Source organism: Porites lutea, chromosome 4 (assembly GCF_958299795.1).
Source record: "Porites lutea chromosome 4, jaPorLute2.1, whole genome shotgun sequence".
Lineage (NCBI taxonomy): Eukaryota > Metazoa > Cnidaria > Anthozoa > Scleractinia > Poritidae > Porites > Porites lutea.
The window spans coordinates 15,006,051-15,077,814 of NC_133204.1; the positions used below are offsets into that span (position 1 = coordinate 15,006,051).

Consider the following 71,764-nt stretch of genomic DNA (forward strand, 5'->3'; position numbering starts at 1 on the left):
GGAATTCCTCGGCTTTGGCTGAAAACACGGAAAACGCTGGTAAGAAATGACAAGGTGAGACGCAGGTCTTCTCATTGGAGCCAAGATTCTAAGTAGCTGTCGATTTTGTTCGAACTTGGCACGAGATAAGAAATTGAAATGAACTTCACTGGGAGAATTCCCACTGAGTAAAGGCGTGGTTACTGATTCTCACCCATGCGAGGTGGATGTAATGGTGCTGGATTATGGCCAAACAGGATTAGAACAATAGACTTTTTTGTGGTTCTGTTGCTGTCAATTTCAATTATGAATTCCTGAAGCCGAAATTAGCAGTGCTCGAATCATCGCTTAAATCCTTCCTTCTGGTTAATATGTGGGACCTCCACCAGAATTATTTTAGCAAGCTGCTAAGTCGTTAACTGAACTGGGACACTACTTAACAAACAACTACACCATAATATTCATCGGACACTGAGTCTTGAGGCAGAGGCGAGGTCAAATAGACCCAGATGTTAACTAAGGAAATTAGAGCGCTTTGCAAAAATTTCCAACGAGTAACAGCAAATAATGGAGGGAAAATATGGAGAATTACTGTAAGCTGCATGATTAGCGCCAATAAAAGCATATTATGTTCCATATTGTGTCAAAAAGTCTCAGCAGTACAAAAAAACATACTTAAACTTTAGAGGATTACACATAGATCTCGGAGACACAGCGATGATAAAGCGGCGGTACCGTCATACAGTAGCCATGTACAACGTTAAGCCGGTGCGATCTATTAAAGGTCTATTTAAAACAGCAATTTCCTTTTCTTAACTTGAGACATTTTCATTATGATATTTCTAGTAAAAATAACATTTTCAATTTCCTATTGTACCTGTAAATAGATTTGCGGCACTGAAATGCTTTCCATTTTTAAAGCTGATCATACCGTCACGTTTTTTTCCGAACACCTCTGTTTTGTGGTCAGCGAGGTATTTCAACAAGTCTTTACAACTGTGCGCTCAAGGGAGGTTTTATTTGTTGTAAGAAGTTGTTGTTCTTAACCGAATTTCCCCTTGATTTCCCCCTTAATACTACGTGAGGCAAATGTTTGCTTCCGATAATATTCGGTACGATTTTGTCACTTTCTTTGGTTGATCTCTCTTTGATCTTATTGTCATAAGCAAGTGTTTAAAAGATTTGCTATCGTTACTATGAATATGCATGGACCAAACAATATTTTTTTTGAAAAGCGAAATTCTGAGTGATTGGTTTCTTAAGATCTATTACGGTCAGAGCGACAGATGCCTAGTCGAGGTCTCTTTTTTTCTGTTTTAACCTGCATGGCGGATGCTTTTGAAAATTATGTGGGGAGGTTATTCTGACAAGGGCATGAAGGGAAATCGAAACAAGTGTAAATTTGGAGAGGCTGTAAACAAGTTAAAAGAGAAAAACGAAGAGAAAAGTATTTGGGGGCGTGAGAAAAAGAAAGAAAAATACACCAAAAAAAACTTCCCCAACAACGGAGAGGAGAAAGGCTGTTTTTTCTTTGTTAACAACGCTGCGCGCAAGTTCAAAGTCTAAAAAAAGGTAAGAACTTGCCGCCACTTTTTTGTTCTTACCGCTCTTTTGACGTCAGCCGTGATCTATGACTTAACAGACGCACAACTAGACGGAATCTCTTTGTTAATCAGTGTTCCATAAGTGGATCAATGATCAAGGGTGGTCAGAAAACACTGGGTTAGTCCTCCGAAAGATACTTCTAAAGAAACCAAGGAGTTAGGTATTTGATTGATTGCTTATTTTATGCGGCATATTCATTGATATGGATTTATACTGGCCAGGTACCTTCAGGCTATTTAAAGACACGAAGTTCTGGTTCAATGATGCTTATTTCATGCAGAAAGACTATCCCACACTGTTTCAAGCACATGGCGTAGTCAATCGAACAAAACCGAACCAAAAATCAATCGAACTCAATCAAACCCAGTCGCTCGGATTACTGTACGATTGATTCGGTAATCGAACATAATCAAACTGGAACCTTTCGGAGAGTTCGAGTAATCGAACTATCGAACTCAATCGAACCTCTCGAACTTAATCGACTCGATTCGTATGGTTTTCCTCGGGAGAAAGACAAAACGGTATAAATTCAGGGAGTTTTTAGTGTCAATTGAATTGCAAAGATTTTCCTCTTACATGAATGTGAGGCAAAACTTAGGGCAAAATATTGGCTTAGGGGAGGGGTAGGTGGGCAATTTCCCAGAAACGTATCATGATCTAATGAGGGATCATTGTAAGTCATGCTAGAGTTTACAAGCCAGAGTTACGTTAGATATGGGTAATATGAGGGGGAACACGACACATTGATTGAATCTGTATTATTCTGATATGCTTTAGACGCCGAATAGAAACATGATTGATAACATCGGTATGAAATCAGAAATGGAGACCTTTCCTTGTTTTACTTACTCGGAAGCAAACTGATCCGCCCTTGTCCTTCTAATCGACTAGAAACGTGCGACTGTAATGCAAGTACAGTTTAAATCTTTATGGCTTCAGCGGCATTACGTCTTACAATCTTAACTTTATACAATTTTTCATTTCTGATTCATTTTTGCCGGAGTCAGGCTGGGTTTGGCCGTATTTTTTGGTTGTTAAGAGGATTCAGTGAACAAGACAGACTGATTAGTTGTCCCGCCGGTAGAAATTTTGGAAAAACAATTTCGACTCTCTCTCCCAGTCGCTGTTGCTTGATAGAGCCTTGATAATTTAAGGAGAAAGAAACAGTTTGATGACGGCATTTTCTTCCGAAAAAAATCCCGAACAAAATTTTATCCAGGGACAGAAGAAATCATGGTCATAGCAAGCTTAAACGCAGTTCTCTTCAGCCACGTACAACTAAGTTTTAATCATTTTTTTGATAACTTTTCTGAATACACGGATGATGGAGCTGTTGAAGCGCGCTCGTTAACACCGGAAAATAACAGTTCATAATAACTTATTATAAACGGCCATTAACCCCTCCAGCACCTTACAGTTGACATCACGATCATTTATTGTATACTTAAGAAGTTGTGTATTTACAAACACTGCCGGTTAACTTTTTGTGAGAAGCCAAATGCAGTTGTTATACTTCTTTAGTTTGGTATCCGGTCTTTCCCTTCTGTTGCACTATTTGCCTTGACAAGCAACATACCTGTACAGTTTAAAAAGGCTCTCATCCTGATCTCACATGTCTGAAAAAAAAAAATAGACAAATCTCTACCGAATAATCACGAAAATGCTTCTAAACAGATTTCGTATCGAATGCATCTCAGTTTTTTTTTTTCCTCCCCCAAGAAAACTTTTTGAGAATGATTGAGCTACATTTAGAGCAGAAAAGAATTAAACGATTAGCAGTCTCAAGAAAACAGCCCCCTCTGTTTTTAGCGCATTTTTCTTTTAACAAATAGCATCATGAAATCCGGGTATAACAAGGCCCCCCAACCCCCAGGTTAGGATCTATCTTTTTACAAAGCCACTCTTTGACATTGTTTTTTGTCTCCGAGAGACGTTCTTTAACAGAACAAAGTTTTAAATTAAACAAAGAAAGTAGGAAGGAAATTTTGTGCAGGCGTTTAAGAGGGAGGGAGAGAGGGGGCACGCCCTTCCTCTCTCCTTCGGAGTGCATTTGGCGTGCCCGCACACCTAGTTTTCCACTTTCCTCTTCCGTTTCTAACGCCTTTCACGTAAGCTACATGTAAGTGGAAACGAATATATACACATTTGTTTTATCAAACTAATAGCTACGCAGATATTATTAGACCTGGCCCTCAACCCGGATAAAGGCCTTCGTTTACCTGCGCCCTTTTTCTCCCTCAAAAGGAGAATTTCAAGGAATTTTTGTCGCCTAATTCGACTTTCTTAGATTTTTCATTGTGCATGGCAAAGAGTTTTCAAGGTTACTTTCCAAGTGCTACTAAAAAATAAATTCCCTTGGCATGAAAGCACTTTGCTCTTATTTCGACTTATTCGACAAACAACTCCAGTACCGTCAATTTTACAAGTATCAATTTATAAAATTTGGTTTGTTAACTGTTTCACTTGATTTTTGGATAACGAAGGAAATGAAAACGAAAGGAAACGAAGAAAATCGGAATTTTCTCGGATTTCAAATTGTAGGCATTCGCATTTGGTTATGATCACTTGAGACAGAAGAGGAGGTCTTACATGACGAAGTAACCAGTGCATAGCGGCAGTGCGGAATGTACAAGTAGTTACAGTTGAAGCAGGGGAAACGTTTTCCTGATGTAAACCCTTTTGTTATTAATTTTCTCGAAATTTTGGCTTTACTTTAGCGGTCGAGGAATATTTTCAACTGAAAAGTCAATAATTTGCGTAGAGAGTAAGGTCTGCAATATCAGCAGTAAAATATTTTGTTTTGCGAGTAAATGGTTTGGCTCAGCGTGCAAAGCCACTACGTCTAAAATTTAAGCGCCAAACCTGTTCGTATTTTTAAGTTTTGACATAAGGGATGATAACGTTATATTGCTTTTAATTTTCAAGCCTGTATCTATCGTACAAGTACAGTACCCTGATCTTCCAACTTATCGTACATTTGAAATAGTAGCTCTTATATCATCAGTGAGATCTTTAGGCATTCACTTTCGCACTGAAAATTCTAGTTTCCATTTTTAACAAAGTGAAAGTTTGGTCATCGCGAGACACAATAGAACGAGAGGATTCTGTATATCTTATTCAGTTGTCTAAAGAAAACTTTGCCGAATGAGATCTTACGCAACTCCATCGTGCTTGCAAGGCGCAGTCAATCGAGCCAGATCGCACTCCAATCGTTCGATTGATTTCGATTGGGTTGGGTAATCGAACATAATCGAACTCACCTAAAATTTGTGCCAATCGAACACTTTAGCAATAGGACATAATCGAGCGTCCGAAAATCGAAGCTTCAACAATTGTACGCCAAACAAGGCTTCTCGTTTCAAACAAGGCGTTGCGATTAACAAATAAGTTAAGTGTTTTGTTAAAATCTTTAAAATTAATCGATAAATTCGAGTCAACTAAAATGTGTTTAAAAACGATCAATATACGTTTCAGGGAAACTGCCCACCTATCCCTCCCCTAATGATCCGACTTATTTTGGTCTATAGCTAAGGAGTGGCTGGGAAAACTGATAGAAAGAGTTTCTCTGTGAAATTGTGACTGATAATAAACAGGAAAGATTTTCAAGGTGGAAAATTCAGATACAGTTTTACTTATTTACTGAACCTCACAGTCTGAAAAAACTCTTGCTAACTCAACGATACATGCTGGTCATCGTTTGACGTATGTGACTTAATATTTATGCAAAAGAAGTATTATCCGCATTCAAGAAAACAGGGGTTTATATTAATATGTTCCTAAATACATTTTATGAGCTATCTTATAACAACTTTTAATTGGATCATTTTACGTTTCTGGGAAACTGCCTACCAACCCCTCCCCTAAGCCAACATTAACACTTACTTTTACTTAGGGCAAAATGTTGGCTTAGGGGAGGGGTAGGGGGCAGTTTCCCTGAAACGCCGGTGTTTGTTTTATGAATAAGCGAAACATAAGCTATAACTTTAAAATTTTAAGGTTTAGTAAAGTAAGTAGAAAATTGATCGAGCTTATAAAATCTCTTATTTGAAATGTACTCTCAAACTGAACAAATGAAACATTTTGGCTGGACTGAGCGGAATACAGCTTCAGATGATCATCAAGTTAGTATGGGGTGGCAATTACTGACAATAGCATTCAGGCCCCCGTTACAATATATTTGTTATCCGTGATTTTACCAGCAGTGTATATTGATATAAACAGCTGTTATTGGCATTAGTAAAAAAAATGATTAAGGAAAGATCCACCTTGATAGATGAATATTGGAAATGCGTCAAGCATAAAATAACAGTAACCAGATGGAAAATTAATGAGATGGTACTTGGTCTGCTTCTTAGGTCCCTCAAAAGAGAGAAAGTCAAAGCGCTTGTTTCTACCTAACTTGTGCTTGAGGCTTTGGACCTCTAAACCTCTAAATCAATGGTGACTTATAAAAAAAGGCAAAAACTTAACGGAGAAACGTATCATACAAGTTCCAAAGTACGTGTGGTCCAAAGGTTTCGTGAGAATTGCGAATGATTGTTGGTGACGCCCAATTTCATCCTGTGTTAATTAACCACGAGGTGTGGTCACTTAGGCTTGGTCATAATCCTTTGACATTGCAAGGAAAAGTTTTCTGCATTCCTATACTGTAGTCCCATGCCACTCCCTACCCGGGCTAAACTTGCACTCTTCAATCATAGAATGACTACGTTTGGAAGGCTCACGTCCTAATGGTCCCAGTTTTAATATCCAACAAGAACAGAGAAGAAGGTAAAAACAAAAAACACACATTCGCAAAGACTGGTTGGTCTGAAAGCTGTCTTAATTTAGTTCTCTTGTCTGACTATCTTTTCTCACATATTTTCTTACTTAGTTCTGTCTATGATGTACTTTACTAGATTCGTAAGCATGAGTAATTCGGGTGTATTCACAAATAAATTTTAGCGCATTGTAGTCTTAAAATCCTTCTTTTATAGTACTCTATTATATTGAACTAAGGCTAAGTCAGAACGTGACGTTTTTATCTGAGTCTTGATGGCAAGGTTAGAAACGGTTTTCCACAACATATTTTGCAGTAGGATTCAAGCATTAAGAATGGCGAGGATAACTTACAATATGGCAAAATTAAAACTGCATTTTCTTCGTTGTGGCATAGTGGTAAACGATAGGTAACCAGCCGACCATTGAGGGTTGAGTTTGGCTATTCCAATATTTACAAAGAAGAGTTACATTGTGTTACATTTTTTCACTCTGACCACGAGAAGGTGCACTTGTTTACAAAGGGCTGAAAATAAAATGTTTTCAACCAATCATCCGCCTTCACGGTCTGCAATATGATCTTAAAAATTTACGCATTTCACTCCATTAACCTTCTTTAAAAGAAAGGTTTCTTACAAGAAAAACCATTTTTTGTTGTTCTTCTAAACTAAATGAAGGATTTGTCTTGCTTCGCCGAAAGTGGGGCTGAGATCGTTGACAAGTAAGCTAATGCGTACTAGACGGTGGACTTCATGTGTGTGAATTGACCCTGGTGCTTTCTACACTTCGTCCACATAGTGACACATGATTCTTAATTATAGCTAGCCGGCTCACTCCTAGGCAGCGTTTTTCAAAAGCACATACAGATACCTACAGCCTGCTTAATTAAGATATAGCAGCAAGCCGTTTCCACCTTCAGATACCGATAGGGGAAAAGGTGAGATAGCCTCGGCTGGTAAGTGCCTTTCCATTCCATCAACCCGTACATTAGGAAAACTAGAACGGTGAAAAACATTCAGACACGAATAATGGCATCGTGAGAAGAGAAACTGGGTTTTCCATGTTTCGTATTCTTAATATTCTAAAAAGAGGATCAGGACAAGAAATGGGAGGCACTTAATTGCTAGTTTAGCCAAGGAGGTGGCTATTCCGGGATATTGGAGATCTTTTGTTATTGCCCTACACGCTACTATGCACGGAGAGGACTGAAAATGAGGAGGAAGACTGAGAAGTATAAAAAATATCGATCTAATCTGTTTACTCACGAAAACGTTTCTTCAGTCTTCACCGTGCCAAGTAGCGTGTAGGGTAGGAACTCCGTAGAACTAGTTTAAAAGCATTCGAGCTTTCCAAATCGAATTAAAATTCACTGTTACATACGTTATTAACAAATTCCACTAAAATGCGAAATGCATATGACCATGCCAGCTATCTCATCCAAAGGCTTCTGCTTCAAAAGAAAAAAAAAAGAAATAAAAATGCTTACTGCCGATTGACCTTCTTCGTCCTTAACTGATCCTGTTTTATTAAAAAGCTAAAACAAGACTACGTCGGTTGTTCGTAGATTTAGATTAACTAAATTAATTAAACAAAGCTTAATTATGATAATGACATAAACGAGAAAATAATAACAAAAATAATAATATCGATGATAATATTATTAATCTGATTTGTTTTTCGAAGTCTTAAGATTCAAAATACTTATTCCTCGAGTGTGGTATTTTCTCTCGCTCAGCAGGGAGTTAACTGTTCCTTTTGCCTTACAATACCTTTGCATGTGAACCTTAAATTGATCAGCGAGTTCTTCCTGAATAACGATCATTCAACCACTTCCCCGGGTGCGCAATGTTTTCACTAGAGATTCATGATTTCCTTGAAATTAAATTCATTGAATCTTAAAGAAGGAAACAGCGGAGTACCAAAGTTGCAAAATTTTCTAATAGAAACTTTTAAAAGTGATGAGTTGACACGCTGTTTACGGAGTGACGATACAATAGTCCCATTTAACGCCTCCTTAAACACCCAGTTAATTTGTCCTCACATGGGATAATTGAATGAAACTTTAGGGAGGTTTTGACGCCGGGCTTTCTATGTTCTTAGTTCAAATTGCTTGTTAAATTTCACGCACGATCAAATGTGAAGGTAAAAAAAAATATGGAAAGAGTTCTAAATCGTCGATGCTATTGTGACGAGTTAATTGTTCTATTTCTGCGTTGTTGTTTATTTAAGGAGACCAGACAAGCCCACCTACCGCAACTCTAATTGTAAGCGATTACCTTAATTAATTTTGTTATCTGCAATGGTACATACAAACTCTCACCACGTTATAATGGAACAAAATCGACACAAAAAGAAAGGCGGCGGCATCCTTGAGGTCGAGTACAAAGGGTATAATTGAGCGAAGAACTACTGTGGGTTTTTGGAATGCTGGAAATTTTTCTCTCTTCTGTGCTGTGTTGTTGTGCTCACTCAGCTTTAATCATGTTGAATCGACTGGCCTTCCTAGTCACGCGCATCAAAACGAGCTCAATGTATACGCCGACATTTAAGCGATACCTTTTGTTTATCTCGTTGTAAGTATAGCACTCCGATTTTTTGACATAAGACACTGTCCAATTTACTTAACATCTGAAGCGGAAAATTTTTCTATATTTCACCGTCGACGTTTGATGTATTTCTCCCACGCATAAGCGGTTAACGAAATTATAAATTGACAAAATTTCCCGTTCGTTTTAGGAATTGCTTCATAACCTTCATTCTGGGACATGGTCACACGGTAAGCCAGCGCGCTAGAGATATTATTATTTTTGCATCAACCGCAAGCACCTATCTCAGTTTTATGGCATAAAATTCTTTCAAAAAATCTAACCACAGGATCGGGAGAAATACTTTGATAAGCACGTCAAGACGGAAAGAAGACGAAGCGACACCAGAAGCTTGCCATTTCACCGCGAAACACAATTGTATTCGCGCTCCAGTCGAAGTCACCTTCGAATACATGGAAAAAGAATTGATGCTTTGGGAAAGGATGGAGACAAGTACGGTAAGTATAGTTAGAGACAGAAGTAAAAGGTGACCCAAAACATTCTGCCAATATTTACAAAATGTTATAAAATATTAAGCGCTCAAATTTTGCTTTTAAGCTTGCTCCTTGCATCGCAGAAATGTTGTTTGTTGCTATCATCGAAAGAACACTTTCTAAAACGTTTATCTGAAAGTTTAACGCCTTTAAAGCTGTCGTCAAACACTCTCTTAAAAGGCTCCCCACGAAGTAAAGCGATTATCTCGAGTGTTACGTGTTAAGAAGTGATTTTTCATTCCGCACGTTTGATAGCAGCAGTTTAAACCACATATCCCGCATTCAAAATACTTTGTTCCATTTTTAGGCACGTATCTCATTTATAACTTTGCAATTAGATGTGGTAACTCAGATGCAAGTTCAACCTACACTATATATTTATATATATACATTTTTTTTCTGTGAGTGATTAAGAAAATCTCATGAGGATAAATGCGTTGATTTTATAAAAAGTTCTCGTCTTAGATTTTCAATGTTGTTTACTGTGAAAAGCATTTTGCTTAGCTGGTTCGCGAGGCTTTACTTAGCATTGATCATTACGAGATCAATTTTAGCAGAGAAATGTTAAAAGCTAATGCTATCACTAAACCGAACCAAAAAAGTATGTACGGCATTCACAGTTTACTTTATACGTAGTAAAACAGGATGTGATGGTGACCGCCTAGGACACTACTGTCTTCAAAAGAACCTTATTTGCGGCACAGGCCTAATCCTAAGAGAAACACTTAGGTCGACACATAACTGAGCGAGGAATTTAATTTAATCTATTTACGTCCAGTACACTATTGTTTGCCCTAAGCGGCGTCAGTATATTCTGTTGATAGCTTTATGAGGTCCCAATCAAACCTTTTGGTCAAAAAACTGTCAAGCCGGAGGCCGAAAATAAGTCTACTGTTAAGTCTATGAGTAGGGTTTTCTGAAAACGGTGGAAAAAGCTCTATAAAACGACGTTCATTTTTCTAAATGCATTTCGAGGCTCGTTTAGAACAAAAATGGCAAGAGCTTGTTTCTAGTTATTTGGTTTTAACGAAGTTGGGAGGCATGAGGGATTAGAAAATGTCTATCCCAAGCTGATAAACCGAAACACATATCAAAAATTAAAGCATTCTTAGACACAATGCAAAAGCTTCCGAAAAGAATTTTCGAACTTTATCCTGTGCAAACAAACCAGACTCAGTTGTTTGACACGTCATGAGACTGTTTTCTAATTGATGTATCCTTGCTTCTTCTTCTTGCAGCAAAACTGGTCATTGAATCGGACAATTTCGGAAGGGTACGCATTCGCGGAGCGCTGACTGATTACTACCTGTGCATAAAAAGAAATGCAACGTTTATCGGCAGAAAGGTAACTCTTGTTGCTTGTGTCATTTCATTATATTATGCCCCTAATGTTTACAATGTGCTGTGTATTCTTTAATAATAGGAAGGATTAAATAATGCAGTGGAATCTGGCAAATTTGCATCCCTTGGAGAAAAGCATTCCAGGGGATTGTACTTACTGAGCCCAATCATTTTCTAGCACAATTATGTGCACCAAGTCACATGTGTTCCTAAGAAGAATGCAGTGTCCGCTACGGTTCCAAAAAAAGGCGTTGCGCGTGTGAAGCTGTCCACATATTTGGCTTGGAATGACACTTGGTCAATATAACCCACGCATGGGAAAATTCCCTGCATTTCGGACAAAAGATAGCCAAACGGATTTCTTGAACATGTCAAAAAGTGATAAGCAACTGAACCTTTTAAATTAAATACTTAACCATTTAACAAACGTATTATGGAAGTACCTGTCAAATGAGTTCGACAAAATGGTAGGTTTTGGCTGCGACTGATTTGAATGTCAGTTTGTGTTAATTCAGTCCGACCTGTCCAGCCTGTTTCTGAATAACTTGCTCAATAAGACATCAAGAACTGTAACCATATTTAAAGTAAAAAGGTATCCTTCAAAGTTTTTCAGACTACATAATAATCCATGGTTTTTCGAGAATATTTTTTTTTATTTTCGGGGATCCAAGGAGACGCCTAGGGGATTATATCCTTATCGAATCAAACTAATCTTGAACCTAATTAGCTGAACCATTTTTTAAAAGTTGGAAAAGGTCCAAATTCAATTCTAAGCTCTCTTAAAGTCCTAACACAGGGATGGTGCCACAATAAAAACTAGTTAATTGCAAGTATGAGGAAGCCATATTAAGCAACAAGGATGTTGGCATGCATAAGATAATTTTGGCGCCAAAACTTCGAAATTGAGTCAAAGGGGCTGTCTCCGGCACGGCTATCTTGTTCACTGGACTAAACCAAGAGAGGATAAAGCTCCTCTCTTGATTAAACTTGCCAATAACACCGGTATTTTTTTCGCCAAGGAACATGACGTTAGCGAGGAATTTTATCGTAAAAGAAAAAATCACAGCTCCGTATCAAATGAATATCTCTCCTAAATCACACGTTACAAACAACAACAATGAACTTTTAAAACGGTTAGGTTAATAAGTTTTCAAAAACCCCAAGTATGAGTACTGCAATCCGTTTTAATCTTCTTCAAGTTTTTCATCTGTGCATTTCTTTGTATTTTCTGTGTTGTTCATACCTTTTTTAACGGTTTGAGCTGTTATTTTTATGTTTCACCCAATTTGGTGGCAGCTCTCGCCGTTTGAATTATGGTAAATTTCGTGACACAACTCCTATAAAATCGAGATGACAGGAAAAGAGGGTTTTCGTAACTAACGCCAGTGTGTTTGTAACTAATGCTTACATTCAAGTGTTTGCCTCATACATGTAAACCAGTGTTTGACATATGGGAGAATTATTTCTGGAAAACTGGTACAAACAACATTCTACTTTGTGTTTTTAAATATATATATATATTCCGTCGATTCCTTTTCATACATTTCGTCCTTACATGACATAACGGAAAATTATTTCCCCTTAGCAGTATTGATAGCACGAATGCTAGTGAGGCAGAGCAAAGGGTAAATGAATGAACAAAAAACTTAGTGAAATGAAAGCTAACAGGGCTAAGAAAACACCCCTCTGTAACAGACCCAGTGCAATATATATCTTCACCAGGTTCTCAGAGAAAACGTCACCGGGTTATTTTCCACTAGGGTTTTTTTTCTTAGTTGTGTGTCTCCAATAAAACCTGAAAGGGGTGGCAGTTCTTCACCTTTACCGGCATGAATCCTTTGAAAACCTTTCACATATTCCTTAAGCGGGAGCTACTAGAAGATAAAACTTTTTATACGAGCGCTGAGATCGATTACCTGTACCTTTAGACTTTTTTTGTCACCGGTGATAGTGTTTAATATTTCAGTGCGTTTAAACAAAGCTCGTTTCTTTACCAATTACAACTTTGAAGTCTTAAGTTCCCAGAAGGGAAGATTTTGAGTACGAGATTAAAATGATAGTGAAAATGAATTGCAGTTGCTAAAAGAAAGCCTGAAAAAATTCATGTTTTCCGGAATTCGAACCCTGTCCTCTGCGATACCGGTGCAACGCTCTAACCAATTGAGCCAGCAAGCAAGCTGGGAGCTGGCATTAAATCAGGTTCGTAATACTCCGCGAAAGATGAAGATAAAAAATTTATAATGAACTTGATATACAAATTTCATACATTTGAACTGCGCAGTCTCGTCAAATATATGAAATTCATATATTCATCATTTCGATGGTAAAATAGCAGAAGTAAAACAATGTGCCCTTTCTTGCAGGCCACAAGGTCGAGAAGGTGTGTCTTTTACGAGAAGTACGCTGAAAATCACTACACAGAATTCGTGTCTGCCTACAATGAAAACTGGACTATAGCTGTGTCCAAAAGCGGCAAAATGAGGCCAGGCCACAAAGGACGGAGGGGACAAAGAACAGTTCAGTTCATTGAACGAGCTTCAAAAATTATCATTCAAACTAAGAATGTGGAAGATGCTCTGTACATTGGACTCCGAGATCATATTGAGCAGCTGCTACGAGCATACAGAACTAAGGAAAACGCTGGTAACACTGGAAATGGGAGAAAAATGCCGCATCCAGGATACTCCAACTCATGGAAGCGTAAGAACAAGATGAAAAGGAAAGAGAAGAAGATGAAGAAAAGATCACAAAAGCGATTACAGAAAGCACTTAGAAAGCTACGCCGTAAAACAGCAAATGAAAACCATAGCTAAGATAGTATTTTTCCTTGCTTGACTCCACTTTTTGCCGTTTATATTTTTTGACCTTCATGCGGGCATCAGTAATGTTAAACTGTGTTAAATCAAATTCTAAAGTCCATCGACCCATCCACCTCTCACACATTCCCACTCCCATCACTTGCAAAAAGGTATAAACTTTAGTAATATAATGCCCAAAACTACGACCATTAAGGCAATTATGATTTTCTTACGCTAAGGGGCGTTTGTCTTCAGGAGATTTGCGTGTTTTTTTTTTTGTTTGTTTGTTTTTTTCAATTTTAGAGTTTAAGAAACAAATTGCATTATTCACTTAAAGTTTTGAGCCAAAGGGAGACCTTAAATTGAACGTTTCAAAAAAAGTAACTTACATACCAAGGGCTCTTATAATTTTCTTTAGAGATGAGGCAGATGGCTTAAGAAGAAACTGATCTAACACAGTCAAGTGATAGATGAACAGCGAGGAAAATTACAGAACTTAGTATATAAGGAAGGTGCGTCATTTAGGCTATGGTCGAAATCTATCAGATGAGAGGACCAACACTGATCTTTCCATTCAATGCAGTGAGGAGGCGAAAAAGAAAAAACGGTCTGTAAGGTGATTGAACTGTTTGAAGACGCTTTTACACCTTAAAGCCCATTAACGCATATTTACTTGCCGTATACGAGAATGATGAGTCTTCTTATCGCATATACAATGACAGATCGAATCTGAGGCCTTTAGAGATTGCCTTTTCGGAGCACTATGACTTGTGTTGTTCAAAGAAGTCTGAATTTCAGCCGTCTCCTCGAGTCGCAAAAGAGCTGAAATTGCGGCTTTCCTTAAAGCAGAAGAATTCTAAATTGTTTATAACCCAATGATGGATAGGAAAGTGGATCAAGCAAGTTTAATAGAAAATGACGCCTAGTTATCTGCTAGATCGCTATTTGCTGATTCGGTATCTGTTTGAAATAACGGAGCTTTTACGAGGAGAATTTCTCTGGAGAAAAAAATTACAGCTTTGACGCCATCGTGGTAAAAATCTAGGAGCTGAAAAGTATTTTTGACAGATTACTTTACGTGTTATAAAGTAATAGTTTTGCATACGTTTCCATGTGCCATTTCACTGCTCATATGTAAAAATATATTCCCAGTTGGAAGTTTTATTCTAACGTTTTAGTGCAAATAAGAAAAACAACTTAGAAGTTGAATTTTCCGTTTCTATTTCCGCCTTTTTCGACATGTACTACATCCACAGAGGATTGTAATGGACTGTCTCTCGTTTTCCTTCTGCTGTCTCTGACAGCTGGTAAAAATGATTTCGTCACTGAGAAGTACATGTATACTAGCCTCTTTTCTTTCTAAAAAGGAATGTTCAGCAGTTAAAGGTGCTGGTAGCCTTGTACTATATTTTAAAAATGTAAGCAAAAAATGAAGATAATCATAAAGTAACAGATATTTTGCAGATATGAAATGGGTAAGAGAATTATAGGATAATCCTTTTTGTTGTTGTTGTTGTTGTTGTTGTTACAATTTCATACGCTTTTTGACATGGTACTGTTATTTATTTGACTTCTATTCGTGCTATAAATTGTAGGCTTCGTAACGTCGTAAATTGCTTTGTACATAAAAAAAATAAGATGAGTGACTTGAACCATGAAATATGAATTGCACATTACAAGTTTAAATTAAGGATGAAAAACTTTAGAAATAAAGTTACATGTGGTTTTTGGTGAATCTCACTTGGCAATAGTTCCGTGCCAGTTTTATCCATAAGAACTATTTCAAACAGTTCTTCAATCTGTTCTTTTCCGAATTTAAAAATGTGTCAACTTTTGAATCTGATGTTTGCCGATTGCAGTAAACGAGATTCAAAATCTTGAGAAGAATACGCACGCGATCTGAGCTTATCCCGAAACTGAAATTAACGCCCCAAGGGATAACTTGGGTACCTTTCCGCCAGTCGATTTGTATTTCAAACTTAAACTTAAAAAAGTAATATTAAATTGGAAAAATATATCTGCCTGGATTTGCAAAAAGGTACCTCTAGAATTTTTTAGCAACAGTCTCATTTGAGGCTTGTTCGGTACTTGAACAATTTTTCTTCTTATGATGTTTTAATTTCGGTACAAAAAAACCCTAACAAGCTGCAGTATACAAAAAAATGATTTGTTTATAATGCAGTTTACATATTTTCCTTTCTCTCTTTTTACAACTTTTATTTTGCATGTAGAAATTAAATAGCGCCCAAAATTATTACTAGCCCTTCGCCCCGGACGGGACGCTTGCCTCCTACTTGCTAACTAGAGAACACTTACTCCCGGAGGGGGGGGAGGGGGTGCTCCCTATAATGGCCTATACTGGGATGTTCCGCCCGAAAGGGGTTCCTTTTTCACGCTTTAGGTAAATGAAACGATAAGGATTTCAGCATTTGAAGCATATAAAAGCGGGTAGGGAAATCTGTCATTTCGGTCTGTAAAGCCCAAGAGGGCTAACAGTTGCATTTTTATGGCTACCAAAAAAGACGCAAAACCTTCCGGATTTGTGATTTATTCATATTTCAAAGACGGCCCATTTGCAGCAGTTGAAAAGGATTCACTAGGTATGCAAAAGTTGTACCATTTGTTAATGAAATTTTTCAGAAGGGATACCTTTTCTGTCAAAAATGGCATACAGAAGATTAAGGGGTTTGAACCTCCACGTATAAAACACTGTTCTGTACCCCCCCCCCCCCCCACCCCCCCGCGCCTCCTCCAAAATGCAGCAATGTTGCAAAACAACTTGCAATGTTGCCCGTTTTACGTTAGCTTTTATCGCCGGAAACATAATCTTCATATTAGTATAATACGTTTGAGCATTTGTATGCCAGGGAAAGACAGTGCGTTAAGCTAATTTTTTCGTTCTCTCGCCTAAGTTCCACATTAGTAAACTCATCGTTACCTATTATGTTGACACCACTAATTTTTACTAGATTAAAAACGGTTACAATACCTTTGCTGCTGGTGAAAACGCCTTTTGAAATGCCATCAGGTGGCATGCATATCCTTGTAAGATGCAGGCGTTCAAATTGTGTATCCACCCTTTTTGCGTTGTGCCATCATCCTTTAATTATAATTTAGCAAAGGTTTGACCTGTTGATGAGGAAAAACGTGTTCATTAAACTCCATCTTAAAAGAATAGGGTGGTTTTCGGGTATTTTTGGGACGTGACCGTTCTGTTCCCTGCGAAAGGGCAGACATTCATGGTGACAAAGTATGTAGAAGAGACAAAGAAAACAGAGCTGAAATGGCTGACAGCACTTCCCGGACAGGGCTGAAAAGCGCAAACTGGCCGGTCAAAGGACAAGATGACCAGCAAACTCAGTTCGTTTTTGCTGGACTGGCTTCCTATTGCCTATAAAGATAATGACACCGTTTTTAAAACTCCAAAATTGTTTAGGAATAAATATTCATAACAAAATGTTTATTAATTAAAATAGGCCATTTGCACGATGACGTTATTTTACTGCTACGACCAGAATCCTTTTCCTTTGTCCTTTCTTATTTAAATTTGGTATTCTCAGCAAGGCTTAAATAATAAAAGCCGTAATTTGCATAAGAAAACAAAACCCTGAATGATTCTGGTCGTAGTAGTAACATGACGTCATCGTGCAAATGGCCTATTCATAATAGTAGAATAGAAAAATTGCGTTCAAATAAGTGATTTTAGTCAAACGCTAGCAAAATTCACACTGAATTTAAAACTCTAGGGAGGAAAAGAACAGAAGATTTAAAAACCCTCCCAAAATATTAGTTCATTGAAATTCATGAAAGAAAATGCAAAGGTCAAAAATTCAACGTTGTTAAAAGGTTCCTAAATTTGGACTGAGTTAAACCGAGAAAAATACATGAACGAGGCGACCCTAGAATTAAATTGACAAACTTGCTGACATCCGATTTTTTTTTTATTTTTTTTTTACTGTTTTCTGGTTTCTTTGTTCTTCAACGAAAATATCAACTTCTTGTTCCGTTAGCTGTGTTTAGTCGCTTAAGTATTCATTTTCTGCTGAGTTTTCGTCTCCTCTCCCGATTTTTTCCTGAGGGAGGAGGGGACGTCTGTACACAGGCTAATAAATCACTAAACCTAAAATTTTTTTGGCAGCCATAAAATGCGTCTGTTATCCCTTTTAGGACCTTTCACAGACTGCATTGAAAGTTTTTCCCACACTTTCATATACTTCAACCAATGAAACCCCCGCCCTTTTATACACATGAAGCCTGAAAAAGGTAACCCTTTCGAGCGGAGCCTCCCTCAGTTTTTTCCTTTTTTCTTTAAGCACCAGTTGAAGGATTGCGTCGCAAACCGAATTATCGGGAAAATATGATTCACCATTTTATTTTTGTTTTCTTTCTTTATTTTTTTCTATTGATTTTACTGATCCAAATCTACTAAATATCCGGCTGACCCTCAATGGTTTGTCGTTGTGGTTTTGCCTTCAAAAGTGTTTCGGTTTCGAAGATTCTCCATAAGCCGTTATGATGACTACCCCCAAGACATCAACTAGGAGTTAGATAAAGATGGATCACATGACACTCCTGATTCGATGTAAATGAAATCATATGATAAATCGGTTACGTAGCCTTACAACTTGCTTCTAGCAGAGTAGATTTGCTGTCAGTAAACTGACCCGCAAAAAGAAACTAAGTTAAGACTTTTCAACAACGTTTCTTTACGTTTTCATACATGATTATTTGCTTTTTGCCATTCGCAAATAGCTAAATAGCTAATCAAGGCGGTTTAGCAGGCAGCGGATCTTGATAAAAGCGCCAATGAGTAAAATTTACTTACAAATAACAATAAATAATAGTCGCTCGCTCAGTCACTGAGCCACCTTATTGAAGTTCGCTTCGTTCGGTTTTTTACAACTTTTGAGAAGTCGACTTGTACAGCTGCTTGTAGCAAGTCGAACGCACGCACGCACGCACGCACTGCGAGTCAACGCCTCCAACGCAGGTTAGAACGCCCGAAGTGTTTATATAAACCTCACCATTCACTGCAAAAGTTACTGATTTTAAAAAGGCTGAAATTATAGGTGTCACTGAGAAGAAAAATCACTGTTCTAATGAATTATTGGCTTATAACACAACGCCACTGAAGATAAACGTTTTGGACTCAAATAAAAAACTCACCTTTTCCTCTACTGGCTCAGGTAATGCGATGGTCATCAAGGTCATTCTGCTCCTAGTTTATTTTAGCAGAATACGTTACTTTAATTAACTGTGCTTTGATGGAACTTGAAAACGGATAAGGTTAAGCCTTTTGATTCAAATGATCCGAAGCTATAAGCGTTGGCTTGTGCGGTCCGTAAAATATCTCTGTCGTTCATTAGTCCTTTTAATTAATGGTTAACCCTGTGGTTAACCATAATAGTTAACGATAATCCAGATTTAACTGAGAACATCGAAATCGTACCTAACAGTTTCGGGAGCAAAAAACGAGGAACGAGAGTCAAAGGCCGCGCGAAAAATGGCGCGAGTTAAAGAGCGGGGACGTTTCATTACTCGCGTTACCTAATCTGGAAATCCCGGTTACTCGGTCTTTCTTTGGTCTTCTTTGCTCCCCCAACCAACTCTTCCGATGTTACGCAGGTTAAATCGTGCCTTACTGGGGCTCTTTGCATTCCAGTCTTTTTCAAACTGAGCCATAAACACGTACTAAAAGCACATTTTTTTTGTCGAAAGGAATTTATAAATTGATCCAGCGCTTACTACAGGGTCTGGAAAGAGGGGAGGGGTAGGGTGTCCGAATCCTGCATTCCCGCTCCCCCCACGAAAATCCTCCATCCCGCCATAATTTTTTCCACCGCTTTCCCGAATTCCTCTTTTGTTTCCAAAAGCAATCAAATAAAGATGAAATAAAAATGGACTCGTCTGACTATGTTAGGAAATTATTACGTCTACGAGTATATGTAGAGTAGAGGACATTTCGTGTCGTATTACATGATGTAAAACTAGGGCTAGGACCTCGTGGTCAAAAAAGAGTAAAGTTTGAGTAAACACGGTCGAGACTATTACGACGACTCTTGCCTTGATTTATTACATTGGTGGCAGCGAACTGGGATATAAAGATGGAAGAAGATGGAACTCCAGCAGGAGCCGAAGGCGGGTTACCGAAACTAGATGAAATGTCCGCAGGCGCCGAAGGAGGGTTACCGAAACTTGAATCGACAGAACCCGTGCTGAAACAACAACAAAAGAAGAAACCACCGAAAGTAGAGCCACACGAAGGGGGCAGTGACCTGCAGCAGCTCGTAAATACCCTGTCTCAAGCTCTAAAGCAGAGTATGGTGGCGTCAAGCGAACAAAGCGAAGTTAGGAGGAACGTAAGAGCTCCACGCGTTTATTCGGTGGGCCAAAATTTCAAAACGTGGCTCTCGCAGTTCATGCAATACGCAAGTCTCGTGCACATCAAACCGGTGGATCGTCGAGCGTATTTGCTTACATTATTGGACCAACCGGCCTACAAAGCTGTTGAGCTGCTCAAGCTCTCGGAATCGCTACCGTTCGAAGAATTTACTGATCAGTTGACTCGAAGATTTGATTCGGGGAAGACGAAAGAAGATTACAAATTGCAGTTGCGGGCACGATGCCAAAAGCCAAATGAAGATTTCGATGGATTTGCGGATAGCTTGATGGAATTGGTCGAAAATGCGTACCCAGAGGCGGCCTATTCGTTTAAAGTGGAACTGGCAAGGGACCAGTTTCTTCAAGGTGTAGCAATTAGTGATGACATTCGTGAGAGAGTTTTTATGAGCCAGCCGAGTTCGCTCGTGGAAGCTGTGCGTGTGGTTCGCCAGTTGGAAAGTGCTCGTAAGGCTTGTCGCGCAGCTCCTGCGGTTGAGAAGAAGAAATCTGTTAATGTGATTGGTGCCTCGGCTGATAGTGAGAAGATTTCATCTGAAATACGCGAGCTCAAGGAATTAGTTCTTGGCATGAATGAGAAAATTCGTGAGCTGGAAATGAAAACGGAAGCAAAAACCGTGACAGCCCCACGGCGCCGAAACGAAGTAGTGTGTTACAATTGTCGTAAACAGGGTCATTTTGCACGTGATTGTCCGACTAATACAACGGGAAACGGAGCTCGGGGCCTGCCAAGGGCCAGACAGTCCCCGTAGGACCGGTACGTGTGGCCCTGTCAGACAGTGATGTCCGTGAGGTAAATTACAATACAACCGCGAATGACAGTGTAATTTCAGCCATATCTGATTCCGGGATCTATATTACTGGACTTGTGAATCATTGTTTAACTTGTGTATTGTTGGACACTGGCGCTACGGTTAGTGTGTTGAGCGAGGACACATGGAAGAAAAGTGGATATGTTTCTAAACTTAAACCAGTGATAGGAACATTAACGACAGCAAATGGCAATGAACTGACTGTCTTAGGAGAAACCCAAGTGAGATTTCGCATAGGAAACATGGATTGCTCCTGGCCTGTCATGATTGCGCAAGGTCTAGCACATGATTGTATTCTTGGTTCAGACTTTTTTCAGCAGTATGGATGTCAAATTCACTATGACACGGGAACCTTTGTGGTAGGAGATGCTGAAATTCCTATTATATACTGCAAGGTCACACCTAGTGTTTGTAGACTTTATCTGTGTGCTGAAGTAGAAGTAGAGCCGGGGACTGAACAAGTGCTAGGAGCTAGATTGGAAGAGGGATATGAACAAAATACGGGAAGCCCTGGGATCTTGGAGGGCTCAAAGGAACTAAAGGGAAAATCGGAAATTTGCATAGCTCGTTCCCTTGTGGTTCCAAGGGCGGGACAGGCCCTTGTTCGAGTTGCCAACTTCTCGGATAGACCAATCAAGATACGGTCAGATGTTCCTATTGCCGAATATCACCCTATTAGCAGCGTGAATGGTAGTATAATTCCCATTGGAGTTGACTCAGAATCGAAAAGTACCTCTCGGCCACATGCATTCTGTTCGACCATTGACAGCACAGTGGGGAAGAGTGAGCAGACAAAAGGAGAGGGAGAAAAGTGGAGGACAATCTGTGAACAACAAAACCTGGAAGGGCTTTCAGAAGGTCAAAAGGAACAATTCTCGTCTCTGGTGAAAGAGTATGAGGACATTTTTGCTATGAACAGTTCGGATTTAGGGAAATCTGATCTCATGGAACATGAAATTAATACGGGTGATTGTACACCAATTAAGCAACCACCGCGCCGTATTCCCCCTCACCAAAGAGAAATCATTGACCAACAGCTGGATGAGCTCGTAGCTAATGGTAGGGTTGAACAGTCCCAAAGTCCCTGGAGTAGCCCCGTTGTGTTGGCCCGGAAACATGATGGAACTTACCGTATGTGTATTGACTTTCGGAGACTTAACCAGTACACACAAAAAGATGCTATCTCGCTGCCTAGGACTGATGATGTCTTAGAGGCCCTGGGCGGTGCTCAGTGGTTCTCGTGCCTTGATTTGGCCTCTGGATATTGGCAGATGCCAGTGAAGGAGGAGGACAAACCCAAAACTGCGTTTTCAACTCATCGTGGACAATTTCAATGGAGGGTTATGCCATTTGGTTTGACAAATGGGCCAGCAAGCTTCACCAGATTGATGAATCTGGCACTCAGTGGACTCACTTGGACACATTGCCTTGTGTACTTAGATGACATTATCATCTGGGGCTCTACATTTGAAGAACATCTTCACCGCCTACGGTTGGTCTTTGACAGAATACAAGCAGCGGGTTTGAAATTAAAGCCAACCAAGTGTCAGTTCCTGAAGAGAGAAGTTACCTTTCTGGGTCATGTTGTTTCCGGTGATGGAATAAGGACGAATCCAGAGAAAGTTAAAGCAGTTGAAACTTGGCCAACACCGCTGGACGTCAAAGAGCTTCACAGCTTCCTCGGTCTGGCTAGTTATTATCGGCGGTTTATTGCCGGATTCTCCATCATTGCGGAGCCACTCTATAAACTGTGTAGGAAGGACACGCCTTTTCATTGGCAACAAGAGCAACAATCTGCCTTTGAAGAGCTCAAACACCGATTAGTCAGTGCACCAGTCCTAGCCTATCCAGATTTTAACGCCGGTGCAGGGTCATTCATACTGGACACAGATGCTAGCCAACATTTGGGAATCGGAGCAGTCTTATCTCAGCTGCAACCTGATGGGACAGAACGAGTAATTGCATACGGGAGTCGCTCTTTGAACGAACATGAAAGAAATTATTGCACTACTCGGTTGGAGATGTTAGCTTTAGTCACCTATGTTGACCATTTCCGTTATTATCTGCTTGGACGGCGGTTCTGCCTACGAACTGACCACCACTCGTTAACCTGGTTGATGTCCTTCAAGGAGCCCCAAGGGCAAGTGGCCCGCTGGCTGGAACGCCTGCAAGAATACGACTATACAATTGAGCACCGGCCGGGGAGACAGCATGGTAATGCAGACGCCTTGTCACGGCGACCAAGGCGTCATCATGGAGAGTGCCCATCGTGTGTTCCGTCAGCCCGACCCCAGGTAGCCGCTGTGGCAGGGTTGCCAACGGTTCATAAGCAGTGTGAGGGGAGGGATATATGGTCGACTGCAGCAGTGGCACAAGCACAAAGAGAAGACCCTGATATTGGCCCGGTGGTAGCGCAGTTGTCACAAGAGTGGAAGAAACCGACGACTGAGGAACTTCAGCCCATGAGTCTAACCACTCGGGCAGTATGGGCGCAACTTGACCTGTTGCAGCTGAAGGGAGGAGTGCTCTATCTTCAGTCGCCTACAGACACCTCTCCAACTAAGCAACGGATAGTTTTGCCACAAAGCCTGGTTAGGCCAGCGCTTACTGAAGTTCATGATGGTCCTGCAGGTGCCCATTTGGGGAGAATGAAGACCCTGAAGAAAATGAGTGCGAGATTTTGGAAGCCGGGCTTGACAAAGGACGTGCATCGGTACTGCGATGGTTGCCTTACCTGTGCCAAGTGCAAGTCTAGACCAAAGCCAAGAGCACCTCTGCAGCCATTGGCCACTGGAAATCCCATGCAAAGGATCCACATTGACATAGTTGGACCATTACCTCGGACACGAAGAGGAAATCGCTACATTTTAACCGTGCAGTGCAGTTTCACCAAGTGGGCTGAAGCGTTTCCAATTCCTAACCAACGTGCCACAACTTGTGCAAAGGTGCTTGTGAGGAACTGGATTTGCAGATTCGGTGTGCCCGACAGCATCCACAGTGATCAGGGGCGTAACTTTGAGTCGAAGGTTTTTGAAGAGATGTGCCACTTGCTAGAGATCAACAAAACGCGGTCAACTGCTTACCATCCAGAGGGCAACGGGCAAATTGAGAACCTACACAAGACCCTTAAGAGCATGTTGAAAGCTAAAGTTGGAGGTAAACCTCAGAGCTGGGATGAACACCTGGATTATTGCATGATGGCCTACCGGAGTAGCATCCATGCCTCCACAGGGCACACTCCATTTGAACTGATGTTCGGAAGAGAGATGAGGATACCCTTGGACGTGATGATGGGTGGGGTTAAGGACAGTGAGTGCTCGTACACTGAATTTGCTGCTAATCTACAGGAGGATTTAGAAGGTGCATACCGGGATGTACGGAAGAATCTGAAGGTTGCTCAGCGACGCCAGAAAGATGCTTACGACAAGGGAGTGAAGCACACGGTCTATCAACCTGGAGATTTAGTCCTGCGCTACACCCCACAGCTAAGGCCAGGTGAAGCAAGCAAGTTTCACCGACAGTGGGATGGTCCGTTCGAGATCGTATCACAAGTCACCGAAGTTACGTACTGTGTTAGAAAAGTTGCAGGACGTTCTAGGAGGTCCAAGGTAGTCCATTTCAACAACTTGAGGTTGTACCAGAGAAAACAGGAGAAGGCAGTGGGTGAAGTAGTTACTGGTGGTTTGGGCACTGCACCTGCAGTGGAGACTGTTGAAGAAGGACATGCACAGTCGATGCCGGGAGAAGAAGATGGGACAGTTGTTGGGGTAGCAATGAGTGCAGATGAAGAAGAGAGTGAGTTGTTGGAAGGTGATCCTGAACTGTCAAGCCAACAACCCGATACGCCAGAGATTAGTGGTTGTCAGTCGGATGACGTCCAGCCCAGCGGGGCGGAAAGGGATGTTAGAAGTGATCCTTCAGTGGAAGCGCCAGACACTAAGGGCGGTGGCCCCCTTGTAGATACCCTAGATGCTACAAGCAAACCAACTCAATCTGACCCACCTGACCTCAGTGGCGAGGAGGAAGGGAGTGAACATGAAGGTGAAGGACTGGAACCGGAGCCTACTCTCCAGAATCGAAGACCGGTGCGAGTGAGAAGACCCCCAGACCGTTATGGAGAATGGGTTATCAGTAGTCTACAGCAAATTGTAGATCGCGTACAAATGCTGGAGGACAAGCAGACCATGGAAAAAGATCGGATTAAGAAACTGAGACCGAAATTGTTAAAGAAGGCTCGAGCACTAAGAGGATATTGAGACTGTGATTTGTTATGGACAGTTTTTTTTGTATTAGTTTTCTTTCCTTTGCTTGTGAACTGGACTGGTTACTTTGACACTGTTACACTTTCAAGTGTTGTCCGTGAATCCGGAGACTCACCCTTTTAATTAGAGAGGGGATAGTGTAGAGTAGAGGACATTTCGTGTCGTATTACATGATGTAAAACTAGGGCTAGGACCTCGTGGTCAAAAAAGAGTAAAGTTTGAGTAAACACGGTCGAGACTATTACGACGACTCTTGCCTTGATTTATTACATATATAAGGGTCGATTAAGACCTGGATTAACGTGATGCGGAAGCTCTTACGTGGGAGACCAAAGGAAAAGGAGTGAAAAAAGGTGAAAGTTTTTCTTTTGCCCACTCGGCCCACATGCTACGAATGTGAAAGCCTCAACCAACAGCGTGCGGTGGAATGTGCGGGCTGTTTCACGGTTTGCTATCATCTATCATTTTACTAACAAATACAGAATACGAACAAGCCGAAACTTACAATGATGGGTCCTTTTAATACGACTCAGGTCTCATGCATCTGGCACCAATTGTCTGTAGGAAAACAAAGCGATATCAAAGAGTTACTAGAAATGAGTTGACATGAACGTACATAAATTTTTCTATAGCCCAGAAATCCACACTCACTTCATTTCACACATTTCCCATTGGTTTCACTGGAGCAGGTGTAATGAAGACTTTCTTAACTTTGTACTACAGAAACTTCGAATCTACTAATGATGAACAGCTCTTTTAGGTCCCTTGACATCTCAAAAATCCGTCAATATTGAAGCGGACAAAACTTCTAATAAAGAAGTGCCAATAATTGGAACATCCTGTTTGTCACAATGATGTAATTACCGGGTCGGCGGCTAGTGAGCTGCATAAAAGGTGTACAACTTCCTGGTTTTTCTCACGAGAAAGCCGCATGGACACGAAGAGTTTATTAGTGTTTTCTATGGCTGCTTTTGCTATTAAACCTATCTTTGTCATATATATAAAAAACAATTTCACACCTGCTCAGAAGACTTGAGAGCGAATATTTTCAATTTTCCCGGTTCTACTCCCGCAAAAGTAACCCACGCGATTGCATAAACCTATGGAGCGTAGCCGCAGGAGGAGCCAGCATCTTGGCCGCGTGGAGAGCAACATCTGGGTAGGAATCAAAGCATTCTTTGTCCAGTATAACAAAGTAAATGGGTCACAACAATACAGTATAATCTTGGGTGGTAAAGCTACTTTGACTAAGGTGTAGACGTTTTCCACTTTAATAAGAACGCGGGTGCTGATAGGATTCGAAGATCAGCTTGCCACCAACCGTTACTGATGAGCTGAGCTTTCATTATGTAGATTTACATCAACACACTCTTTTGGAGAACCAGGTGTTTTATTGCAAGCCGCCAGGTTCCCAGTCAACCGAGTCAAAGAGGAGCTATTTGTTCAAGCAGATTTTTCTCTCGCAAAAATAAGAAACAGGTTAATTAGAGCCAGGTTTTTACGCACAGTAGGTATAAGGGTGTGCCTAGTGCCTTGCAGTGATTCAAAGTTTTTATGCCGTCTTACTTTTTCTGGCGGAAAAGATGGAGATCTCACAATAAGTCGCTGCTTTTATTAGACCGCAAGCGGTCATCCTCCTCTTCTCAGCTGCTCAGAGCCATGCGCGGTAGGCGAAAAAGTAAAATTATGTAAATTACTGTGAGTCTGTCAAACGAAAAATAGCACACGGCTCGCGGTCTATGCTTTTATCGTTTTTTAGTACAACTTGCGAAGTTAAAGACAGCCGTATGTACAAAAGTGGCAATATGCAATGAATACATTATACCATATACTCCGCAAATGACTGTGGCAGGATAGAGGTGAATGAGCTTGAATGGGGCCTAACAGTACTCTTGATGTAGAAAGATATTTGATCGGTTCTGTGACTTCTGCGGAGTACAGAGTGTAAAACATTAAACGTTTTAACACCGGAAATTGCAGTTGAAAAGGTTACCGATAACAAGGACTAGAAGCTACAATACTAGTCTAATTGATTATGAAGCTGCCATACTAGTTTGGAAGCAAAAGGAACACCCAAAATACCCTTGCAATTCCACTTCTGTGTATCTAAACAATGAGCATACGGTCCGGATCTTTGACACATGTATATATCCACGCTAATCCCATAAATAACGAGAAAACTACGTGGCAGACGTTGACAGAAAGTTTTATGCACTCAGAACTCTTCATATACCGAATGTTTTCAATTCACATCCATACCGCCATCTGCTAAACAACTTAAAGAAAAACGGGCCATTGCTGCGGGCATAACTTTACCTGCAGTTTTCCTGCTATGGTGTGTCTTACTGAACACGATCAGACTAGTTTTCTTCACTTCTTCCCGATACAAAAAAGAAAGAAAAATTAAGGCCTATTACTAACGACAAAAGTGTCATTAAATAACGGAAGGCTTGAAAAAAAAAAATAGACAAGCTGAACTGTGCTGTAGTTGAGCTTATTTGGTGAAAGAAAACCTGAGCTTTTCAAACAAGAAGGGTTCATTATTCAACACTTTAATAAGACTGAGCAATTTCTCTCAATTGAGCGTGTAGGTTACTTAATACTAGGAGACGATAAAGAGATAAAATATTATATAGTAATTAAAAAAACATTTGTTAATGTGTTCCCCTTCAAACCCAGAGAGGTTGCAGTGCGGTGAAAAGCATGTTCCCATCTCATTCAGTGTTATGCCACCTAAAAAAATATCTACTTCCTGTCCAACTCAGCCAAATGTACCACACATTCCGGAAAATTTTTAACTTTGATTTTTACTTAAATATTCTTGACAAGCCGCCCTCAAAATTTATCCTAAAGAAAAACAGTGCATCTTACTAAACCAAACAAAGCCAAAGTATCCTTCACCTCAGGGGCTAAATGCAACAGGACACGATTGATGAAATCCCACTGATATCGGCTCTGACGGTTTCTCATTTACACTCAGGGCAAGGCGATAAAATGACGAGAATACCTCCCCTTGAGATGAAGTAACAAACAGTATAAAAGCGGGCAATTTGTTGAGACTTTCTCGCAAAATCGCAACATCGGATGTTTCTACATTCGAGAGAGTAGTCAGCAACTACACCGCACAACTCGAATGACAATGGCGATCAGGCGGTCACCCTTGAATTGGATTTGTGGGCTTATTTTAATCCTGTAAGTTGACAATTTGAAAGAGGGACTGTTGCAGATAACAGCCCACACGTGTGATTCTGATAATATCTTCACATAAATCTTTTCTAGCCTTCCGTTGATTTCTATAACCAGTGCGGCTCGTCATCGATCGAAGTGTCCATACGAAGATGACTCCATACCGGTAAGTTTAGTTTGGGTCACATTTCTGAAAAAGCTTTTCATCGTAATAACGTTTATTTTTTTCTCCGTTGTCTAGATATGGGAAAAAATTCAGTGCGACAAGTCAGATCCCAACACTCCTCCTGTTAAGCGGTTAGTTCGTCTATATTCAAGGGCATCTTCCAAGCATATTCAGATGGAGGCCACGGCAGTCAATGCGCGTGGCAACAAGAGTTCTGAATACGGTAAGTTGCACACAAAAAAATCTTAGAACCATTCGAGCAAGAACTAACCTTGACTTCCTTAGTTTGTTTTTATAAAATTACGGCCATTAATTACGTTAGAAGAAAAAACAAGTAAATTTTGTAGGCTATCAAAACTTCATGCTTTGAGAGAAAATATTTTATTGGCAACTTAACAACATAACACTATTTCTCCATTGCAGAGTGAACTCGAATGTACATTTAATAAGTCGTGGTTTGTCGTGATCTAATTAGGCCGTGATAAACTGTAGCGATTACCTTCGTGTTTCGAGATCTTTTGATAACATTATAAGCTATTATAAAACGCCAATTTAAAAAAAAACACGAAATCGAATAACCTTTCTCACTGACTGTCAAAATTATATGTATACCATTAATCTTTCTCTACAACAAAAATTGGGAACATAACTAGCTCTGTATTAGACTGAGAGCAGTTACGTTTTTCAAGTACGTGCGAACAAATTCATTGCGGCTGGTAGGAGTCCTGTGAAGGAAATTGCCGGGCGCACCTCGTAGCTCGATTACCAGCGCCGACAATAAATCTTTGACACCGAAAGAAAATCATCTTTTTGAGGCGCAAAGGAAAAGCTAAAGGAAAAGTGAGGGCCGATTCCGGGTCTTTAATGGTTTTGTCGGTTGCACCGCAGGTGGAAGAAACAAATGGGCCGCACATGTTTGACTGTTTCTCGAAAAGTGACGGAACTTGTTTGATTCCAGTGATGTTTTAAAACCAAGAGAAATTGCAGAGAACAGTTAATCAAGTAAATAGTGATAACTGTGAGTAAGTTAAGAATTTTAAAGGTACGGAGCGAAAAAACCTGACACTTTCTTTCTTTTCACTGTTAATCAATTACCCAGAACATATCACTGTTTACTCAGCTTTCATAGCCTATCAAAACGAAAAAGCAGGGTTTTTGCTCGGGGTCAATTATGCGACGCAATCTTTTATTCTAACGATTCCGGTAAAACTCTAATTTTTTCAGTATGACTAACCGTTGACATTCAATGTTTCGCGCAGCAGGAACCATAATTAATGGGCATAAGGCAACCTAACCCATCCTGCTCGAATCGTTCCTGTTATTGATTTTGTGACGACCACACCAACCCCGGCCTTTGACTTTTCATTTCTACTTCCTGTTTTCTCCTTTTGCTGTCTCATATGCCTTGCGCGTGCAGTGCATTGAGTGAAATCGTAAAAAAAAAAGTTGTACTTTTTCCAATAACGCATGGAGTTACTAAATAGTGTCTATTTTTCAAATGAGTCAAGAAAACTGTTATTATTTCAAAATATATATATCTTGTCGGATTTTTGGATACTTACCTTCCGAAATTTTTAGCGATTCAAATGAAAAGGAAAGGCCAAAAGAGAAAGGGTTTTTTGCGTCCAATAAGCAAGAAAATCACACTAGCGAAGGAAAAGGGAAAGGAAGATCACGGAAAGAGAGAGAAGAAAGAAGGAAGGAGAAGAGAAAAAACTAATGGTTGCACCCTAAATTTTTATATTCTTGGCTACTATAGATAAAAACCAGCTTGACGGAGGAGATCTATTTTGGCAGTAACGTTTTCAAACATCCGGCTAGATAAATGGTAATAATTCTCAGGGGCGGATCCAGGATTTTTTTAGAAGGGGGTGCACTCTTCTCTTGCTCTACTTCAACACCAATAAAACACATAGTTTTTTTTTTCAGAATACCAGTTCTATTAGAAAACCGCAGATCATCTTGGGGGGGGGGGGGGTGCGCACCCCCTGCATCCTCCCCCTAGATCCGCCCCTGATTCTGAACAAATTCTGACGTGGTTCGAAGCCATGCCGCGCCAATGGAGGTGGAACTGAAAATCTCTCAGTTTATCTACCGGTTTATCAGTCCTGTTACAGAAAATATTTCAAAATCAATCACTAGTAGTTTTTTCGCAACTTTCGAGAAGCAGCAACAAGAAAATACATCAGCATGCGACTATGACGTGAAAAATGACTTACAAAATAAATGTAAGATACCTAAAACGAATTTATTGGTTCCTTTTAGGAAAAACGGTATCAAAACCTAAAACTTGCAATGGTATACATTTGTACTTTGACTCTAACTTGGCAATATATAACGCCAAATAAACTGACTGTCTAATACAACGAACGTTTCACAAAATGTGGTGTTTACAAGTCTTACAAGGCAACCCGGCATTTCGTTAACATCTATGTTTTCTCGATCTATGGTCTGACCATTAATCTCGAATCAAATTCGAATTTTGAAAATTAGCCTAATCATTTGCATCTTCATATTGATTTTGATTGATTTCTGGTTTTTCTGATTGGTTTGTCTTCCACTCTTGGTGGATGGCTGATCCAGTTTCACTCAATCACTTGACGTCATCAATCTAGCTCATACCCGGAGAATATTTTTTTCTTAAAGTTACGGATGAAATGTGGGTAAGGCAAACGTATTCTTGTCCCGAAAGCTAAGTCTTGATTAATTTTAGTTTTATTTACTTCAAGCTATAATGTGCTCAATACTCTCCCCTGTTTAAATGAAGAATGATCGTCGCAGGGGTAATAAATTGCAGTTTAAGCAATTGCAACTTAACCCGAAAACATTTTCGGGACTTCAACGGGATTCTAACCCATCAGGCCTCTGTGTTAATAGCGCTGCAGTGCTCTACCAACTGAGCTATAAAGACCCATAGAATGGGAGCAGGTTGATTTGTTTTGTCTTAACTCGTTAAAAGAAGGAATGAAACATACATTAAAGATGACGTGAACTGCTGAAATACAAATTTTAAAGAAGATATGATCTCTCCCCTGTGTTGTTTCCATGTCTTCATGCATTTTCTTTTGTATTTTTCATTTCCTTCAGTTCCTTTTTGCCAGCTTGCTAATGCCACGCCTTTTTTATCCTGCAGCGAGATTGGTTCTTGAGTCAGATAACTTAACTGGTCGGTTAAAGATTCGCTCGGAAAAGACAAATCGCTATCTGTGTATGAATAAAAAAGGAGAACTTGTAGCCAGGGTAAGGAAACGTTTTTTTATCTTTTATTTTTTGCTAATTTAATTGGTCAGTATAAATAAGACAAATCGGTCAATCCTTTGCCTAAAATTCTTGTAAGGTCTGCACCAGAGAGGTTAAACATCACGTTTTCGTCAAACTGCAAACGCTAATTTGTACGACGTGACCGAGTTTCCCCTTTACTTGTCATTTCCCTTTCATTATTTCTACGCATAAATTAGTAGATTTTTAAAAATTTTTATCCATAAGAATTGTTTTGAGCAGCTTTTATCTACTTATTTTCTATTGAGAAATTCTCAACTTGCATCTGACGTTTGCCGTTTCCCGTATACATGAGGTTTAATCTCTCTAGCTTTTCATTCAGTAATCAGAGCCACTGTCTGTCGCGCGGGCGAACACTGGGTGCGGCACTTGAGGGAAGTTTGGGCAGCCAGGGAGTAGCAGTGTGCCACTGAGGCCTTCAAACCCTGGCCTGTTTCAGGCACCAACCCGTTCACTTCGCTATCCTGATTAAGACAAAAGACTTTTTTATTTTCATTACGACCTTGGTCCATTTAATTTCTTTCTGGGCGAATTAACTTGGGAGTGCCGCTCTGTTGCTAAGATCTCTTAAAATTCATCCTAATCATTGGTTTATAGGAGTGGTTATGACGTAATATTTAGGAACTTGGTGTCGAATCTTTCAAAATTTCTATTAAAATCCGTGGTTCATTTGCAAAGAAGTTCTGTCATTTTTTTAAGGGAAATGGGTTTCTGGTGAATTTTAACGCCCAAATGTACAGTAGGGAAGACAACATTATCGACTTAAAAAATATCATTTTAACTACTTTGGGCCGAAACACGAAACATTATGAGGTAGCCGTTTTAAGCCAGCATATTAGGAATTGTTCAAGGTGGGCCTTTTGTGGATCTTGGCAAACTCAGCCTAGCTTGCGCAGCAGGCACAAGAGAAATTTAGGGCGCATCTAAAAAGGTGGCGCGAGGAACGAGGAAGCGCGCGATTAAGATGGAAGCTACCTCTTACCTTGCCTCTGTCCTCCTCTCCCGCGCGCGTCGTTTCTATCACCAGGCAGGCTAAGCTCAGCTGTTACAGAAATTGTGGCGCAGCTTTGATCTGGGAGTGATTTGGCCTCCGGCGATTAAACGTTCTTATTTGAAATGGTTCTGAATTCCTTTACGCTTACTGTACCCTTACAGCTCTTTCAGGGTAATCAGATCCTGGAGCCTGTTTCTCGAAAGGCCCGGAAACTTGACGGGCCTGAAGGCAAAGATTAAAATCCAAACCTTTTAGTAAAACCGTTCCTAACCCATAAACCAGTCAGTTTTGCTTCGTTAACTGGTAGTTTCATTCTATTATTTTCAAAACTATTGAAGCTTTGATCTTGAATGCAAACACAACAAACACAAAACAGCTTTCCCGGCCCGAAAAGTTACCGGGACTTTCGAGAAATGGGCCACTGATCATGAGCCTTAGACTAATCCAGTTAAAAATGAAGTACAGTAATGTTATAAATGTGCATGTTATATAGATGTTGATCTTCCCTATGTTATGCGTAATCCGGGCAGGGCTCCTATCCCGAGTCCCAGGGAAAACAAAAAAGCAAAAATGGGGGCCTCCCTCGACTCGTATAAGACTCGTATAAGAGCTGATGGATGGCAGTCAGTAACTACAAGACTATAAAAGGAACTTAAAAACCCTATACGACAAACGTAGATAAAGCCAAACTACTTCATAAGACCCCTTAGATATCAAAAGGTTTGAAGCATTGTTCACGGTCAGATCCATGTTAAGTTTTATTATTGAGAATTTTCAGCCTCTCGAAAACTTCTTCGCAAAAAAAAAAAAAAGGCAAAGGCTTATGGGTTTAGCGGGTTTATGATAATTTAGAAAATACATCACAGGATCTCGGCTGTACCAAGTGTCAAAATAGTTGAATTAAAATAAAAGTTAGGTCCATGGCGGTGTTTTTATAACTATCATAACGACTGGAAATTTATCGCGTGCACGCGCGCGAGTAGGTGTCTAGATTATCCGCCCTATCAGGGTGAAGTAATTGTTCGTTTTCACCACATGAGATTCTATTCATGCAATGAATACCAAAAGTTATCCTCCCCCGGTCTAGTACGTCATGCTGTTTATTGCGTGATATTCTCTTTAAAGCGTACCAAATGGGACAACGGACAGCTTACCCAAACACATGAGGCAGCCTCATGTTAACTTTGGCAAACAATGAAGTTGTTGCCCGAACGATGACAGATAACCGTATCTGCTCGATTTAACCCTCTCCTCGGATATACATGCCCCTCTTCAGTTAATAGAGTCCTTCAGTGTGAACTGCCCACGACTGGGAGAGAGTAAACTCCCACAGTGAGCGGCATGATTGTCATGCTATTTTGATTTTTTTTCTAATCCACCTTTAAAAAGAACTTTAATCACCTAGTTGGGGACTTTTAACTAATGATGAGATTTGAAGTGTCTATGTTTGTATTTGAAATATAATGGTAGGGGTACCAGAACATAACACGGTTATGGGCAATCACCGTTATAGATCAAGGTTACGTAATCGCTGGGAGAGTCATGATTTCTACATAGTTAAAACGAAACAACTAAATATTGGAGTATTCGGTAAAATAAAGAAAGTAGTGAGAGGAATTTGAGAGAACTTTAAGTTTTCCTTTTTTCTTTTCGGGTATAAATGTAATGTACCGTGCCCAACTGGCTCTTAACAGTCCATTTTTTTTTCCTGCTTAATCCTTCCCATTATCAGGAGCTTGCAATCGGACGGGTCAAATTGGTCAGTTTAATAGCGAATGAAAATCAAGAAGCAAATGTTTCTAGCCAATGAAACTCAACTACATAGCCATAGCCGATGATAAGTAGTCAAAATCAATGTAACAATTATGAGTAAGAGGCTGTACAGCTTGAGCTTGAAAGGTAAAACTGGGAGAAACTTGACTGATTCAATGACTTCACATGCATTCTAATGACTCACATTTAACTGCTAATGAGGCCTCGTGTCGCATTCAGGTGTAATCGGGGTAGTAAGTCAAAATCGTAATTTTAAATGAAATTACTTACCTGATTATTCCGCGGAATTGTACAGGAAAAAACCCGCGAGTATGAATCTGCATTTTTCCGCCAAGTTAGCCGAAACAGGTTCTTCTTAAATGGTAATAAGCACAAATTTAGGCTATTTAGGTTCTTACGTAGGTCCTTATTTTCATAAGAAAATACATTGTAGCTAACAGAATTTAGGGCTGTTAAGCTTATTCCTTACATAAAAATCTGCATGCAATATTACAGTTCCAATTGGAGTGATAAGGCACCAGTCATCTCTTCAAAGAAGATCCTGAATGCTGACTTATCTTATTTGCCCAAGTGTACAGACTTTTTTGTAGATTTTTGAAAAGAAGAACCTGTTTCAAATTTTAGGCTAAACAGGTTCTTGTATAGAGGGTGCCTCACTGGCAAATTTTAGCCTAACAGGTACTTTAAAACCAGGTTCCTGCTCTCGGATTTTTACTGTACTCCGCTCATTCCTACCACTATTACAAATCCTTCCTGTATCAAATATCCATAGTACTTATTTTACCCCTTAATTATCAGTTGCAGAAACAAAAAAATCGAACCCTGAAGAGATGTATCTTCCGACAAATACAAGCAAACAATGGTTACTCCGAGTTCGAATCTGTCAAGTATCCTCAGTGGTTTATCGGATTCTCCAAGGGTGGAGTTCCCATCAAGGGAAGCAGAAGCTCGAGACGTCAGAAGCCCCGTTACCGTCAGTTTTTGGTGATAAACCTGCGGCCAGAGAAAAAGAGAAGAAATCACTTGAGGCGGGCTATTCAGTACAATGAACTGAAAAAGAGAATCATCAGGCTTTTGAGAATGAAGCTGAGGCTGTGATCCTGATTGTGACGGCCTTGGTGGAGAGGGCAGGTTCACACCATCTTAGGTGCAAGGGCTAGCAGGAAAAGATGAAAATGCAACAACATTTCGTTCTCGGATTCTTTATTGGCATATTTTTTGTCGCCAGCAAAGGATTTTCTAAGGCCTACCAAGATGAGTGCCGTAAATCTGTTTCCAGAAGCAGAGAAACATTGAATAGCCTTGAGCTGTCAGATGACTTCTCAATTATCTTTCCTGAAAATAGCTATAATATCTTATGTGCTTAATTCCTGTTTTTTCTTGTTTATAAACAATTATTGGATGACGTTTTTGTGATATCCGGAATAATCAAGGTCGAGGTAAGTTTTATCAGCCGAGCCGAAGGCCGAGGCTGATAGCATTTACAGAGACCTTGATTATTTAGGATATCACAAAAACCGAATCTAATAGTTATTTCATTATACATTGTAAGAAAATAACGACAAACACACCGTCGCAAGGAACCTCGATTGATGTAATTGTTATTGGAAATCATGCGTTGCGCGCGCAACCTTACAGATTAGTCAGTTATCTGCTAGCAGATAATTAACCTGCAGGCTGCACTGATTTCCAAAATTAGCTGTAGGCTCTCAGCCAATGAGAAGACAGAAAATGAGTACAATGTATAATAATATAAATTATAAGTTCGTTTTTATTTGTAGCCTGCGAATACAGTCGTCTTCCCTCGCTTTTGCCGCTAGGGACGTTTTGGGTACCATGCTGTGAGAAGCGGCGAGGTACTCTTCGGAGACAAAAAGTGATAAAATATAAGTGTGAGAGATTTCCTTGTTGTCATTTTCTGGTGTCTCACTACACCTATACATTCCTAGTTGCCATGCGCCCGTTAACTCCGTTAAGTGGAACGTTTGAATGAGACTACAACTTCATTGTGCCTGAAAGGTTTTATTGTGTTGCACTATACCCGTGAGTTTCCTTAACTTCTTTTGCTGTAATTTCTGATCTGTTTGTAAGCGCAACATAGTGCTTATCATTACAAAATGCACGACTTCAAGGAACCTTAGTAACTCTACCCATACAAAGTTTTGCTAGGACTGGAAAATATGATAAATCAAAAGGGTAAGAATGAGGTTTTTCTTTTTTTCAACTTTTGCGAGCGGTAGTCTATGTTGGGACTCACTGACCCGCTCCCCACCAAAGGGGAATCACTCATGGTATTGAAGGGCAGGGCAACATGTTTAGAAATCGTCAATAATCCGCTCTCCTTATTCAGGAGTATTCCTAATGATTATTTTGTCATTTGTGGCTGAATATTTTGTTGAACACACCTCGTAAACAAATTCTAGAACAAAGGATATTCCCATGATATAATAGTGAAGGAAGTCAAGGTTTCGCCCTAGGTAAGGGAATCGGGATTCCGGAATCTGGGAAAATTTTAATTGTGGAATCCGGAATCATGGCATTTGGAATCCAGAATACAGCTAAAGGAATTTAGAATCCAAATTCCACCAACAAAGACTGTAATTCAATACCTGGAATCCGGAATCCACGGCAAGGAATCCAGAATCCAAAACCATTTTGCATTCACTTACATGAGTCGACAACTTTCAGATTTCATTTTGCAATTGTTTGCATTCAGCAGCTTTCCTGATACGTTGTCTTTTGTCCTTGGTATTACAACATAGCTACGCCTAGGGACCAATATTCTCCCGAAAAACGAGTCCCATTTCCGCTGTCAATGGGGGCGCTTTCAGGAGACCATAACGGCTGGAGAGAGCAACTCCATACTTGGCTATGTCATAGCGTTTTCACGGATCGGTTTATGTTAAGGTAAATTTTATAGCACTTTTTCCCGCCGAAATGGCAGGTCCGCTGTTTCTACGAACGCCATGATAAGTCGAAGATGTGGAAAAGAAAGAGAAAAAAAGAAAGGAAAAGAGACCAGTCAAGTCTGTAGGTTTTGCTGACTGGTTTGTGGGACTTAAAAGATATTCTAAATTTGCGCCAACTGAAACTCGAAACGTACATTTTGAATGAAATGTTTGGCCTTCCACTAGGTTAAGGCGGTTATGCCTTTTACTTAACAAGAAAACTTTACCCGAAAGAAGATTAGGAATGGGCGGAGAATTGCAGACCTAAAAAGTGATAGATAGGCGAGTTTTTCCAGAATATAAATCCCAAAACAATGGATCAATTATGAAAAAATTTATTTTAGAGAATAACGAGCTCGAATATTTAAACCGAACTAAGGAGTGTGGAACTGAAATATACGCGTGACTGTTTGAATGAAGGCCACATGGACAGACTTGTCAGTATCTTTGCAGAGGGTCTAACGGCAATATCAAAATAACACCTTAACATTATCTTTGGGAGCTCGGTGCCGACGCCGAACTTAAAAACTGTTGAACTCTAATATGACAAAACATCACAAAGCAGTAGATAACTCTCAAAGAAAGAATAACTGCGATATCATTATCTTTACAGAGGGTCTAACGGAGAATACCACAATAGCACCTAAACAGGGGCAACTAACGACTGTTTTCTGTAAAATATCTGTTCGGAGAAGCAAATATGGTCTAGAGTTTTCGATTGCTTGAGAACGGCTTAAAATTTCTAGATGACTGTTCCATTCATTTACCCAGGTTAGGCTATTTTTTCGTAGAAAAAGGAAACCTAAAATTTTCGGATTCAAAAATGTGATGGAGCGAGGAGCCAGAAAAATTCTCACTTTCGTAAAACGATAATTTGCAGCTAAAATTTTCGGGAAATAACACTGAAGCCCTTGTAATTTCGAAAAGAATTAACTTCCCCTAGGATAACCGAACAGTTACAAATTTTACATAGCGTCGCTTAGATTGCATTTCTAGATATCTAAAAGTGTTCAGGGTAGTCTAAAAAGTGTTTTCAATGTATTTATGTAGAGACAGTCGATGGGTGCCCTGACCTAAAGTGACTGTATTTGGGCTCGGTGACACCTAACAAGAAGCCGTTGAACTCTAATGTGACAAAACATCGCAAAACAATTGATAACTTTTGAAGGAAGAGTTATTGCGATATCATTATCTTTGCAGAGGGTCCAACGGGGAAAACCATAATGAACGGTGCCAACGCCTTACTTAAGAAACTATTAAAGTCTAACATGACAAAACAGCACTAAACAAAAGACACATTTGAAGAAGGAATTGCCGTGACATCATCATCGTTGCAGAGGGTCTAATGGGGAATACTACAATAACACCTAAAATTTGCTATTTGGGGTTCGGTGACACCTACCGTAAGAAAGGCTGTTGAACTGACTTATGTGCAAGTGTTTGAATTGAGGATCAAGGGCATTATGCTTTTTATCTCCAACGGATTTGTTTTTCTTCGCAGAGGGTCTAACGAGGAATATCAAAACAACATCTAAGATTGTTGTTGTTTTTTTTTAGGGCTAGGTGACACCTTACTTGAAACCTGTTGTACTCTTACGTAACAGTTACTGTTACACACTTAAAAAAACAGGACAATAACATTAGCCGTGACACTAAATAAAACAACACAGTGTGACCCCACTCACACCCTCCTTCCGACCCTCTGCAAACATCACGTATGTAGGATAAGTCTGGGGAATTCCCCCACGGTACCACGGCCCCGGGGGGGGGACTACGCATATGAAAGGGGCGGGAATGCTCGTCGTAAATTTTGAATTAAACCCCTAAAGGAGACCGATCTGGGCGTGGCCCAAGCTTTTTTGATGTCTAAAAGAGACCATGTTACAACACAGACAAATGAAAAACCTTGGATTATATGAATGGAGCAAATAAAACGAATTAAAAATACACATATCAAATATATATTTTTATATTTTTTCGCGCGCAACCCTAAACGAGGCCTTCACGGCTTGATATATGATGGCGTTTCGCCCAGAACACCCTAATTGAGACCAAAATCCGAATTTTACACCCCCTAAGCGAGACGACGAGCATCCCCACCACTTTCATATGCGGAGTCTTCCCCACCGGGTACCACGGCTGATGATGGTTGGTGCCTCAGCCAAAATGCACAGCCCTATTAGAAGCCTCTTTATTCAAATCAAAATATAAACGACGTTTGCCTCCAAATTCTTCAAACTGAATACCAGAACCCATCGAAAATCAGACCAAGTTGCCAAATAAGAAACGGCTTCCAATGAAACCACACCCATATTGCAATTGAAGAAATGCTGATTTAGTTAAGCATTAGAAAATAACGTTTGTATCCACTTGACAAGGTCTATGTTCCATCTGATACCCCATAAGCTGGCAGACTTAAATTCTAATCTGACAATGGTATATCCGGGGGTTCTTATCTGACACTGCTATATCCGGGTCAGCTGTCATCATAACCTTACTTCCGTTCCTTTCATTTGTGCCGCCTTAAACGACAAAATTTCGCGCAAAAACAATCAGGTATAAAATCCTACATGTATGTAAAAAGGGGTACAAAAAGCTAGCTCGCATTAATCTGACTTCTTTTATCAGTCTTCAATATTTTTCCCTTGCCTCCTTGCCTGTGTTAAAAACATAGTGACATAGGATTAACATTTCGGTGTTTTTGATAGTGAGAAAAAAAAGGAACGAAATATTATCCAGTGTAGCAATGTTCTTGCTTTAAGGGTAGTAAAAGTTTAAGCCTGCTGTATCGTAGGGTTTCTTGCTTGTTTCGTGAGAATGAGCTAATTGGCATGATTACTGAACCTTGGCCGATTTGTCCATTTCACTTCAAGTGACATGTTTAATACCAGACAAACATTCGCAGGAAACGTGTTCAAATTTTTTTTTTAATTTTCCCTAAATTTGTTTGCTTCTGGGTTTACCACCCATTAAGCAACAGACTAAATGGACATCGGTGTTACAAAAACGCATGTTTACTTTGGCCACTATTCAAGGTCTTCCTTAGCTCAGTCTTAGTCAGGAAAGCGCAATCCCTGAGGTAAGGCCTTGTCTCAGCGAGTCCGATGTCCTCACGCACCGTGAGTTCCAAAAACCTCCCTTACACTCGAGTAGTATAAGGGTTCAAAAGCCAATAAAAAGGAACGTTTAGGACCCGTGGCATTTTGCGATAAAGGGAACATGAACAAATGGAAAATAGGTAGAGGAGACTATTTAAATAGAAGACTTTATCTGACAAGCAGGCGCACGTGTATTATTACGCTTCAAAATCTGTGCTTTATTTCTGAAGAAACCGGAATCTGTGAAAACGACAGCAAGAGCTCTTCAAGTCTCTTCGATATTCGATTATCAGTAACTTCAAGACCATGATCGCTCTGAACATAACGGAATTAGCACAGACAACATTTTTCCTTTTTGTATGCGTATGTGTTATGCTTAAATTAGAGTAGGAAAATAGCTTTTGCATACATTTGGCCGTCCTTTTCTAAAAATATCTCAACAAAAACTGTCTATTTTGTTCTCATTCAAGTGGTAAAAAGAACTCACTCAGCGATCTTTCATTTCTTGGAGGCCGATACATAGTCTTCCGCTGTTTTTAAACTTTAGTTTCCTCTTTAGAGTTTCTCCACTATGGAGTAAACTGCTTATATTGTGGACAACGGATAATGGATCATTTCCAAATAATTATTTTTAAAAACCGGAAAAGCGACACACCAGCTCTCAACGGCGAAAAGCATTTTGATTGGTCATTCCAATTTTTCACAAGCGCGCACCGCCAAAGCAATATCACCGCTCAATCACAGCAATGTCGTTCAACATCGGTGAACGTCAATCGCAAAATAATAGAATAGTGTTTCCTATCATTTCTCCGCTAGTGATTCATGCCCTACCGGCTTTTCCGTGGTGCTGCTGGGAGGAAATTTCCGTTGGTTCTTCCACTTTACCAGATACTGCTGAGATGCATGTCACGCTTTTTGGTTTCTTTGTGTGTGTGTTATTTCGGTGCCAATTTTCAAACTAGACTAATATGTGGTACTTGAATCTCATTGGTAATGTCATATTAACGGATGCTATAAAATATAACAATAATAACAACATCGAAAGACGTGACATCCCACGGTACAAACAAGGTTTGTTAAAGAAATAATCATGACGATAAAAAGGCACAACTAAAACCGCAACACGACGCCGAATTCCGGATTTCGTTCCTTCCTGACCTTAAAAACATGCTTTACGAAGTGGTATTAAATACATCATACACAGTTAAGTTGTTCGTGTCAACGTATAAAAACCCAGTAAAAGAAATCATTTGCGTAAATATTGAATTGCGAATAAATATATATATGTTCCCAAAATTTTTTTCCAGACTGAGGACCTTGCTATTCCTAGCTTTAATACAAAATATGAATTCGAAAGTTTAGATGGAGCATTTTTGCACTTAACTCTGCAACACGCTATCAGGCAAAGGTCTTTATTCTAATCTACAAAAACATTTGTTACTTCACACTTTAACCTTTGTATATGTGTACATGTGTACTCGTCATTTTAATACAGGCTGCTAGAAAGTACCGAACGATATTAAATTTCGGGTACCCTTTTAAGAAGGTGGCAGACTTCTCAAAATATCACCGCTGTAGACCCCCTTTTTTCAGTAATTTACATCGCGGTCAATTATTCATGGTTTAAGAGGAAGTTCAGCAAAAAGCCAAGACTCCGAACATTGATCATAATGTCAACGGCAACTTCAAATAGAAAAGATAAGAAACGACAAAATGAAATGAAACTGTGAACTCCCATCATCTCAATGAAAGAATATTAATGACTGCAGTCAGTGTTGTGGCTTGCCAAAGGGGATATGGAAACTCTATCTCGCACCAAATCACAGGTCACGAACCCAAGTCACATGGGCTTATTATCAAAAGAGGGATGAAGCTTCACTGCTTATCTGTGTTAAGAAACTTCATAAAGATTTGGTCTTGCTGATCTCGAGATGGTGTTTACTTAAAATTCTCTATAAAAGCAGTATGGCTTTGAATTTATATTGGATGTAGAATTAGTTGAGGACAAATTTTATGTCTAGATCGTTCAAGCTAGTCAAAACAGTATGTGGTTTATTTTTGTGCATTGCAATGAATGCCGATGTAGAAACACTCTGTAATTATCACATTCTGTTCAAATAAGCCAATTAAAGTAGAATAATTTTAATTTCGAGTCTGTAAAATTGTCGCACAAGCTCCTCCTCACTATAGTTACAGACGCGATCCATCAAACCGTGTAATAATAAAAACATAAAATTCTCTTTGTAAATTTAATAGCCAGAGAAGCCACATGTGCCTAATATTTAGGAGAGAACGTAGAAGGTGACTGACGTGTTTAGTTTCGCCGCGAAAAAAATCTACTTAGATCAATCACTTCCAACAGATACCTATAAAAAGCTCACATCGCTATTCGGCTCTGATAAAAATTATTTTACGTACATGTACAACGATGGCTTGCCATGCGGCGGTTTTTCACTGCCGGCAAGCACCTCGACGTTGTGAACCAGATTAAACAAACCAGCACAATCTCTTCTTTCTGAATGTCTTCATTAAACATTTTGTTATTTACAATGACTGTATAAATAAGGCATATGCATTTTGATAGACAAATTTCATTTTGAGGACACGAGAAACCCCGCTTAGGTATAAAATTATAAATTAACTATGAAGACTGTCAGGAGGGATCTTTGGGTGTTCTTTGTCGCCGCTTTCTGCCGCTATTCTGTCTTTTATAACAAACACAAATCCCCGAGCATCCTTTGAGTGGTAAATAACAGAGAAGACAGGGTAAGAAGATAGAGCAGGCCGCCAAACACCCCCATCTCCCTACGCAAGATTTTCTCGGGGGACCGCAAGTGCAGGGGTGCTCCGATAACCTGCCTTCATCGTAAGAATCCTTAGAGCAATGATACAATGCCGCTTTAACCCCGCACATACAAGTCGCGTAGTCTATCAGAGAATCCACGTCCTGATTGCAACAAAACAACTTAATATCGTCATCTTCACGATGTTTGCTTTGGAGTACATCACTGCGACACATCGTTATTGATTGCATCCGGCCTGACACTGTGTGCGAAGGCCTCGGTTGTGAAGTTATAACTCCTTGTGAAGTCGATCCCCCTGTGTACCTCTTAACGAATTCATTGAACGTTCTGTTAGTAGCAGGACTCGATAAGCGAAGTCTTGTGTCACGATCCGCCACCAAGACCGGTTGACGAGCGTTTGGAACGCTTGCCCGCTTCGTGGCGGCGGCGATAATGCAGTAGTCTGAATGATATTCATCCTTGTCCGAAATTATAATCGTGTCAACTTTGCCAACCGTATTTTGTGGCCGAGTACGATGTTTTGAGTCGTTTTCGACTTTCCTCTTTTCCCATACAATTGTCTTTTCCAAAGGGTTCTCGTGTAGAAAGACCGCTGTCGTCTCTACCGCCATCAAACATTGATCGCCATTCAAATGAACGTCTCTTAAGAACACTTTGGATTTATTCCGCCGGGATTAGGCGTCCCCAAAGTCAGCTAGATCCAGTAAATGAACTCTTAGCGCCATCATGCGACCATAGCGGACAGGGACCACCAGTTGACCTAAAAAAAAAAATAGGACAAGAGTACGTTGGGCAAAATGTAAACCCTCGGGACCAAATGAACATGAATAAAGCTTTCATCAATTAACATTGCGTTAATCAAAACACAGTTTATATATAGTATCAGAATCCTTGGAGTTTAAGAGTGGAGGAGAACAAAAAAATGATTATCTCACCTACTATGACGATTGAAAAGATACTACTAGATAATATTGCAAACTAGTGCGCTAGACTCTTCTCCAATGTCCAGCAAAATCACACACAAATTACGTGTTCTAAATGAAGTGCCAGCAAGATCAGGAAATAAAGGAATGTATCCGGCAGAAGTCCGGATTCCTACTGATCGAGACATTGGCCAGTGAACTTATCCATTCAGCTCGCAGATAAAACCAACTCGCGTTACATTACACTTCAAGGAGGGTGGGTAACCAGAGACCTTGATCCTAATTTGGTTGAAACGGCGCGCGGTTTGCGGGAGTTCGATAACAAACTTGTGAAAAGGCTCGCGCGTGGAGCACTCGCTTGAGTTGACAATGCAAACGACAGCTTTAAGCACAAACGAACTAATGCAAAATCACCGCCCACGACCAAACCTGTATTTGTGTAATTGTGATTTGTGACGTCATATGCACGCCCACTTTAGAGTATTTCTTGAAGTCTTCGCGTCGCGCTTGGCAAAGTCAAACCCGATCATTCGTAGATGACCAGAACATCTTTTTATCTCCCGGAACCTTTCACTAGTGTCGGACAAACGGCGCTGACGATCTTAAATAGCTAGGAGTTCGGTCTGTTTATCTGTTTCTTAACGCGCCATATTGCATGCTGAAGACAGTCAAACTCTATGTGACTTCCGGTTTCATTCTGATGAGAACAAAGACGGCAGACAAAGCATTTGTTCCTGTGTAATGAACGCAATAAGTAATTTCCACAAAGTTGAGAAAGGTCTTCAAAAGTCTTCTTTCCGATAAAATTTAAAGATGATATTTTTTTCTCGTAAGCTTTCCCAGGTTAATCGACCCACATTGGTCAAAAAGGTTAAACTTTGCTCAGATTTTTTTATTGCGAGATCAACATTGACAGTCGGAGTTTGGATTTGTTTCTTTGTTTTAGAGGTTAGAGAAACCAGATATGAATTCGCCAATAAGCCACCTGATATAGATGTAATTGATGACCTATGTTTGGGCGGGTTACGATATCCAAACTGGGTCAACCGCAATGCCATCTATCTCTCATTTCCGTTCGCCAGTTTCCGATTTATTGATGAAGGGATTTGAGCTACCAGTCTGTTTCGACGAGAAACTTTAAAACTCGCTCAGATAGCAACTGCGAAATTGAATTCAATGTGTCAAATCTTCTATCAATTTTGTCATGCGGTTAACCGTTTTGGGGGCGCGCGAAAAATGGACACAAACACCGTAACTCAACACTTGAAAATGGTTGTATTGGCCTGGAGCGGTGTATTTCATTATTGAATGCAACCAAGTTTGCTTCAAGCTGTTGTTTTGCTTCTATAAACTAAGCATTTCTGATTTGAAGACACTCGCTCGACAACTGACAATGATATTTGGTCTTAGAAACGTCATGCTATTTACCCGCGCTTTCAAGCAGTTAGATAAAAGCGATATTGCCGAACTTTCACAAGAAAAAAAGAACAATGTGGACATTTGCATCTCCATAAACAATATAGTTTCCGGTCGTCTTCTCGCTCTGCTTCCAGTACGTTCGCTAAAATACTTATTTTCACTAAAATTGTTCTAACTGTTATTTCCTTAGCTTGATAGGGGAGTTCGTAAACAGATTTCCCGTTGCGTACGTCCAATTTTCTGTAAAATTCGCCAAAAAAATCTCTACGGTGCATGTCACCAAGTCCTTTAAACATCAAAAGGAACCGAAAGTGGCAAAATGTAATTACGACGCATGAATAATGTTCGTTTCTTTGTTAGAATTTCCTGCTTTGTCCCTAAGCTTATTTTACTTCAAAACAAACACCTGCTAGGATCCGTGAAGCTAAATTATTACTAGAAACTCTACGTAGCTTTTTTCAGTTGCACGCGTCTCTGCTAAACTGCGATGGAATTTCTAGTGTGTACACAAGCAAATTAATTTCAGGCGACCAAATACGACAAAACATTATTCAACAAACATGGGGGGCATCTATGAATTAACTGAGTTGACCTTTTATATGAGCAGTAATTTTAAAGCTGTAGGGAGCGGCAAACAACAACTCTTGAGCTAGATTAGCCGCAAATGCAAATTTTACGCTTCATGCCACAGGCTTCCCAGTTACTCACCGTGGACCAATGCTTACTTACCAATACATACCATTTTTACCTGTTTCACATTCGTCATACATGTTTGAACAACATTATGAGACACAGTAAACAGACGCCGAAGTTAGCATATTATAGGCATGAATTGAAGAAAGGCAGCCACGCATTACTTATTTAGGTAAAAAAAAAAGCTGTAAAAGCTACTTACTAAACCGAGGCAGGGTTTCAATCATCTAAATGACACTCAGCAATGGCGAGTAGTTTATGTGCACCTCGAGAACTCTCACAGCCACGTCGTTTACAAGACAACTTTATTAATGCAGGATGTTTATCAGAGTTAATAGTGATTAAGCCGTTTAGTTCGTTATATCAACATTCATCTTCTCCTTAGCCTTATCAATACACTTCTCCGGGCATCATTGAGGAGAATTTGTATAAAACACAAAGACGTGTTGGTGATCTCTTCTTGTATTCTCATCACGTTGAACACGTTGATGAAACCCATAAGGAGAAAATAGATGCTGGTCACCATTGGTGCTGAAAGGGTTAAGGGTACTTGATTGTTTTTCTTATTTTTTTTGTCTTATTTCAGAAACCCTAAAACTTTGAATAGTAAAACCTTGAAACGAGAAAAATGATCACTTAAAAAAGTCCATCCTCAGTTCATGTACGATCTGTCTCTGGCGCCTGGAAAGGCTCCATCTAGCTAGCAAAAAAAAAAAACAAACTGAACTATCCAACGAAAAGGAAACGTGGACTAACCAGAATTGCTGAGCTCTATTTTACAAGCTGTACTAATTATTAAAGCAGGCAAGAACAAATAAAGCTAGTCGGTATATAATACGTTAATATCCATGGTTAATAAAACCGTTATCAGCCCGGCACAATGGTACCAGGGATATTACCATATTCTCTGATAGTACTAAAGACAGACTCAACAAATTCAAGCCATGGATGAATATTATTGGCGAAGTGTAATAAAGCAAAAAACAATTAAATATGTGTTTCAGTTAAGTTGTTTTAAGGGATTTTCGATCATATTTCCTTCCTCTGTATAACTAGTTGTATATCCTTCCGGAATTTGTAGTCTTAAAATGCTTCTAGTGATTAAGTTAAAAGAATGTTCTTACATTTCATGACTAAGCAGATAAATCAGAAAACGACATAACCTTTCTGTGGCTTGACGATGATCAGTGTTCTCGTGAGAACCGAGTTGACTCCCATTCCACCTTTTCTATTTTCACAAGCAATTTATTGCCTTAATCACCAAATCGAACGAGATAAGACAGGATTTAAATATTTGTGAAATTTGACTTAGCCGTTGGTTACCCAAGACAGAAGGATATGTCATTATACCGGTACACTTCATTAAAATAACAAAAACATTTCTGTTACTAATGCCAAACCTGAAGTAAGCATGCAATGTACTCTGCCGGTTGTAATCCCACCTTCGCGGTACCAAGCCGTATACCCGATTCAGAAAGACGCCCGGTACTTACTCCATACCCCAAAATCCCGCCTACCTAAAACTATAAACATATCAGTCAATGCAGCGAGAGCGAGAGAAAACAATATTCCATGACTCCGTCGAGGTTCCATGCATAAGCCTATCAAGTTGTCGTCGCCATTTACAAGTAAATATTGTTATCTAATTCGTAAGGGGAGACGTTAGCATGGGATCAACCCTCGCCCCACCCCGTCGGCCGTCGAACCGAGTGAGCTTGCAGCTGAATAATAGTACACCAGAACACTTAAAATCTGAAAAGAAACACAGGCAAATTATCCTCTGATAATCTCAGCAAAGTTCCTCGTCTTAAAGTTGGACTTTTGGAACATAAAATTCAAATTGTTTGGACAACGGATAATGTTTAATTCTGACGGTCTTTGCTTGACCCTGGCTTCGGTCTCAATCCCTTCTGACTCCATTCCGGAAACGAGATATTTAATACCGCTTTTTGAGCCTCACTAATTTGTTAAGATTCGCCTAACTCGCGCGCGCCATGAAAAATGAAGTCTATCAGCATTTCACTTTAAAAAAATGTTTAGTATTTAAATATAGTGGATGTAACTTGACTATGTAAAAGACCACGATTTCCTGGAATGAGGTAGAAGTTGCGCCGTTCATGCAAAATATGTGTGAGATTGCAACCATTCTCTTCGTTTTAGACATTTTAGGAAAAAAAATAAAAATTAGTGTCTTTCAACTGTGTTATAAAGCGCGGCTGTTATTTATTTCCGTTCAGGGGTCAGTTATAAATCGCCTGTACTTATGACTGACAGTGGACACAACAATTTTGCCTTGGTGCAAACTTGTTTGTGCAGAACTGTTTATGGAATTGTTGAATGAGCAATGTCACGAAGATATCATGTTGCTGTTTTGGGTCCTCCTCTATCATCATCCCATGTAACAGGGGCACCCAACGAGAATATAGTTCAAAACCACTTCAACATAGCTTTGCAATTGTTAAACGTATTTCAGTATTTAAACGGTAGATATAGGCATATTTTCATCCCCTAAAAATTTTTCATCTGTTCGGATTTCCTAGCTGAAAGTCTAGTGATCCGAAAATTCTAGGGATCAAAACTTAACTTTTCGAAAATGTCAGCCAGAAAAAGAGGCTCCCGAAAATTCTAGGTGACCTTTTTAGGGTAAAAATTTTAGATGTTCGAAAATACTAGGAGAGGCAGGTAAGCAAGAAATTTTACAACAAATGTTCTGAAGATTGTAGATCTCAAATCGTCTTCCGAACAGATATTTTCCAAGTGACGTAGGGTGCCCCTGATGTAAGGGAATCCAATCCAGTCTTGGATTCTGGATTCCACGCTGTGGATTCCGGATTCCAATTACTAGATTCCAGTCTTTTTAGTAGAACTTGGATTATGGATTCCAATCGTTAGTGGAATTCTGGATTCCTTGAGCTGTATTCCGGATTCCAAAACTTAGGATTCCGGATTCCATAAACAAAATTTTCCCGGATTCCGGAATCCACAAACAAAAAATTCCTCGATTCAGGTATCAAGATTCCCTTACAAGGAGCGACTATTAATACAGGTAGCTTGTACTAATAGAATTGACCCAAAACAGCAACAGATAATTTTCTAAGTAATGCTTACTTCGTAATTTTACCCAAGCGTGCAATATTAACGATCTGTTAGAGATATGAGTAAAATATCAAACAAATTTCATCAGGGAGCATTAACCATAACAATTTTTTGGCGATTTTTGCAGGCATAAAACTTGAAAATGTTGGCTCAATTTTTTCAAGTTTCAATCCATCACTGCCGTCCCTTGTGAGCAGAAATTATGTAATCATTACTTAGATTACAACGCCAACAAAAAGACTTCTTAAAATCTAATTCGAATTCGCAAATTATTCTTTCTTGAAAAGCATACCTGATTCCAGACCAACATGGGAAAAGTCTATATACCCATTTTAAGACCGAAACGGCGCAAAAACCACACCTCTTGGGGTAACACATCGCTATACCTTTGTAGTTTATATAAGGGGGTCCCCCCCTAGCACTTTTCGTCAGTCTTTAACGCCGAACCAAGGCTACGATTTCGACAAGGTTTGTATATAAAGGAGCATTGTGCTTTCCAAGAGTGACTAATGATAACACGTCAGGTTCAGATCAGAGAGACAGGTATTTAGAATTTTTAAGATTGCCGACTATTGTTTCTTGAGCACCAAGAAATGCGCTAATGCTCAACGGGTTTACAATTTTGAAAATTAACTTGATTAATATTGCTGTAATTTAATTTAACCATACGCGGATATCAACTTACTCGCAGAAAACATTAAAATTGGTAAAGAATATCTCTCCGTCTTATTCATAATTGTTTTAATTATTTCGTCTGAGAATATTATGAACACTTTTTTCTCTAGTTCTGCAAATTAAATATAACTCCTTCGGAATGGGGTGACAAATAAGACGGTTGCGTTTCGGAATCGGCCAATATGAAATGAAAGTTGTTTGATCCTTTTTGGGGCGGTGGGGCGGGTGGGGGGGCTACGTTGCACTGCACTGCAATACAAATTTGCAAGCTTAACATGAGGTGGCAATAGTCAAGTTTGGACGTGGGCCCCTATTGAGTATTCTAGAATTACAACAGAAAGTTCTAGGACCAGAAAAAGTTGCATGTTCTAAAAGAGCTGCAAGCGAACTAGTAGTTGAATTATTTTTCCATGGTTTCCAAGGCAATCGCAGTACAGAATTCTGCATTGCAACAAATTTAATCTGTTTTGTTCTGTGAATAATTTGCATGGGATAAATGAAGTTGTAGGAATACTGTTCAGAAATATTACCTAACCTTTATGCATGCTACATTTTTTGTAGTCTACCATTCCTGTTTCAGCGTACGTAACAATTCTACGTACGCCCCGTTACGCGACGAAATTCGTAAGTGGTTGTGATTCCAGACAAGTAGTCGCTGGTTTCATGTTGATTGACGAAGCAGATATCGTTTCGAAAAAATCATGATGTGGCGCTTCGAGCAGTCTCGACTCTGCAACGGTCATAAGACGAACTAAAAAAATCTCATTGAAGTTATTTCCTGCCATATTTCGTTGCTCTCCGTTACCGTTTTGACCTCGCACTTGCTAGGAATTTCCGTCAAACGGAAAAGAACTGAACACATGATTTCTGAGCCGAATCAACTCTGGCAAGAGGCATCCAACGATCGAATCAGTTTCCAAATTAAATAGGTCAGAAGTGTCGCAGATGGGTTTCTCTAAGCATTAGAAGCCTGTTTAGTTAACTTTGGAGCTGCCCCAAATATTAATTATCTGTTCTGTTGTCTTACGGGAACTTTGACCGTCTTGAAAGTTTTAGATTTATATGCAGCCTTTTTGGGATCAGGCCGAAAGTTTGAGGAAACAGAGTGGCCATATACTTTCATAAAGAGATTCTTGGGCACTCTCTGCCTTCATACTTTTTTATTAGTGCAATTATATCCTGGTGAATAAAAAACAATGTCCGAAAATCTTAGACGAATAGCATGAAACGGTTATCCAGAGCGTTTTAGGCCTTCTCCTTCTATTTGCTCCTTCAAACTGTTACTTTACTGAATTGAAGAAAGTCGAACAAGGTAACTTGAGTGTTATTTCAGTTTCAACTCTACTTGAATACCTGAGCCCTCTTTGTCCATCACGTTTAAATCCAAAGGAGGTCTTAGTCAGAAATCAAAGAAAACTACGAAATTTAATTTGATTTTGAAATGCAGAAACTGAGACATATGAAGCAATGTGAAAGTAAGTGACTGCAAAAGAAGAGTATTTGAATGGTTACTCTATAGGATGTCTTCCACAGTATCAAAAGCATTAAAAAAAAAAAACAGTTTGAACAGCTTAATAAATAATACCATGGGCAAGTGATGCTAATAAAGTGTCATTTTAATGTTGCACGTACATACGCTGTAGGATCTCATCCACAGGTTCAAACGCGCACGTTACAACGTCATTTCGTGTCTTACAAAAACCACAAAATTACTTTCTTTCATCTGAACAGCCTATTAATTCAGCGTTAGAAATGGTGAAAGCTGACTAGCTTCGTTTTGTTAGAATGTTGCCTTAATTTTCTTTGGACCAGACGAGATAAATCCTGTAGTTTCGACTAGAAGCGTGCATTGCTCTTAAAATGTTGCCACAAGCTATTTATCCATCTACTCAGTTTCTACCCTGCAGGAAAAAACACTTGCCCACTCATTAAGGTCCTTACTTGATGTTAATCTACTCGGATATATTGATCATCTAAATAAACGCAAGCTTATTTGATTCAATCCAGGCCATTTTCCGGCAACTCACTTCCGAAAATGACACGAGAACTTTCAGTGGCCACTACTGTTCACTTCAATGTGGAATTCACAGCACGCAACTCCAAAAAGAAAGGAACAGATGGCTTTGTTTAGAAATAAGACTTCCTCGTTGAACCTAGTGAATAATCTCACGCGTCCATGTCGTATATCATGCTTTAGGTCAATACGTTTCTGCCAAATCTACAAATATTTCATTTATACTGTCGCTAACTCTTTCAGAGGAAGATCCCTACTGAGTTGGTTGAAGTTTTCGTTCCTTACCTCTTAAGTATTCAACAAGTGCCACTCTTGCATAAACGTTTTACCTCAAAACGTCTTGTTTTACAATTCTATTTACTAACCTTGTGAGGAAGATTATTTGTCTTGAGTTTGAGTGCCCTTAAAATCAGTTCTTCTCGGCGAAGGTGACACCAAAGAAATCTTTTGCAAACTTCAATGCGTTCAAAGCTCCTTGCTGGTGTTTAACTGCCAAGCAACAACTATTCACACAATGCTTGATCGATTCGCTTGTTACTTAATTATGACATAACCATCAGGAGACTTTTGTTTCGGTAAGTTAGAAACTTCGCAACAATAAGCTCAAAGCTCGACCGGATGTTGTCTGAACAAAAGCGAGCCTTTCCGAGAGGCGGTATTTTTTGCTTGGAGTTATCAATCACCCGAAACTATCTGTGAGTCAGTTTTAATCACCAATAAGCGCAAGCACCTCTGTCGCGTATTTCCCTGTACGCATCTAGATGCATGTACAAGAAACAACTATTTTCAGAGAACATGATTTTCAAGACCCTGAATGATAAAGTAAATTAGCCATTATTAAATTGTTAACAAGTGAACACCTAAGCTTTCCGGATTGAGTTAAGAAAGTTATCAGACATGAAAAAGTTGCTGTTTGTGCCTCCCTACATTTTAATGTGTTATTAACATGCAACAGACTTTGCAGCCTTTACAGAAACATTTATCTAAGTAATATCTTTATGAACCCATTACCTGATTACATACTCAAATTAAAAAGCCAAAGTATTGTCTTTTCGAAATTCTCAGATAAATGATATTCGCGGCATTTCCTGTTGGCTGTCGAGTATCAGTGTAAATTATATTTGCAATTATAGACCAGAAACAAATTTGGCTCTTTGTCAAAAACAAGCAACATCGTTCTGTCTTGAACACCTTTTGTATCAACTGACTCTCTTAAAGTTTCCTTTCATTTTTGTCTGAAAATACAGAGCTAACTCAAAATTGAGAAACAGACCGCCCATTGATGTATTCAAATTTATCTCTGTTGTGAGAACAAAGTAAACTAGAATTTCCTGTTTTCATTTCTTGCTTTGTTTTGTTTCCTGTTAATCTTACTCTTAAGACTGACTATCGCGGAGAAAAATTGCTAGATGACAAGACAGTCTTTGTTAAACATGAACGTGGTATTGGTAATCCTTTCGAATACGGCTCTTGTCGCCCTTCACTAACTTCTGAAGTTTCCTAGCACATGGTGTCTTCTTGTGCACTATAGCAAAATTCTGATTGGAAAGCCATAATTTTTAGCAAAATAGCATTCAACTGTCTCTCGTGTCACAGTTTTCTTAAGCAAGGATATTTTTACAAGCATCCTGTGTATTTACAAGGTCAAGAATAAATTTTCATCATCTTCTTCCATTGTAGTTACAAATCACGTGACATTAATCAAACGCATTTTACACAGCTGAAAGACCTGTAAGGATTTGCTTATTCGAATGTAGCAATAAAGTAAAACTTTAGAGCTGATGGTATATTGCCTGTGAATACAGCAAAAAAACAGTTCTCTAAAGTTTTTCCCTTGAGAAAAATTATAGGCAAGCGAAAAAGAGGAAATTTTCTTCGTGTTAAAATTAAGGCCAAATTCGAATGAACCACCCCTAGTCTTTATCCCTCGTCGGTTTTGGGAATGGGTAGGGAGAGGAGGGCACTTCGCATACCTGGGACCAGGAGCCTATCTGGGCTCCTGATGAGACCTATTAGTCCTACTCGCACCCACCCCTACTGGATAGGTCTGCGTCCAGTAAAGCTGGTAAATATTTAGAGTGTTTGTCAAGCTACACATTCAGTATTCTTTTCGTTTGGCCAAGGTATTTTAAGCGCAATGGTTGAATACCTCTTGTTAAATTGGGCTTTTCCTCGGTTAGAGACAAGTTTTCGTTGTCGGATAGAATCCAGTTACTGCATGATGCAAACACTGTGTGTAGCGAAGGGATACAATCATAACGTTTTGGTTGATAACGCAAACGATATCTGGGACCTCCGGAATCTAACATCTAAGGCCCACTAAACGAGGAAATCGGAAAGTGACCGGAACACCAGACCAGGCATTTCTTAGGACAAGGAGCAGACAGGAAAATAAGCTCAAAGTGGCTGACAACTCTAAGGCACCTGACAATAAAAAGCAAACGCTGACATAAACAATTATATTCGTTTGGCGTGTCACGAATTATTGAGTAGCTACATAAAATGCAGAGTCGTTGCCCATGCGCTGGGGACTTCTTCGTGGAGTGATTTTATTCGTGTTATCCTTGGCTACTTTCAATTGGCTGTTTTCTCCGCCTGGATTGACATTTCGTTATTCTCCAATTTATGTTCAGTTCTCATAGAGTTTCGTCGAGGTGTCGACGGTTCTAAAGGAGTGGGTGTTAATGTGTTGCTGGTTCCAAAGAGATCATAAACGATGTTTCCAGATCAATATATCCCTGTTAAATTAGCAACCAAAAACAAAGACATTTATGCGACAACTGGTGCCATAACGCTATCCAGTGGATAAATCTCTGTCTTTTTTCTCTCTTATTGTGGCGCTTTTGAGGATTGCTCATGAGCTTTCATGTTTGAATGGCCCGCCGCGGCAGCCCATTTAATATTATGCTTAAATGTCCGGCCATTCTGCGCGATGGGACACTGCAATGGTTTCCCTAATACTTATCAACTGAATAGAATAGTGACTTCACTATTCAGCTTTTGAACAAACGGGGGCCAGGAATGAGAAAGATAAATCTCGTTTGCTTTCTACACAGCTAATTTTAAAGGCTGCAATTATTCCAGAACAACATGGCCTGGTAGGGTGCTCTCAGTCCGGGATTTGACGCAATTAAAGTGCGGGTCTTGGAAAAACACAAACTTTCTTGACGGAATACCACAGGCCACCCAAACTCACGTTGCAAGGAAACAGTGTAAAGTAAGACGCTTGACCCTTCTGCTGGACGCGCCGGTGTCGCGTTACAGGCGACCGTTGAAAATAAGAGACTTTGTATGGGAAATAAAATACTGAGATCTTCGAACGCGCTAAATAACGTTAAATCTAATTTTTCCTTCTATGAAATGAATAAAAAAGACTTACCTGCGATGTATTCCATTGTGTTTCAGTGTGTCACTATTACGCGGGTGGCGTGTCTCGCCGAAGTCTTGGCACGGGATGCGGTCCAGAGGAAAACTTGTATTCGGGATGAGATGACAGAAGCTCGGATAAGGGATCAGGACCCCGCTCCCTCTCTTCCAGACCTTGTACCAAACACAACCGGGGTAGGAACTCCATTATCTCTGAGAGATAGGGATACCCTACATGTACTTTCCTCTTAGAGGTCCATGTATATTGCAGATTTTGACCTCACTTAGAGATTTTAGGGTTAGTCACACACATCAATTGTACAAGGAGCAACCTTTTGGCATAACTTGGAAAAACAAGCTTTTTTTTACTATTTTTAAACGAAACACTGTAAGCATCTTTTAGGAGACTGCGCACCAGAGCCCTGAGTTTCTTTTGTCGCTTGATCTGTTTATTTTTTAAGCTTTGTTGATGGTTCAGTCTATTTTTCTTTTTTCATGTCTTATTACTGATGGGCTAACTTATCCGAAACCGACTGACCATGACCGGAGTGTCGGAGTGTATGAAGGGCACCGAGACAAATTAAAAATTCACGTAGACGAACTCATGGCTGAACAACCAACTGACTGTACGATTTTATGGGGGTGTCCCAAATTCATTAACACCCCTTAGAGGCACCAATATTCAGCAACAACTAATTATATAACTGGCACTTCAAATTTTAATAGTTATAAAGATAACATGAAAACTCTTGAACACTTTCTTCTAACGGACGTTTTGAAAGTATTGTCATATATCTTTATCCTAATCACCCTAAGCGACACCAATCCACAAATTGAAACCCCTAATAGGTACAACGAGCACCGCCGTTACTTTTATATCATCCAAAATTAAAATTCTGACATAAACGTATTATTGAGCAACATAGATTTCCAGGAAGGAAAAGGGCTGAAATTAAAAGAAAAAAACAAGGTTTTTGACCTCAATTCCCCTTCAGTCCAGAGAAGCCTCTCAATTATCTGATAAAGTCACCAACAAAGCATCAAACTCTTTGACCAGTTCCTCAAATGTAGGATTCATGCCAACATTTCAACATAATCTGACGAACAAGATCACACGAAAACACAAAATATGTTTTCCATGACTTCTGGAAATCGTTGTCGGCTCCTTGTTCTATTTTCTACGAATATCCCGAGCTAAAACGGGTTCAAAACGACTATCGGTTCTTCGATTACCGTTTAGGAATGCTTTTTCCCTTGCTGTATTCCCAGCCCTCTGTTTTCGTTTTATCGTACTTTATCTTATTTTGGAAGTAAGTGTAAAATCCGATTGCGAGGAGGTGGAGCTGAGACGAGAGCCCACTCCTTACATCCTTTGTATTTTATAGACTGAGTTTGGGGATGAGCTTGTTTAGAAAGAGGGTTGTTAGCCGCACATTTTGGGAAGGGCACATACCGAAACGTGGTTGATTATTGAGAAACAGGGCGTTTAAAATGCCATTGTGGGGTTTAAAGTAAGCTTTTTCAAAACAAAACACCAAGTTTTATCGACACAAAAACATACCAATTAGACCATTTCTGGTTCACTGATTTGGGAAATCAAAACAAAACCAGTTCGGCTACTTACGTGCTCTCTGCGTGGACAGCTGAGTGGCTTTTCCATTCGGTATCCAGATTTTAAAAAGTCAAACAGGCTTTCTAAAGGAACGACAGGGTAAGGTGACCCACCTAGAATCATTTATTGAAAGACATTAATGGAAGTGCGAATATTAACCGTTTAAAATAAGTCAAAAGGCAGCCTAGTCCCTATACAACGCCATCTCTCTTGTCACGATGTCCGCGCGACGTCAAGATAGACCAAGGGGTTAGGGTGGTGAAAAGATATTATTCTCCACCTATGGCTTTTTTGTCTCGTGGATATCAATGCCACTTACGTACCAAAAGTAACTATTTCCCATAAAAATATTCCAAAGGACCACCTGATAAAAGAATGGGAAAACATATTGTTACCATATTTGATTCCGTCATGGAGTTCAACACCAATTATCAGCACTAAAGCACACGTACCAACTCCGAGGTATGACTAGTAAAGGGTCTTTAAGACATGGGTTCGCCCGTTCATAGACCCGACAGCCTTGCCATGCTGATGAGTCCCAAAAAGGGCGAAACAGCTGCCCAGGTGATGTCAGTGCTGAGAATTGGAGAAGTTATTCAAGCTGCTTCAAGGCAGGTTAGTTCAATTATTTGCAGTAAACTTGCAAAAAGATAAAATCACTGGTTCAGAACAAAGAACTATATATGTCTTCAGAGCATCGTTATTCAAATTGATACAACAGATATATTATACTTTAGAAAAAGTTGATTGCAAACCGCTTCAAGTTTCTTTAATTTTGCCCATTCGTTCCTTCCTTTATATTTGGTCTATTTGCTATGTTCGCTTCAAAACTTATTAATTAATCATAAAGAAAAAACCGAAAGAAATTAATGGTTAATTAGTCTCTTTATATCTGATAAAGACACGGCTAAACTTGACCAAAATAGCCCCAAATCTAAATATTACTGCAAGAATGAGTTGATATCAGAGATTTTGAAGCAGTTCAAGAAAACTCACAGTCGTGTGTTATCTGGCGAGCCTCGAGTTTTTGTGTTTTTAAACCTGATAATACACTCCTGCTAGTTTAATAAAACAGTACTTAAAGTTCTTTCATTTTTAATTTACCCATTTCCGGAACCAGTCGCTGCCTAGCTAATGACTGAATTTGGGTAAATTTCGTTAACTAGGCCCCATCATAGGTTATTTCCGCCCTTGCAGCCGTCGTGTAAGTGCTAGTTGTCACCCTAGCGAATTAGAGTGAAAACTCGATATAACGAACCTCTATGTAAAGAAGTCCTCGGTATTGGCCATTTCGGAGTTGCGTAGGGAACTGGGGCGGGTTTCAAATTTAAACTAGTCGATGAACTGACACCACCGTATATAAGGTCATGTTGAGATTGGTTATTTGACCAAGTTTGGTGCTCTAGGGTTGAACAGATATCAAGTTATCACTCTTGAGACATGGTTAAAGTCCATACGAACGTTTGTAATTTTGTTACAGCGTCACCCAAAACCATATAAACTCTTAATTTTTTTCACGATTTCTGTGATATTCCTCAAAATGGGCAAACATAGTAGTGTTCGAATTAGTTCCTTCCAAGTAGTAGATGCGTGACGAATTTTACAGTTTGGCAGAAAAATTGACAAATATTTTAAAAATCGGGTTTATATGGTTTTGGGGGACGCTGTCACAAAATTAGAGAGACGTTTGTGTGAATCTTTAACTATGTTTCAAGAGTCATAACTTAATCCCTGCTCAACTTTAGAGCACCAACCTTGGTCAAATAATCTTTTATATGGTGGTGTCAGTTTATCGATTAATTTAAATTTGAAACTTGCCCCAGTTCCCTACGCAACTCCGAAACGGCCAAGAACGAACGATTTTCTTTACCCCAGAAAATATATGACTGAGCACCTCGATATAGCGAAACCTCTTTATAGCGAATAGATTTTGCCAGTCGTCCCTTGAGCCTTCGTTATATCGAGGTTTCACTGTAGTTGGTAGGTGCAACAGTGTCCACAGGCACTGGACGAAAGCCAGACGTGCCTTGAAGTCCGGCACAAATGGCTCGATTTGATGGACAAATAATGAACAAGGTTTTTAGAGCAGATCTCTCAGGGAGTAGCTTGGGCTAGTGCAAGCTAAGAATCCTTGGACCAGATGATCATACACTGTATTAGGCGATCGCTGCTGCCACAGCTAAAAACTCTCAGAGCGCAGTTTGGTACTGAGATAGACCTTGGATTGACAAAAATGTCCAGCGCAGGCCACAAGATCCCTACTTTGCTTTTTCGTTCTTAATTGTATACTTCTGATAGGTGTTGAAGTGTGAAACTACACTAATCTCCTTTCTGGTACCGAGTTCTACACTTCTCAGAGGTGAGGAAGTGTGGAAAAGTCCGACAAAGGTAGGATATTTGCAAACTTTCCCCCCTGTCACGAACCCTTGTCATTCTTTACTTAGTAATGCACTTCTCAGAGGTGTAGAAGTGTGGAAAAGCCCAACAAAGTCAGGATATTGTCGCACTTTTCCCCAAGTCACCAACCCCTTGTTATTCTTTAGTTAGTTGTATCCTTCTCAGAGGTTTCGAAGTGTGTAAAAGTCCAACAAAGTCAGGATATTGGTGCACTTTTCTCCCAGTCACAAACGCCTTTTTACTTTTACTTGGTTTTAACACTTCTCAGAGGTGTACAAGTGTGCAGTAGTCTGACAAACTGAGTTTGATGTTGCACTTTCCCTGGATGCGTCACTTTTCCACACTTCCACACCCCTGAGAAGAGTAGAACTAAGTTAACAACTGAAGGAACTCTGGTTTTCATGACCAGGGCTGGACATGCCTTCGGATTGAATGATGTAGTGGCATATCTAAAAGACCTCCCCAAAGCAGCCGTTGATTATTTCTCAAAAGATTTCAGCCTTGTGAAGTTACTTCTTGTTCTACCTTCCACGAATGCTGTGAGTGAGCGTTAGGCCTTGGCGCTTAGAAGGCTCAAGACACCATAATACCGCATAACTACCGCTTACCTCGCTTTTTGCTTTGTCATTACCGGGGTTAGATTCTTCTTAACTGTCTCCAGCAAAGGCACAACAAATAAATTTACAGGTTAGCGACAATATAACTATAAGCAATTTGCTATTTCGAAATAAACGGAAACCAGTGCAGATTGATAAATTCGAGGACATTCTGACGTTTGTTAATTTTAAATCATGTCTTGTCTGGTAAAGGGCACTCTGGTATACAACTGTCTTGCTTAAAATCACGTAGAATTAATATTTCAGAGAAAAATCAAAGTTAAATATTCTGAGAATTAATCGACACTCCCAAAAACAATCGTTTAAGTCAAAAAAGCTTTTGCTATGGAGAGGGTGCCCAGGTTTCTATTCCTCAAGTTGAACTTAATCTAGGCGTTAAAATAATAGAGTTAATTCTGCGTAATATCCTGCCTATCTTAGATTTTTACAGCGACGAAACGAAATTTGAAGCAAATGCCAAAGGAAGAAGTACGGTTGATACCATATCCTTTCCAGATTTATTCAATAATTTTACCCGTTGTTTAAATTAACCTGCAATCTACAGGGTGTTTCAAAAGTTCGTTCCGATTGTAAATTGTATTTTGTGCAAAGCACTTAACGCTTCCTGAGGCAAATGTAAACTGATTCAGGCATGGGTCGCACTTGGCAAATTTCTGGAAGAATTTGTTTACCTTGCGGTAAAAATCTGTCATCAGGACACATTGCCAAATGCGACCCCAAGTTTTTAAGTTGGAAAAAACTTTGAAAATCGCAAAAAACATCAAAGACGCCTTATTGCTTGGGTGGGGCTGGCAGATTTTGGAAAACTCGAGCTAAACAATAGGAATCACGGCGGTAAGTGTCAGCACTTGTCAGCGAAACATGATCAATTTGAAACACGATCAATTTGAATCAATCGTTGAAATTTCCTGAACTTCGCGTTTTCGTTGTGGACGGACGAGGCTACCACTACTTTTCGCCATTTTAACGTTTTTGCGAAAACTTTCTACGGGCGAGCAAGTCATAAGCTTGTAATCGTTCGCTATTTCAACGTTTTTACGGGAACGCTCTACAGGCGAGCCAATTATAGTCTACCCAGGCACCGTCACAGGTTTGTTATTCTCCGAGCTAAATGCAGTCTTTGCAGCCAAGCACTTTATTTTCTTTACTTTTCCCATCCTCCTGAAACTGGGAAAGGAGGAAAACGATCCTACGCCAAATGATCGGACTACGAAGAGATAATGTTCTCTGGTATCTGGCCTACTTTAGTTCTCAATGTGTCAAAACAACGACAATTAACTCCCACTAGTAAATACTAGTGCGACCCTCCTCGATTTGACTTAAAGTTTTCTTTTCCGGTTGCGGTTTCGAATTTTCGTGGTTTTTTAGCAGGCAAAGATGAAAACTTTTCCCAAGTGCGACCTATGCCTCAGGTAGGAAATTTATCTAAATAACCGTTCAAAGCAATTTCAAACTAAAATTTGAAGAAATTATGAAAATTTTAAAATTTTTTTCCCCAAATGTGCACGTACGCGAATTTTTCCCTCCATATTTTTCCTGCTCATTTTGTAGGTTTTCTATTTTAGTTTTTTTTGGCGTTTTCTTTTGTTTTCTCTGCTCTTTCACGAAAATGACGGCGTACACTGTTTGTGATAGAGCTCAGGCATCTATTTTTATGGTACTCTGTCCATTTAGTCAAAGAAATTGTCAAATCGTTGAAGAAGTCTAAACAATGAGAGAACAAGTGGTCAAAAGTAAAGACCTTACAAGACAAACCAAGTAGTAGATGGCTGGTTTTTTTTACAACTGTATGAAAAATGTTATCAAAAAAGCTGTAAGTATATGCGTAATAATTCAACAAGACTGAAAGGAAAAAGGAAACTTCAACTTCACAATATCAAAGTTTCGAGCACTACGGTATGGAGAAATGTGACCAACAAAGGTTGGAAAGCCTTGAGAGAAAAAAGGGCGGTGCACACTTCATGCAGGCATGGCATCAGAAGGATTTGCAAGCTTTATACCAAAGGACGACCGGCCGGCAAACTCACGTGATGCGAACCCTCTAGTAACCATCTGGTCTCGGTTGTTCAAAGGCTGGATAGCGCTATTCCCAGGATAAATCTCTATCCAGTGGATAGTGCAATTAGTTTCCCCATTATTTATCCGCTGGATAGTAATTTATCCAATGGATAGCGCTATCCAACGTTTGAACAACCGGGGCCTGGATTATCGTTGATGAGACTACAAAGATCCAGCCCCCAAAACACTGGACTAGCTAAGACAGCGACCACGCTTCACCTGGAAAATTGTGAATTTAGACACGCCGTTGGGAGCTCTTACATTCTATACCTCACCGCTTAAAAAATGTCAGAAATCATATAGGAAGACATTCTGGTGGCTAATATTTCAGTTAGTCAATGTTAAATGAATAACGAATAACATGCTTAGGTTTACAAAAGTTATCTTTAATAATCAGTGAAATTTAAGTGAACAAAAAATCGGAACGAACTTTTGAAACACCCTGTAGTGTCCTCCTTCCCTTTTTCTTTAGAAGGCGAGAAGAAAAGGTTCTTTTTTTCTTTTGCAAGTTACGTTGTAAACAGCCCCATTCTTCATCTATTATCAAACTAAGATCCATTCCATTCCTCAATTTTTCACGGGATCATTTGCGGTCGATGTTGGGGATCATTTAAGGTAGAGGATGATTTGCGGTCTGGGGATCATTTGCGGCCCTGTTCAGGTCTGTACAATGAACAAACAATGCCTGGTAGTTCTGTTTACCGCAGAGATGATGTAAAAAGGCTGGTTTACGCGCAACTAGATTTGTAAAGCAAACTTGCAGCGAGCCACACAAAAAAAATATTTCCTATAGACTCGATTTAGACAGAGAGATAAAACCGATAAGTTATAACGTGAAAATTGCCTGCCACCAAGGACTATCGTGTCTTTACGGCCTTTGTAACATATATTTCGGGACTGTCTAATTACCGTTATAAAATAAAGGTGGTGCAGGTGGGCAAATACGTCATTTTGCTTGGGAAGAATTTGTTTTTCAAGCCTAATTTACTGTGGTCAAAGGTGATTGCTATTGAGTGTACAAATAAGACTATTTACTCGATGTACGATTTTAGATGTAATTTCATTCTTGCACAGTTTGCAAATCTTTTTTTCTCTAAAGTCACCCAGCCCCACCCTTAAAAGTTATATGGATCTCCCCAGTTAACTGATTTGAGGATTACGACGGACTTTTTTGTTTGATTTAAATTATAAATTTATTAACTGGAGCTACTTTTTTAATATTTTCAAGCAAAAAATGCTTCAATACATGGCTGAAGGAGAAATATAAAAAATCTCTCGTGTTCTATTAAAGTTAATTAATTGCAATTTGCTTAGTTGTGGTGAATGTTTATTAGCTTTTTTGCAATGAATACCATTGTTGTTCGTGTACCTTTCTTGAGACATTTTCATCACTTTGAAAATGACAGAGTTCCTATAAAATTGTATACAATTTTTAGTAGTTTTAGTTACTGTCTCATTTTTTAAGGTGTTATTCACTGAACAACAAAAAAATTAACTAAAACAATGTTTTCTTATGGCTTCACTTATGCACAGTTTTTGTGTCTTTTCAGTCTTTTGCAGTAGGGATTTTGGCAATCATACCCTCTGCAACACCATACCCCCGGTTTGAATGTTTACATGAAGGAAAATGTAAATTATAAGGAACAAACACCGACAGAAGGAGGGGAGTTGGCCCAAAATTGTTCCACCCCTCCATCAGGGTAGCTGAATAAGACACGAAATTCCCCCTGAGCATAAAAGACAAATTAAGGATTTATTTATCCCTATTATCATGATCATCGTAATTATTATTACCAAATTACGACTAAATTATTACAAACTACCACAGTTATTATAAATTACTACAATTATTACGAATTACGATAAAACAGTCGTTTATTACATTTACGCCCTCGGTATGTTCGTTTCTCAAAAACAGTTTAAAATATTGACCAAAAAGTCTTCTTTTTTAACGACTGAAAAAGAAAACGTAGTTGTAGTTCAGCAACTAAAAAACGTAATTGATCAAACAACAGTCGATGTCACTTCTTTATAATCTATTGTCACACGTCGGTCTCTATTGGTAACCGAGGAAAAGTGGCATCGCTTGTTTCCTTTTTATCGCCAGCTATCTTAGGGCTCTGGAGTTTCTGGTCTCTTTTTAATAATTGTCTCCTGTGTGTCGATGGATTGCAGACTTCCCAAATAACGTTGGTATCATGATCAGGAGACACGCTGTCATTGTCCCTACCATCATACTCCATTTCATGTTCAGTTCCTCCAGTGTTTCGCGGAGTTGACGACGACTCTAACGCGGAATTTGAAGTTCTTGTTGCCAATGGAATCATAAGCGACGCTTCTTGTTGAATTTCTTCCTGTAATAAGTAATGAATCACGTAAACTAAGCGACAGAGCTGTAATGACATAAACTGAGACTTGTCAGTGACATTTGTCAGATTTTCTCATTTCTTTCCTTTTTGTTGTTATTGTCTTATTATTATTATTATTATTATTATTATTATTATTATTATTATTATTATTATTATTATTATCAATTTATTAATTTATCTATTTATTTATTTATTTGAACAGGTTGTAATCCCACTGATTCAGGGGTGAGAATGGGTTCATTTGCCGTTAATGAAAGAAACATGCGCTGGGAATAAAAGACCTAAAGAAATTAGACAGGATGTAAGCGCCAGGAATGTTTTCCGTTACCTTTATAGTATTTTTATGTTTGCAGCGTTCTTAGTTATTTTCGTGTTCGCGCCTTTAGTGCTGTTCTTTGGTTCATTGTTTTTCCATTGTCCTCGTAGCTTTGTCCTTCGTGTCAGGGTTTTTCTGTATATCGTATATTTAGCTTTTATTCTAATTTTCGCGTCAGTTCTTCGTTAGTTGCGCTTGGTCCAGTTTACAGTTTAATGTTTGGGTCTTTGCTCGTCCTAGTATTTCGTCCTTATCTCGCTATCGTCTTGTAAGTATCTCGTTTGTTTCATTCGCATTTCTAATTTGCCTTATTGCTTTCGTTCAATTTGTAGGTTCATTTATCTGGACTTTGTATTTGTTTAATTGTTATTTTTCAGTAGCGCTATACTTCACATCGCTTCGGTTCGCGTGTTTCCCTAGACCAGTTGTAAAATTCCTGAAAACTAAAATAACGTTTGTGTGTTGAAAACTAGCGTGTAAAGGCTGCGACTATATTCGTAAAGACGAGAGTTGGACTTTGGACGATGTCTCATGTGGTTCAGGAGGCCAATTTGTCGTGTTCCGCCGGGAAAAATGGTCAAGGTGTTCGTCGTTCAAGTACCCGTTCGCGGAAGCCTAACTCTTCTCTGGATCAAGAAGCAGTTACAATGGAAAGGATCCGAGAACTTAGAAAGAGGAGAGGCGGAGTGCTCTCTGCCTTGACGACTAAGCGTAAAAAAATTGACAGTTTATTCACGGGTGAGAACAATCTTGGAGCAGTCAAGGTGAAACTGACGGAGATTACTTCCCTTTTTCAAAGATTTACATATGCACACGAGGAATATAATGCTGCCCTGATCGATGAGAGCCAAAGACAGGAATCAGTAGTTTACTTCGCTGACATTGAGTCGAGTTTGAATTTCTTCTGTCAAAGTGTTAACGACTGGTTGCGTGTAACGGAGATCCGGATTCAAGACTTTGATGTTGCTTGTGACAGTGTCTCACAACTTGGTTTAAGGAACAGGAAACGATCAGGATGTGGTTCCGTGTACAGCCGATCTTCTCGAGCTAGTTCCATTTCTGTTGCAAGGGCAAAAGAAGCTGCGAGAATTGCTGAGCTACAAGCCGAAGTACACGCCCTAAAGCAGCGTCAGCTTATTCATGTGACTGAATTACGGCTCAAGAAGGAAAAACTTGATCTACAGTTTAAAAAGGATCAATTAAGCCTTGAAACGGAATTCAAGAAAGCAGTGGCCAGGGAAAGCGCATATGTTAAAGCTGATTCTGAAAGGAACAAGCCTGTCGCGTCCTCCTCGCTAACCTCTCGCGTTCCTCGCGTGGATCCGCGCGCGGCGGCTATTTCTGATGGTTTTTCTGGAGATTTAAAGCAGGAATCATCTTCCATGGTGCCAATTTCAGACCTGAAGAACACAAGACTAAACACAAGGTTCCAAGTCAGTCCAATTCAGACTCTGATGAGCAGTCTGGCCTTAGTGACCAAGCCTTTCACATCCTCGAACAGCAGAATCGAGTCATGGAGGAGTTTGTGTATCAGCAGCAGAAAAACACGCTACCCCGAAGAAAAGGGCCTATCTTTGACGGGAATCCACTCAGCTATTGCACCTTTATGCGTGCCTTTGAGACTGTAATCGAGAGCAACGAAAGTGATAGCGGCGGGAGACTGTACTATCTTGAGCAGCATACGAGTGGAAGAGCGCAAGAGATCGTGCGAAGTTGTATGTACCTAAACCCAAAAGAAGCTGTTGGAGGCTAGATTTGGCCAAAAGCACAATATCGCGATGGCTTATGTCGACCAGCTAACTAATGGTCCCTACATCAAAGCTGAGGACACCGAGTCACTGGAGGGTTCTCAATTCTTCTGTCAAGTTGCACCAATACACTGAAGGCTATCGGATACTTAAACAAGATTGAAGGTCCAGACAACATGAGAAAGATTATCGAGAGACTACCAAATAAACTGCAGAGTAGCTGGCGTGACAATGCTGATCGTATCCTCAATGCGAACAAGAGAGAAGTTTGTATCGAAGACATTGCGTCATTTGTCGATGAGATGTCACGTGCCCTAAGTAATCCCATCTTCGGAAAACTTCCCTCCTTGGCTAAGGATAAGAAGAAGAGCCAGACGCGAGGGGCAAAATCAAAACCCGAGGGTTCTGGGCCTGGTCCTAGAGATCTTAGTAACTTCTCCACTTCATCTCAGGAGAGTCCCATGGATCAAAACAAGTCTCAAGAGAAGTCTGAAGATCTCTCGAAAAGGAGATCCATAATTTCGTAGACTGTCCTGCGTTTGCTAAAATTCCCGTCCGTGAGCGTTTCAATTTTGTAATGAAGCAAAGACTCTATTTCTCGTGTTTGAGAGGGAGTCATCAATTAAGGGGATGCTACAAGAAGAAGCCGTGTTCACATTGTAACGGAAGACATGCTTCGCTGATGCATTCTGATTCTTTAGAAGACACGCACGAGCAGCCCACACCTGAGAATGGGAGTCAACAACCTACTAGAGGTAGAGAGAAGGAAGATCAGAACAGATCCCAGCAAGGTGTTAATCAAAAGAGTTTATTAAGTGACAAGTCAAGTGGTGTAGAGCGAGTCTGCAATTTGACGACCACAGAGGCCCTGTGACTGCGTTGCCAATCATACCAGTAAAGGTCAGAGCATAAGGAAGTCCTTTTTGCATCGAGACTTACGCCCTCCTGGATACAGGTTATAATACCACTTTCTGCTCTAACGTGCTTTTGGATCGTCTTGGCGTTAAAGGCAGGCATTTGAAGTTGAAGTTAACTGCGATGGGTACTGCAGAGGAGGTTGATAGTGTCGTGGCCAGTGGTTTAGAGGTGTCAGACTTGGATGAAAATGTTGTTGTCCCATCAAGGGAGGTTTATTCCAGACCTACTATGCCTGTGTCTAAGGATGAAGTCCCCAAACAGGAAGATGTAGATAGATGGCCAAACCTTAGAGGCTTCGTCTACCTAACAGAGCTCAACTCTCAAGTTGATCTATTAATTGGGTCAGATGTCCAAGAAGCTTTACAACCGAAAGAAGTTATCCCTGCTGCCGGAGGAGGCCCCTACGCTAGTAAGGTGGAGTTCGGTTGGGTAATCAATGGTCCAGCAGGAAGAAAGTCAAGATATGTCCCTCCTGCTTGTTACCTCACCAAGTCTATTGACGTCCATCCTATGTGCGTGGCGTGTGCTGACTTTGCAGATGCGTGTTTAAGTGACGGCACGGGAATGTCTCGTGAAGATCTGAAGTTCATGAACATTGTGGAAGACTCGGTTATGCAGTGTGAGGATGGCCATTACCAAGTTCGTTTGCTTTTTCGTAATCCAAGTTTGACGTTGCCTACTAATAGATGCCAAGCCGAGCGCTGAGCCCTCTCTCTGAGACGTAAATTCCTCAAGGATGCCAGATTTCAAGAAGACTACGTTGCATCTCTTGAAGGGCGTAATGCAGGAAGGTTTCGCTGAAAAGGTTCCCTCTGATGATCTGTGTAGAGCTGACGGAAAGGTCTGGTATATTCCACACCATGGGGTGCACCACAGCTAGAAACCTGAGAAGATAAGTTTCGTCTTCAATTGTTCCCTCAGTTCCAAGGGATGTCTTTGAATAGCGAACTGCTGCAGGGTCCTGATTTGACCAACAACCTGGTTGGAATACTGCTTCGTTTCCGACAAGACCCAGTGGCTGTTATGGGAGATGTACAATCTATGTTTCAGCAAGTGCGTGTTCCTGTGGAGGATCGTGACTTTCTGCGGTTTCTCTGGTGGTCCGGTGGAGATCTCGCTAAGGGTTTGGAAGAGTACCGAATGACCGTGCATCTTTTCGGTGCAGTTTCGTCGCCTAGTTGTGTTAATTTTGCCATGCGTCGAAATGCTGAAGATCACCAGCACGAGTTTTCGCCTGAAGTCGTTTCTACTGTTCTGAAGAATTTCTATGTCGACGACTGCTTGAAACCTTTACCTTCTAGTCATGAAGCAATGAAGCACGTTTGGGATCTGCGCAACCTGATGAACAAAGGAAGCTTTAATTTGACGAAATGGGTCAGCAACGATCGCCTAGTACTAGAGTCCATACCTGTTGAAGATAGAGCGAAAGGAACTAAAGAGCTTGACCTAACCTGTGATGCGCTCCCAGCAGACAGGGCCTTGGGTGTGTCATGGTTCGTGGAGGCTGACCAGTTTGGCTTTAAGGTGTTCGTTAAAGATAGGCCGTGTACTAGGCGTGGCATACTTCCAGCGGTTAGTTCGTTATATGATCCTCTGGGTATGGCAGCTCCTTTCATTCTTCCTGCAAAGCTTCTCCTACAGGATTTGGGCAGACGGGGTTTGGGGTGGGACAACGGGGCCCCAGATCTTCACTTGACCCGCTGGCGAGCGTGGGTAGACGACCTACCGAAGATTTCCCGAATTGCCATCGAAAGATGCGTCAAACCGGTTAAGTCCTCGGATATAGCTTCATGTCAGATCCATCATTTCTGCGACGCCTCTCAGGTGGCCTATGGCTCCGTATCGTATCTTCGCTTAGTCGATATGCAAGGTCGGATTTTCTGTTCATTTCTTATTGGCAAGTCCCGCCTAGCTCCCTTGAAGAAAATTACCACCCCTAGATTGGAATTGACGGCTGCTACCGTGTCAGTTCAGCTGAACAAGATTTTGACGAAGGAGTTGCAGATACCCATCGATGAACTGACCTTTTGGACAGATAGCATGACCGTCATACGATACATCGCGAATGGGTCAAAGAGTTTCTATACCTACGTTGCAAACAGCGTTGCCTTCATCAGAGAGGAATCCAGCCCGTCCCAATGGAGGTACATCGACGGCAAATCCAATCCCGCTGATGAAGCCTCGCGGGGCGTTACGGCAGACGTGTTTGTTTGCAATGGCCGTTAGTTAAAGGGGCCGGTTTTTCTTTTAACAACCGAGTCTGAGTGGGTGGACAATGTCCAAGAAAGCGCAGAGCTGACCGAGAATGATCCGGAAATCAAGCAAGAGCCCAAATCATTCGCTGTATCCGTTAGCGAAGTTTATGCTAGCGTTGTTCTTATCGTGAAACGTTTTAGCTCCTGGATTAAGCTGTTGAAATTTATTGCACTATGCCTTCGCTGCCAGAGAACATTTCGATTAAGAAAGAGAGAGCCTGGCCCGAATGTTCACGGAAATGTTGGTACCCTCAGCATGGAGCCAATGTCTTGTCAAGACTTAGACTTTGCAGAAAGAGAACTAATTATGTTTGACCAGAGGAATCCATTTCCTGAGGAAATTGAAACTATCAAGAAAGGAGGCTGTGTAAAGAAGTCAAGTTGCCTTGCAAAATTGAGCCCAGTCCTAATTGGTGGTGTACTTCGCGTTGGCGGACGACTTAGCAGAGCTCCTTTACCTGACGAATCAAGGCATCGGATAGTTATCTCCAAGGATTCTCCACTTGGTGTACTGCTTATCAGGTTCTTTCACGAGAAAAGTGGTCACTCTGGGAGAGAATACATGCTAGCCCTCTTACGCGAGCGATTTTGGTTGATTCGAGCCAACACAACGGCAAGAAGTGTACTGTCGTCCTGTTTCCAGTGTAAACGTCGCCATGGCCCTGCTGGAGAACAGAAAATGGCCGACTTTACCTCGTCCCAGGGTCACTCCAGATCAACCCCTCTTTACATGTGTTGGAATTGATTATTTTGGTCCTTTCGTTGTCCGCCAAAAGAGAAGCTTGGTAAAGAGATATGGAGCTATTTTCACATGTTTGGCCTTGAGAGCAGTCCATCTGGAGATTTCTCACACAATGGACGCGGATTCCTTTATCTAAGCTCTTAGAAGATTTATTGCCCGCAGACGTCAGCTTAAAGAGATTCGTTCAGACAATGGTACGAATTTCACGGGAGCTGAAAAGGAACTTCGCGTTACGATCTCAAGTTGGAATCAGGCCAAGATTCACGACACCCTTCTACAGAAAGGTATCAAATGAGTCTTCAATCCTCCAGCGGCTTCCCACCACGGTGGAGTCTGGGAAAGACTTATCAGATCCACTCGCAAGATTCTTGGAGCTTTGACCAAAGAGCAAGTCCTTGACGACGAGTGTCTTCAAACCTTATTGTGTGAAGCTGAGAGTATCATTAATGGGAGGCCGCTGACCAAGGTCTCCGACGATCCTAACGATTTGGAGCCTCTTACGCCGAATCACCTCCTACTTCTTCGCCAAAACGAATCTATACCACTAGGGCTGTTTGAACAGAACGACACTTCCAGGGGAAGATGGCGTCAAGTGCAGTATTTGGCAAATGTGTTCTGGGGTCGCTGGAAACGAGAATACCTTCCTTGGTTGCAGCAGCGCCAGAAATGGTTTCGACCGATAGGAAACTTCACTGTTGGAGACACGGTTATCGTTGATGAATCGACGCCCAGGAACGTGTGGCCGATTGGTCGAATCACAGAAGTGTTCCCAGATAGAGATGGTTTCGTGCGGCGCGTAAGAGTCAAAACCAAGACCTCTACTTTGGAGCGACCCATTACGAAGTTATGTTTGCTGGAATCATTTGAACATTGAAAATGTCTTATTTTCCCGGATTTGTTCAAGAGACTTTGCGTGACTTTCACTGAGTTTACGTGATGTTCTATCAAGTTTGAACAATGAAGCCTGTTGAGGCACTTAGGCCTTCGTCACACTATTTTTCGCTTAAGGAGTTTGGCGTTAAGAAGATTATTATTTTCCGTAGTTAATTTTTATGTTAGTTCCTAGTTCCTTTTTTTTTCTATTAGGTAAATACAACCGATTTGTATTTAGGGGCCGGAATGTAAGCGCCAGGAGTGTTTTCCGTTACCTTTATAGTATTTTTATGTTCGCCGCGTTCTTAGTTATTTTCGTGTTCGCGCCTTTAGTGCTGTTCTTTGGTTCATTAGTTTTTCATTGTCCGCGTAGCTTTGTCCTTCGTGTCAGG

At 40.1% G+C, this 71,764-nt stretch overlaps 4 protein-coding genes across 8 annotated transcripts in view; 2 read left to right on the top strand and 2 right to left on the bottom strand.

Annotated features, from left to right (window-relative positions):
* The first annotated feature begins 8,644 nt into the window (after positions 1 to 8,644).
* Positions 8,645 to 13,747, top strand: LOC140932623 (fibroblast growth factor 17-like). Its single transcript, XM_073382138.1, has 5 exons — positions 8,645 to 8,915; positions 9,079 to 9,118; positions 9,217 to 9,385; positions 10,660 to 10,766; positions 13,126 to 13,747. Exons 1-5 carry the CDS (start codon positions 8,767 to 8,769, stop codon positions 13,573 to 13,575), a joined length of 915 nt encoding a protein of 304 aa, XP_073238239.1. The 5' UTR covers positions 8,645 to 8,766; the 3' UTR covers positions 13,576 to 13,747.
* A 14,154-nt stretch (positions 13,748 to 27,901) lies between these two features.
* Positions 27,902 to 36,413, top strand: LOC140932628 (fibroblast growth factor 18-like). The gene is made up of 5 exons (XM_073382147.1): positions 27,902 to 28,225; positions 28,313 to 28,385; positions 28,461 to 28,608; positions 31,519 to 31,625; positions 35,230 to 36,413. Exons 1-5 carry the CDS (start codon positions 28,167 to 28,169, stop codon positions 35,527 to 35,529), a joined length of 687 nt encoding a protein of 228 aa, XP_073238248.1. The 5' UTR covers positions 27,902 to 28,166; the 3' UTR covers positions 35,530 to 36,413.
* Positions 36,414 to 42,986: 6,573 nt separating this feature from the next.
* LOC140932627 (uncharacterized) lies at positions 42,987 to 52,719 on the bottom strand. 5 transcript variants are annotated; one of them, XM_073382142.1, is made up of 2 exons: positions 52,467 to 52,719; positions 42,987 to 44,041 (listed from the first exon to the last, which is right to left on the bottom strand). In XM_073382142.1, the coding sequence occupies exon 2, from the start codon at positions 43,890 to 43,892 to the stop codon at positions 43,131 to 43,133; it is 762 nt and encodes a 253-aa protein (XP_073238243.1). In that variant the 5' UTR covers positions 43,893 to 44,041; positions 52,467 to 52,719; the 3' UTR covers positions 42,987 to 43,130. The 5 variants fall into 5 exon arrangements, with proteins under 5 accessions (XP_073238243.1, XP_073238245.1, XP_073238244.1 ...); XM_073382144.1 differs by lacking the exon at positions 52,467 to 52,719 and adding an exon at positions 47,717 to 47,853; XM_073382143.1 differs by lacking the exon at positions 52,467 to 52,719 and adding an exon at positions 46,519 to 46,668.
* An 11,326-nt stretch (positions 52,720 to 64,045) lies between these two features.
* LOC140932620 (fibroblast growth factor receptor 4-like) overlaps positions 64,046 to 71,764 on the bottom strand; it is a 34,766-nt gene continuing 27,047 nt past the window's right edge. Inside the window, exon 10 of the mRNA XM_073382135.1 lies at positions 64,046 to 64,505. Within this exon, the coding sequence (XP_073238236.1) occupies positions 64,194 to 64,505 (312 nt within the window). The 3' untranslated portion in view covers positions 64,046 to 64,193. The remainder of the gene's footprint in view (positions 64,506 to 71,764) is intronic.

What these genes read in the sequence shown, in the direction of transcription:
- LOC140932623 (XM_073382138.1), top strand. Translation starts at nt 8,767, where the DNA reads ATGCTGGAAATTTTTCTCTCTTCTGTGCTGTGTTGTTGTGCTCACTCA. An exon ending in TACCTTTTGTTTATCTCGTT is followed by an intron (nt 8,916 to 9,078) that starts GTAAGTATAGCA and finishes CGTTCGTTTTAG; the next exon opens with GAATTGCTTCATAACCTTCA. An exon ending in AAAGGATGGAGACAAGTACG is followed by an intron (nt 9,386 to 10,659) that starts GTAAGTATAGTT and finishes TTCTTCTTGCAG; the next exon opens with CAAAACTGGTCATTGAATCG.
- LOC140932628 (XM_073382147.1), top strand. Translation starts at nt 28,167, where the DNA reads ATGACAATGGCGATCAGGCGGTCACCCTTGAATTGGATTTGTGGGCTT. An exon ending in ACGAAGATGACTCCATACCG is followed by an intron (nt 28,386 to 28,460) that starts GTAAGTTTAGTT and finishes TCCGTTGTCTAG; the next exon opens with ATATGGGAAAAAATTCAGTG. An exon ending in CAACAAGAGTTCTGAATACG is followed by an intron (nt 28,609 to 31,518) that starts GTAAGTTGCACA and finishes TTTATCCTGCAG; the next exon opens with CGAGATTGGTTCTTGAGTCA.
- LOC140932627 (XM_073382142.1), bottom strand. Translation starts at nt 43,892, where the DNA reads ATGGCGGTAGAGACGACAGCGGTCTTTCTACACGAGAACCCTTTGGAA.